General features: G+C 40.9%; 2 protein-coding genes across 2 annotated transcripts in view; one reads left to right on the top strand and one right to left on the bottom strand.

The window, feature by feature from the left end:
* LOC111155470 (protein tyrosine phosphatase, non-receptor type 13) overlaps nucleotides 1-23,804 on the top strand; it is a 212,861-nt gene extending 189,057 nt beyond the window's left edge. Inside the window, exons 40-49 of the mRNA XM_022515639.1 lie at nucleotides 233-370; nucleotides 469-557; nucleotides 5,454-5,509; nucleotides 8,374-8,480; nucleotides 10,382-10,530; nucleotides 11,976-12,066; nucleotides 15,054-15,395; nucleotides 17,179-17,390; nucleotides 20,673-20,735; nucleotides 23,119-23,804. Of these exons, the coding sequence (XP_022371347.1) occupies nucleotides 233-370; nucleotides 469-557; nucleotides 5,454-5,509; nucleotides 8,374-8,480; nucleotides 10,382-10,530; nucleotides 11,976-12,066; nucleotides 15,054-15,395; nucleotides 17,179-17,390; nucleotides 20,673-20,735; nucleotides 23,119-23,208 (1,337 nt within the window). The 3' untranslated portion in view covers nucleotides 23,209-23,804. The remainder of the gene's footprint in view (nucleotides 1-232; nucleotides 371-468; nucleotides 558-5,453; nucleotides 5,510-8,373; nucleotides 8,481-10,381; nucleotides 10,531-11,975; nucleotides 12,067-15,053; nucleotides 15,396-17,178; nucleotides 17,391-20,672; nucleotides 20,736-23,118) is intronic.
* Nucleotides 23,805-30,839: 7,035 nt separating this feature from the next.
* Nucleotides 30,840-59,911, bottom strand: LOC111156330 (solute carrier family 10 member 6). The gene is made up of 6 exons (XM_022517098.1): nucleotides 58,917-59,911; nucleotides 43,371-43,489; nucleotides 41,349-41,437; nucleotides 38,655-38,830; nucleotides 35,615-35,772; nucleotides 30,840-31,250 (listed from the first exon to the last, which is right to left on the bottom strand). The coding sequence occupies exons 1-6, from the start codon at nucleotides 59,291-59,293 to the stop codon at nucleotides 31,036-31,038; spliced, it is 1,134 nt and encodes a 377-aa protein (XP_022372806.1). The 5' UTR covers nucleotides 59,294-59,911; the 3' UTR covers nucleotides 30,840-31,035.
* Between the last annotated feature and the right edge of the window lie 12,178 nt (nucleotides 59,912-72,089).

The following is a 72,089-nucleotide window of genomic DNA, read 5'->3' as shown; positions in this document are numbered from 1 at the left end:
GGTTTATTCTTTTTAAGTTGTATTTGTGTGGTCTTTTGTCATGGCAGCCAGAGTCGTGCTGGGACTAGAAATGACTAGGTTCCACGAGTGTAAACTGCTTTTCCCGTCCTGGCTTCTTTTCAAAGGCGAGGCTTAAAATCCAAAAGACGTACTATCCTTGATTTGACACAGTGTCTCTTTCTCATGTCAGTATTTTTATAGTAAAATCTCATGTGAATTCCTGTTTTCCAAGAATCTAATGTACCAGAAGATGATATCTATGATGATCCTCAAGAAGCTGAAGTCATTCAGTCTCTGCTGGATGTTGTGGATGAGGAAGCCCAGAATCTTTTAAACCAAAATAACGCAGCAGGAGACGCCTGTGTTCCAGGTAGATGAACCAGAGGGAAGAAGTCAGTATACTAAGGAATACAAAAAGGCCTCTGGGGAGCATTTTAATTCTTTTTGGCCCATTTATTTCTCTTCCAGGTTCATTGAAAACCAATGGGAAGTTATCTGAAGAGAAAGCAGAAGACATAGACTGTGACGGTTCACCGTTACCTGAAGATTTTACGGAGGTAAGGATGATACCTAGATAAACACTCTAGGACGCTGTATCTTGTTAGAATTATGTACCTCCCTACTGAAAGCTTGCTTTCTCTGCGGAGGCCTTCCCTCTGCATCCCTTGCCTCCACCGTTTCCGATTTCCCAGCACTGCTCACCCCCTGCCCTGACCTTGGCATTCACAGGTTTATATTTATCTGTCTTGTTCCTGTAGACATTTGAGTTTGCAGCCTGTGGTCATGTGCTTGGACTGCCATCGCAAAATACCACCGACTGGGTGGCTTAAAATACAGAAATTCATTTTCTCACAATTTTGGAGACTGGAAGTCCAAGATCAATGTGCCAGCAGGGCTGGTTTCTGATGAGACCTCTCTCTTTGGCTTGCAGACGGCCAGCTCTTCATTCTGTCCTCACATGGCCTCTGTGTTTGTGCACTCCTGGTAGTTCTTCCTTTTCTTACAAGGGCACCAGTCCTGTTGAATTGGTGCCCCATCCTTATGACCTCATTCAGCCTTAATTACCACCATAAAGACCCTATCTCCAAACATTGTCACATTGGGAGTAGGGCTTCAACCTCTGAATTCTGGGGGAATCACAATTCAGACCATAACAAAGTCTTTGCTTTAACCAGTTATAAAATATGAAATTAAGTAAAATTTCATTCACAATAGTTAAAAACAAAAAAAACTATAAGCATAAATTCAACCCAAAATGTGTAAGACCTATATTACAAAAACTTTAAAGCTCTGCAAACAAGCAAAAGAAATATTAAATATTTCTATTCTTTTTACCTAAAGTTTAAATTCTCCCTAGATTTACCCATAAATTAAATACTGTCCCATAAAAATCTTTCAACTTTTTTTTTAATGAGAAGCAGAGTGTAAAAAAGGAAAAAAAATAAGAAAGTAAAAAAACAAATTCAAGAAAGGAGGAAACAAAGTACTGAGATAAAATGATGTTGAATTTCACTTGGAAGAAATTAGGATGTAATACTATCCAGTACAAATCTAAAAATTAAGGTTAAGGGGCACCCGGGTGGCTCATGCAATTAAAGGTCTGCTCAGGTCATGAATTCAGGGTCCTAAGATTAAGGCCGTGCATTGAGCTCCCTGCCCAGTGAGGAGTCTGCTTCTCCCTTTCCCTTTGTTCCTCCCTACCATGAGAGAACTCACGCTCTCTCTCAAATAAATAAAGCTTTAGTTAATTAATTACTTAATTAACGCTCATATCATATAGATGCTCTACCACCAAAGTACGGTTAGATCCCACAAATTTGCACCTTGACAATTGAAGATGACCAAACATTTTGGGTCAGTCCATCCTTAAAATTAATAAATTGACACTTGAATATATGAAACTTCTGCTTCAGAAGAGATTTTAACTAAGAGTAAGCAAAACAAAGAAAAGTAAAAAAACAAATTCAAGAAAGGAAAAAACAAAGTACTGAGATAAAAACATGAAGTTTCATTTGTACCAAACTCTAAATGTGTTAAAATCACTGTGGAATTTATATTCATAAGCAGACAAATTCAGAAAACACAAATATGACTAACCTCCATAGCTGCAAGGAAGACTAAGCCAATATTCTGGAAGAGTTTTCTGTTTCATCTTATATTTCTAGAATAGTGCCTGTATTGGAGTAATTTTAAGTTTCTTTTCTTTCTTTTTTTTTTTAAGATGTTATTTATTTATTTGACAGAGAGAGAGAGATCACAAGCAGGCAGAGGGGTTGAGGGGAAGCAAGCTCCATGCTGAGCAGAGAGTCTGATGAGGGGCTCAGTCCCAGGACTCTGAGATCATGACCGGAGCCAAAGGCAGAGGCTTTAACCCACTGAGCCACCCAGGTGCCCTAATTTTAAGTTTCTTACAACTTCTGAAAATATTCAGTTTTTCATAAGTGCATCTCTTCGGGATCACTGTAAACAAATTGCAGATTATTTACTGCATCAGTTCTTTTTTTCTTTTTTTTTTTTTTTTTTTAAGATTTATTTATTTATTTATTTGACAGAGAGATCACAAGTAGGCAGAGAGGCAGGCAGAGAGAGAGAGAAGCAGGCTCCCTGCTGAGCAGAGAGCCTGATGGGGGTGCTCGATCCCAAGACCCTGAGGTCATGACCTGAGCGGAAGGCAGAAGCTTTTAACCTACTGAGCCAGCCAGGCGCCCCAACTGCATCAGTTTTTTTTTTTGGTTTTTGTTTTGTTTTGTTTTTTTAGATTTTGTTTATTTATTTGACAGACAGAGATCACAAGTAGGCAGAGAGGCAGGCAGAGAGAGGGAGGAAGCAGGCTCCCTGCTGAGCAGAGAGCCCAATGCAGGGAATGCAGGGCTCGATCCCAGGACTCTAGGATCATGACCTGAGCCAAAGGCAGAAGCTTTAACCCACTGAGCCACCCAGGCGCCCCAACTGCATCAGTTCTTAATAGTGTATTCTACAACACTGGAAGCTTTGTGGGTTGTTTTTTTTTTAGCTTTTATTATTGAAATATAGTTGAAATACAATGTTATATTCATTTTAGTTATACAACATAGTGATTTAACAATTGTATACATTATTTAGTGCTTACCCCATTAAGTATAATTTATCACCTGTAACCATAGAAAGTTATTACAGTATTACTGACTCCATTTCCAGTGCTGTACTTTTCATCTTCATGACTTACTTATTTTATAACTAAAAGTTTGTACCTCTTAATCTCCTTCACCTGTTTTGCCCATACTCCCACCCCTGTCCACCCTGGCAACCACCAGTTTCTTCTCTGTATTTATGAGTCTCTTTCTGTTATTTGTTTGTTCATTTATTTTTTAGATTCCACATCTCAGTGAAATCATATAATATTTGTCTTATTTCACTTAACATGATACCCTGTTGGTCTATCCATGTTGTCACAAATGCCAAGATCTCATCTTTTTTATTCCTCTATTGGTGGATACTTGGGTTGTTTCCATATCTTGGCTATTGTAAATAATGCTGCAGTAGGGGCACTGACTGGCTCAGATGGTAGAGCATGCGACTCTTGATCTCGGGATTGTGAGTTCAAGCCCCATTTTGGGTGTAAAGATTACTAAAAAAAAAAAAAACCCTGCCATAAACATAGGGGTACTTCTTTTCAAATTCATGTTTTCATTTTCTTAAGTAAATACCCAGTAGTGGAATAAATAGATTATATGTACAACCCCGCAAGTTTTAGGGTTTTAACCCTATGGGCCAAAATGTTAAGCTACTAATCATTGTATTATGAAGAGTGTAGTATAATCCACAGTTATTTGTCACTCAGCTGTAATTTGTCACTCTATACTTGACTACTTCTTAATGAAATACTTAAGTCCCATGTCTGAGTCTTATTTATGAATGAAGGAATGAATGCCAGTCATATACATAGTATAAATTATCAAGTAAACTTTCAAAACTCTTCATTTAGCTATTACTGAACTTGTTTGACTCTGATTAAGCTGGGGTAACAGGGTAAGAAGGTATGTCAGGGTTTCTATCCTAAATTTGCTTGTATGGTCTAGTAGTCAACTTGGGAGTTATACACATGTAAATAAATAAGTGTAATTTTTTTTTTAAACTATAATAAAAACATGTCCTGATAAATGTTTATATGGGATTCAGAGTGTTTTATTTATTTCTTTTTAAAGATGTTATTTATTTATTTGACAGAGAGAGAGAGAGAGATCACAAGTAGGCAGAGAGCCGGAAGCAGGCTCCCTGCTGAGCAGAGAGCCCAATGTGGGGCTCGATCCCAGGACCCTGAGATCATGGCTTGAGCTAAAGGCAGAGGCTCTACCCACTGAGCCACCCAGGCGCCCTCACAGGGTGTTTTAAAGAACAAGGGAATAATAGCGACCATACAGGCATTTGTTAAAATAATTGTTAAGGTAATTTGTCCTACTAAAGATTGAAATGGGGGCCCCTGGGTGGCTCAGTTGTTAGGCGTCTGACTTCAGCTCAGGTCCTGATCCCAGAGTCCTGGGATCGAGCCCCACGTCGGGCTCCCTGCTTAGCGGGAAACCTGCTTCTCCCTCTCCCACTCCCCCTGCTTGTTTTCCCTCTCCCACTTTGTCTGTCTCTGTCAAATAAATAAATGGAATCTTTTAAAAAATTTTTAAAAAAAGATTGAAATGTAAGATTTATTAACCATGTAATAATGAAATTTAGCATATTCTTCTAGTTGTAGCAAACTGCTTCTGCAGTATTTGGGTCTCTGAGACATCATACTTCGTTACAATACGAGCTGATTGATCAATGTTCTCCATGGAGAGAATCCTCACTTTAATAATAAAAGGGAAAAATAATTTAATACTTTGAAAATTGCTAAGACATTTCTGAAGAGCCCATTTTCAGATTTTAACACTGAAGTAGTGTAGGGCACCTGGGTGGCTCAGCTGGTTAAGCGTCTGCCTTCAGTCCAGGTCATAATCTCAGGGTCCTGGGATCGAGCCCCGCATCAGGCTCCCTGCTCAGCAGGGAGTCTGAGTCTCTCTGTCTCTTTGTTTTCTCTCTTCCTCTCCCCAATACTCATTCTTTCTCTCTCAAATAAATAAATTCTTTTTTAAAAAAAAAAGAAGTCATGTAAAAGTATATACCGAATATGCATATCTAAGTAATCATACTTTAGCTTTTTCATCTTGCTTTCTCCTTACCTCTATGCTGTTAATACCCTTACATAAGAAATGAAAAGCCAAGATGAGTGTGAAGGTGAACAGGTGGAACCAGCAGAAACTCTTGGGTCACTGAAGATGCCTTAGCCACAGTTTGACTTTAATTGAGTATCATACGTGTCTTTGTTACAGGAGGATGGACATAACAGTAAATATAGGAAATAATTAACAGGAAAAAACTGAACATTGTGAGATTGATTTTTTTTAACAATGGGCTGAAGGGATTTTTATTTCTCTTTATTTTAGTCTGTCAAAATGAACGGCTGTGAAGAATATGGTGAAGAAAAGGTAAAAAGTGAAAGGTAAGAAAATAATCTTTTAAAGTATAACAATTCCATTCCTTTTTAGAAGTGCTATGAAAGGGGCACCTTGGTGGCTCAGTGGGTTAAGCCTCTGCCTTCGGCTTAGGTCATGATCCCAGGGTCCTGGGATCGAGTCCTGCATCGGAGTCTCTGCTTAGCAGGGAGCCTGCTTCCTCCTCTCTCTCTCTGCCTGCCTCTCTGTCTACTTGTGATCTCTGTCTGTCAAAGAAAGAAAGAAAGAAGTGCCATGAAGATTTTCATTTAGATACTGCTTTTGAAATTAATTTATTCTTTTCCAATAAAAGGAGAATATTTGACTAAATTATGGACCTACGCTTGAATATTAAGATTATTCTTAAAATACAACTACAAGGAGGTTCTACTGACATGTGATAGTGTGTTTAGTAAAACATTCCTCCAAAAAATAAGTATATCCTTCACCATGGGAAAACTGAAAGAAAGGTCTAAAAGGGAATTTGCCAGGGCGCCTGGGTGGCTCAGTGGGTTAAAGCCTCTGCCTTCGGCTCAGGTCACAATCCCAGGGTCCTGGGATGGAGCCCCGCATCGGGCTCTCTGCTCAGCAGGGAGCCTGCTTTCCTTCCTCTCTCTCTGCCTGCCTCTGTGCCTACTTGTGATCTCTGTCTGTCAAATAAATTAAAAAAAAAAAATTTTTTTTTAAAGTTATATAAATCGGGCGCCTGGGTGGCTCAGTGGGTTGGGCCGCTGCCTTCGGCTCGGGTCATGATCTCAGGGTCCTGGGATCGAGTCCCGCATCGGGCTCTCTGCTCAGCAGGGATCCTGCTTCCCTCTCTCTCTCTCTGCCTGCCTCTCTGTCTACTTGTGATCTCTCTCTGTCAAATAAATAAATAAAAATCTTTAATAAAAAAAAAATAAAGTTAAACAAATCAGTTGGCCAACAAAGTGAGTGTACATAAATAAGTTTTGCCCCATATAAGATAATAACCTAACAAAGGGAGCTACTTACATTTTCCTAGAAAAGCAAATTGACAGTACTTTATTTTTGACTAAATAAAATTAAACAAAGGGGTACATATTATTAATGTAGAAATGCATACAGTTTAAATTTAAAAGATTAGGGGTTCCTGGATGGCTCAGTGTCTGCCTTCGGCTCAGGTCATGATCTCAGGGTCCTGGGATGGAGCCCTCCATCTGGCTCTCTGCTCAGCAGGAAGCCTGCTTCTTCCTCATATTCCTGCTGCTTGTGTTCCCTCTCTCCCTCTCTCTCTCTCTCTTCTCTCTGTCATATAAATAAATAAAATCACAAATACAGACATACATACATACATACATACATACATACATTTAAAAGATTAACAAATATCTGGGCCAGCAGCCAGTAATGGTAAAGATACAGACAGGCTCTACTCTGTTAGGCAGGGGAAGGGGAGGAAAAAGGAAGTGTAGATAAGTATATGTAATTTATTTGGGTGGCAGTTAGAAACACTATTAACATAAATTTTATCTGCAGGTTACTAATTCTTAGATACTTTTTAATTTTACGATCTCTGAAATCATGTACAATCATCAATATTGTTTCTTAATGTAAACAACAGTGTATCTTGCAGGGATAGATGTCATAGATTGAAAGAACTGTAGTACCTAACCTTCAGTCTAGTAATCTGACTTCTAAGAATTGCTTCTACTACAACATGTGTGCAAAGACATTTCTACAAAAATTTCATTGCAAAATCATTTTTACTTCAAAAAAAAAAAGGTAATATACACAAAATAAATTAAGATATACTCACACAAGCACCCATGAAATACTAAAGCAGCTAATCAAAAGAATGAGAAAGAAGGTAATGGCTGATGGAAGGATCTCCAAACTATATCCTTACAGATAAAATGTACTTACTGGTGACAAAAGCAACCTCATGGATGCAGAGCTTGCAAATTAAATGTTAATTGTAACCCACAATTAGCTGGAGTAGAGGAAAACATCCGCCATCAAAGCAGCATAATTGCAGCCCTGTTATTGACGTCTGGGGAGAATTGTACATGTCTTGTTTTAGTGGTGTGTCCTACTGTCAACAGACAGATGTACTGCCTTGCTCCTCCTGAATATCAGAAAATGGAAAGATGTGTTCAGCCTTTTACATTATCCTTTTTCACCTCGTCACGAAACATTTCATTTGCCTAGATTCTCTTGCCTACCCGTCCACCTTACTGGGGAGATGGCATCTACTGTACCCCTAAATAATGAGAACGTGTACTGTGCTTTATTACATTAAGTGAGTGCCCTGATACAGAAGTGTCCTTCTAGCCCCCAACTGTAGCAAAAAATGGATGTCTATCCATAGGGACCTCTATAAATAAATTAAGATACCGCCATGCAATACAATAGTAGGGTGCTATTAAAAAGACAAGAGAGGGTTGCCTGGGTGGCTCAGTCAGTTAAGTGTCCAACTCTTGATTTCAGCTCAGGTCTTGATCTCAGGGTAGTGAATTCAAACCCCGTGTTGGGGTCCACGCTGGGCATTGACCCTACTTAAAAAGGAAAAAAAAAAAAAAGATGAGCTATTCTCACACAATTGTAATGGGTTATCCACGCTGAAGGGCGGAAACCAACCACTCTCTATCCCAGAGAGGACTCCTTCAATCTAAGGTTCAAGACAGGTTTTGTTTGAGGATTAATTTTAGACTATATTAAACAATTCTATACTTGAGTTTAATTTCCACTGACCAATGAATTTTAGGAATTGTGGACTTGGGTTTTTTTAATCAGATGATTTATTTTTAAATATGAAATTGTAGTGGAAACAAAGGGATCAAGGACATAATATTTAAATTTATTTCAGGGACAAAACTGAATAAAATATTACCACTGTGTTTTGTTGTCATAGCTTGATTGAAAAGTCACAAGAAAGGAAGCCAGATGACGACGACGAGATAACATGGGGAAGTGATGAATTGCCAATAGAAACAACAAACCATGAAGATTCCTATAAAGGCAAGAATTTTCTGAGCAATTTTCTCATCAAAAATAATATACTGGGAGAGGGTGGTGGGTTTATGGACATTGGGGAGGGTATGTGCTATGGCGAGTGCTATGAAGTGTGTAAACTTGGCGATTCACAGACCGGTACCCCTGGGGCTAATAATACATTATATGTTCATAAAAAAATTTTTAAAGAGTTAAAAAAAAATAGATAAAAAATAGCATTCAAAAATTAGTTTTCAGAATATATGGATGTGTTATTTCACTGTATGTGTACATTATTTGGTTCCATACATAAGGTAAAATCACATAGACAAACATCAACATTCAGTTTTATAACTAGATATTTGCACAAGTGTAGGCTAAAACTCTCAGTGGCTTAAAGTAAAACACACAAACATGTAAATAATTAGAAACACAAAGTCACACAATTTTGCCATTCTGGACAATAGTTGAGAAACGCATTTTATTTATAATAAAATAGGTAGAATAGCTCAAAAATAGGAAATTAATACCCTTGCATCTCAACCTCACTTTTTAAAACTAAGAGTCATTTGCTCTGTCCTAGTACTGCCTCTTTTATTTTATAACTGAGGCAGTGGAGAAATGAGGCTCCATCTAGTGTATCATTTCTCTTTTTTTATAAAGGCAATGTTATACTAATGCAATGAAAGACATGGTTTGTAATCTGAAATCTTAGTTGTTAAAGGAAATTAACAGTTGTTAATTAAGTCTTAGTTGTTAAAGGAAATTAAAGTTGAATTAACACTTTTTCAATTTAGGTAAACTGTTGGTATCAGCGTTAGTGCTCTTGTCAAATTCTGTAGCCCATGCTCATCTCCAGCCTTTGGGCTCCTGTTGCCTTTACACTCTGTTCTGTAAAAGTTTAGAGTTATTTTTTGTAAGTGTACTCTGTATTTACAACTAGCCTTCACCCCACCGGAAATTCAGCTTCTTGAAGTATCTTGTACGGCTCTGTGTACCCCCACAGAGCCAGTGTTATTGTCGCCTACCTAGTAGCTGCATCATCACAAAGCTATACTTGTAGCTGCAAGACTATAGCAAGAACTCTCTCCTGCTTTTTTCCAGGATAATAGTTGCCTTCTGGTATAAGCAGTTTCCGTAGAGCAGGTCCTAAATTAGATACATACTTCTCCCAAGACACTGATATCACTCATTTGATAAGCTCCTGGAGACCCCCCAGTTTTAATTTGTATTGAGAAAGCTTTCAAATGCCCAGGATACAGGCACTGAGTACCAAACCAGGGTAGAGAGAGGAGGCATCCGTGTTTCTAGTGCATGTCCCATTATAAGGAATTTGTGAAGCATCTCCCTTCATCTTTTCCCCAATGTGCTTGGAAGTTAATTTAAGTGCAAAGCAATACCAGGACTAGATATATTTTGAAACTCTTCTAGAAACTGTAAGTACATGAGAGCCAAGAGCCTTAAGAATTTCTGAGCAGTCAGTGAGGTGTTTCCTTAAAAGTTGGGTACAAGGGCCTTGCTATATGGCCAAGATTTTATTGTGTTAATTGTAGGTATCTGCCTGCCTGTTCTCCTGCCTTATTAATTCTGAAGACTCTTGCTTTTGTAAAAACAGATGAGGTGAGAATAGGCTCAAATCAGTTCCCTTATTAGCTAAGTCACTTTGAGGGGTTTTTTTTGTTTTGTTTTGTTTTTTTTAAACAACTGCTGTCGGTGCACCTGGGTGACTCTGTCAGTTAAGTGTCTGTCTTCAGTTCGGGTCATGATCTCAGGGTCCTGGGATAAAGCCCCACGTTGGACTCCCTGCTCAGCTGGGAGTCTGCTTCTCCCTCTCCCACTGCCCCAACCCCCCATCCTTGTGCTTTCTCTATATATAAATAAATAAATAAATAAAATCTTTTTTTAAAAAATCAACAATTGTCTCTTAGATCATCCCTTTCTGACAAATGAGGAGCTTGCTGCACTCCCCATCGTCAAAGTGCTCCCCTCTGGTAAATACACTGGTACCAAGTTGAAATCAGTCATTCGAACATTGAGAGGTTTATTAGATCAAGGAATTCCTTCTAAGGAGCTGGAGGTAAGTAGCTTCTGCCAATGTTTCTTTCCCAAACAAAGTTTTATGCAAAATTAGGAGAAATTTTTAAAATGTCCATTACTTTGCAACTTTACTTCCAACTAAGAGCACCATCTTGTTCTATCCAGCAGAAAATTAATTCTCCCAATTAGGATCCTAGTTGTATTGTTTTAAAGAGATCTCCTTAACCGCTTTGGAGCTTGATAAATCTCTCCAAAGATTAACTTTCCTGCCTCAGAGTAGAGATAGACTTTTTTTAAGTCAAGGGTCAATTCCAACCATTTACTAAACTTTATAATTAGGATACTGTTGATTTGGTTTATTAGTAATAGTTTCTAGTTTAATATAGCTCCAGAAATATGCCCCTCTGTTCAGTGCAGTGCTTCAGAGCCCTTGCTCATGTGGTCTTGCTGGCAACGTCCATACTTACCACTAGGCCAAAGAGGAATGTAGCACCACTGTGGTTTTGAGGTTTACCTTGTTCATCTCCCTCAAACCATATGCTTGCTTTGCCCACTTCCTGAGCTTTTCATAACCACTAAAGTGAAAGGAGCTAACTTCTTTTGAGAGCTTCTGGAATGTAATAGATGCTTTGTATTTAATATTCAAAATAATATAAATCGCATTCATATATTTGGAAACAAGCTCACAATACTTCCTCTCCATTTTACAGCAATTTCTTCTTAAAGGCTTAAGTTTAAATGTCACCATTCCAAAGATCTGCCATCACAACACTCTATAAAGTAGATCTTTATTTTTTTCCTAACATACAGCTTGTTAATTTCTTCAAAGCATTTATCACAGCATTTGTTTACTTCTTTACTGATTCTTTCTCCCAGTAGTCTGTAAGCTCAAGGAGAACGAGAATCATGTCTCCTTTCTCACCACTGTATTCCTAGCACTTATTACAGTGTCCTGCATCTAGGAGGCATTTTCAATATATATTTGCGTGGATGGATGGATGAAGAGATAAATGGGTGGATTAATAAGTGAATGAAAAGTGAAAGTTGGCTTTAAAAACCTAGGACTATCTAACCACAACTCTGCCACATGGGATATTCTATGATCCCATAGACAATATTGTCAAGAAATTCTGCTCCAGCTCATTACTTTAAGCCAAAGTTGCTTTTATATTTTTTTTCCTAAAATATAATTATAGATCTCTTTAAACTGAAATTTAAAATTAAGGTACAAATTCCAGCCTCACAAATTTAGTTAACTACGTGTTAAAGATATTTGCAACAATATATTTCAACAACTGGTGTATCAGATTAGTTTCGGGGTTTTAGACTCGCTTATCTTAACAGAACATACCTATTTCTTAACACTCAAAGTCTGCCCTGATCAGTAGCCAGTTTTACACACTGCATATTTAAAGCATTTGCAATTGTTACTGAATTACTGCTTATCTCAGCAAATTTAACTTTATTTCCATTTTTTTCTTGCAGAATCTTCAAGAATTAAAACCTTTGGATCAGTGTCTGATTGGACAAACTAAGGAAAACAGAAGAAAGAATCGATATAAAAATATACTTCCCTGTAAGTTTAATTTGGCTTCAAATCAAATATATGTCTAATATAATTTGAACTGATTTAAAACTTTTGTGCTAGTTTACTCTATCTCTAACACAAGTGTGCACACACACACACAAACACATATTCAGATATTTATATCAGTAACAAATACATTTAGATATACAATGTAAATTCCTTTTTAAACTATATATTCTGAAAAATCAATCAGAAGAATCTAAACTACTTATTCAGACATTCATGGATTTTGCAGCATAGTATTAGAAATTAATCAGTGATGCCAAATCAGTAGTTTTATTATTTTTAAATATTTATTTATTTATTTGAGAGAGAAAGAGAGCATGCACATGTGTGAGGAGAGGGAAGGGACCGAAGGAGAGGGAAAGGGAGAGAATCTCAAGCAGACTCCCTCCTAAGTGCAGGGCCTGAGCTCTGCCTCATGACTCTGAGATCATGACCTGAACCAAAATCAAGAATCCAGTTCTTAACTGACTAAGCCACCCAGGCACCCCCAAATCAGTAATTTTAAGATCTTCTTAAAACTATGAATTGAGGGGCATCTGAGTGGCTCAGTGGGTTAAGCCTCTGCTTTCAGCTCAGGCTCAGGTCGTGATCTCAGGAAGCAAGGAGCCTGTTTCCCCCTCTTTCTCTGCCTGCCTCTCTGCCTACTTATGATCTCTCTCTCTCTCTCTCTCTCTCTGTCAAATAAATAAATAATTTTTTTTTTTTAAATATATGAATTGGGGCACCTGGGTGGCTCAGTCAGTTAGGCATCTGCTTTCCGCTCAGGTCATGATCCTGGGGTCCTGGGATCGAGTTTCACATCGGGCTCCTGGCTCAGTGGGGAGTCTGCTTCTCCCTCTGCCTGCTGCTCCCCCATCTTGTGCTCTCTCGCTGTCTCTCTGACAAATAAATAAACAAAATCTTTTAAAAAAAAATATGAATCAGCTTCTACAGGAAGGAGTGCCTAGTTGGCTTGGTTGCTAGACTGTATGACTATTGATCTCAGGGTCATGAGTTCAAGCCCTACATTGGGTGTGGAGCCTTCTTTAAAAAAAATAAATTTAAAATTTTTTTTAAAAATTGTCATTCATGAATTCACTTCAACGTGAGCAGTTTCTTAGTTCATGTGTCACACCAACATCTATTTATTCCACTCATTCTAACTTCAGAGAAATTTCTATGATACATTATACACACATGTGGCTGCAATGGTATCAACAGTGGTACTACCAAGTTGCATTAGAGATTGAATTGTTCAGATATTAGGAGGAAAAAAGGGAATTTTTTTTACCGTATTTTACTAATTTCACCAATCAACATGTGATTTTTTTAATATATAGGGATATAGCCAAAATATTAATGTCTAGCAACCTTTTTTTTAAAGCAACTTCTTACAGTAGTCATCAGCCATATTTATATATATCAGCACACTGGGTTCCACCGTGTATGATACAACAATCCTATCTTTACCAGGAAGTCATAAATTCAAAAATAAATAGAATAGTGGCAAATCATGTAATAAATAACAATACAACTGAATTTTTTCAATCAAGTTGTAAGACAAAAAATTTATTTTGGAAAACTTCCTGTGAAAACTGAATCTTAGCATTTTAAGATTTTATTTATTTATTTGTTAGAGAGAGAGAGAGCATGAGCACAGGCAGACAGAGTGGTAGGCAGAGGCAGAGGGAGAAGCAGGCTCCCCGCTGATCAAGGAGCCTGATGTGGGACTCGATCCCAGGACGCTGGGATCATGACCTGAGCCGAAGGCAGCCGCTTAACCAACTGAGCCACCCAGGTGTCCCTGAATCTTAGCATTTTAAAATGAAATCAATAATGGTTCAGCATAAAGTAGGTAGGAATTATTTCAGCACCACCACCCCCCCAAAATGGCCAAACTAGCCTTTCAAAGTCAGATGAGATAAGCCATAAATCTAAAACTACTGAGTGGATTTTTTTCCATGGACTCAGAGGTAGAAGTCAAGTAATTGAAGGGCAATTGATGGAGGATTTTGAAACACTACTGAAGTCGTAATTTGATAATCATAGAAATTACCAGTTAAATTTATAAATGTTTTAAATAGAAATGACTTTTGATGTACATACAGTACATACTGATTAATTCTCTTGGACAAGTTGGCTTACATATAGTTTTCACTGGTTTGAAAATTTATATTTTGACTATGAAATTACAACCAGACAAAGACGGGGGCCTGTATGCCTGGAGAATAAAGTGAGTTACCTTTTTACTTACTGGGTTAATATTTTGGCTGCTGATTTAAAAGTATATAATTTAATTAGATGAACAAGAGGTAATTATGCCAATTATATTTGTAAGAAGTACTTTGATCATTTGATTATAATACTAATTTTTATTTTATGAAATAATATTCTGGCATTGTCATTCATTAAATTCATCATTATCGTCATTAAAAATAAGGATGGATAAGGGGTGCCTGGGTGGCTCAGTGGGTTAAGCCTCTGTCTTTGGCTCAAGTCATGATCTCAGGGTCCTGGGATCGAGCCCCACATCAGGCTCTCTGCTCAGCGGGGAGCCTGCTTCCCCCTCTCTCTCTGCCTGCCTCTCTGTCTACTTGTGATTTCTCTCTGTCAAATAAATAAATAAAATCTTTAAAAAAAAATAAGGATGGATAAGAAGTAGCAAAGTTATGTTTGTTTCTCTAGGAACTTATTAAGAAGTTCTAAATGTATTAATTGATTTATTAATTTTAATTAACCAAATCTGTGTAAATAATATCAAATTGTCAGAAACTCACTGAGTTGACATCTTAGATATACTTGTAACAAGAGCAAAATGAGTAAATATAAAATGATTTGACTGTAATTTGAAAATATGCCTTCATTAAAAAGTATGATTTCATTTATGGTTCTGAGAAATTTCTCGTAATTTTTGACTCATGCTGTTTATGAGGCTCTTGTTTAAAAATGCATGATATAGATGGCTCTGTTTTGTGGTGGGAAATTCACAGATGATGCCACAAGAGTTCCTCTTGGAGATGAAGGCGGCTATATCAACGCCAGCTTCATTAAGATACCCGTGGGAAAAGAAGAGTTTGTTTACATTGCCTGCCAAGGACCTCTCCCTACAACTGTTGGAGATTTCTGGCAGATGATTTGGGAACAAAAATCCACAGTGATAGCCATGATGACCCAAGAAGTAGAAGGGGAAAAAATAAAATGCCAGCGCTACTGGCCTAACATTCTAGGCCAAACAACAATGGTCAGTGACAGGCTTCGGCTGGCTCTCGTGAGAATGCAGCAGCTGAAGGGCTTTGTAGTACGAGCAATGGCCCTAGAAGAGATTCAGGTAAGTGAGTTAAATCTTCCCGTCTCCTAAGGCTTATCTCCTAGTTGGAATGCAGGCCTGGACACTTTCCACATCAGTATATTTCTAAATGAAAGCCAGAAACTTGGGGCTTCTCATTTCAGTGGAACTAATGTCACCCATTATTTTTTATCTAACAGACACTTAAATGTGACCTTCTTACTGCCAGTTTCCTCCAATGCATACTGTGTTAGGATGAAATGAGAATACACGCCTTTAAGGTGACCATCCATCATCCTTTGCTTAGTGATAGAACAGAATGGCTCAGAAGCTATGTGCTAGAAATGTGTTTTTGTTTTGTTTTGTTTTGTTTTTTAAGGTGAAACCTCTAAGAAGAATGAATAAAACAATCAATTAAAAATCTCTGAGTAGCAAATATTCCCCCATAAGCACAACATATTTGGTAATGCATGGACAATTGTAGCATAAATGTTTGTCATTTGGGTAATTCCTTCTATGGCCACCTCACCATTGAATCAATTTAGCTTGAATGAGATGAATGGATATACCTTAAGTAAAGCTGCTACTTTTCCTCACCTCCGCACTCCCTCAATTTCACCCTCCTCCCAGTAATACTAGCTTAAGTATAAGTACGGTTGACCCTTGAACGAAACGGGAGTTAGGGGTACTGACTCCCATGCAGTCCAAAATCCACATATAACTTTGGACTCTCCATAAACTTAACTACTAACAGTCTACTATTGACCTAAAGTCTTACTGGTAATATGAATAGTCCTTTAACACATATTTTAGATATTATATGTATTATAGACTGATTCTTACAACAAACTAAGCTAGAGGGAAAAAAATGTCAAGGAAATCATAAAGAAGAGAAAATATTTACAGTACTGTACTATAAAAAAAAACCCGCGTATAAATGGACCTGTACAATTCAAACCCATGTTGTTTGATGCTCAACCCTAGTGGGTTTCCTTTTGGACTTGGACTTGATTCTGTTGGTCACGTAACATAGCCTAATGATTTCCTTCATGGTTTTTGATGTGATTTTATAAATAATTAAAGATTATACCTTTTTATTCATTCACACCAGCCTACCCATTACTTATGCTAATGCAGTCATTCAGTATTCCTTAAATGATTTGTTTAATTAATAGAAGGTTTGTACAGCCTGGGCCCTGTTATGGAATCTAGGGATTCAGCAGTTAGGCATACAGACAAAAAGAAATCCCTGACCTCATGGAGTTCACTTTTTAATGAGGAAACACTAGTGTTGATGATGCTGTGGGAAAAACTCTAAAGGAGTTGATTGAGCCAAGGGATGAGGGGGCAGGGAGGGATTTCAGTCAGAAACAGCAAGTGCAAAGGCAAGTGCAAAGACTTGAACTGTACCTCGTGTTTTCAAAGAACCACAGAGAGGTCCCTGTGGTGGAGCAAAGCGACTACCAGGAACAGGTCAGGTCTGAGAAGGAGCTGGGTCAAGGGCTTGTAAGCCGTTGCACTGATGGTGGCTTTTATCTAGAGTACCTTTGAGGTGGAGTCATTTAGAAAGGTTGTTACTCATATCAATGTAATCTGCTTTTAGGGTTTCAAAAGAAGTTGTTACCAGTGTTTAAAATGTGGATTTAGCAATCTCCTTGATAAAGACCCTCTCTGTGTCGTGGGACCGAGTCTTGTCTCCTGCATCTGTCCTTTGATTTGATCCAATGGGCAAGTCAAAGTTTGAAAGGACCGTATATTATGAAGAACTAAAACATATGTGCGAACGATACAGTATTTATCTATTTCTTGTATTGTACAATTTCAGACAGGAGAGATACGACATATTTCTCATCTGAATTTCACTGCCTGGCCAGACCACGATACACCTTCTCAGCCAGACGACTTACTCACTTTTATCTCGTACATGCGACACATTCATAGATCCGGACCAATCATCACACACTGCAGCGCTGGCATCGGACGTTCAGGGACCCTGATATGCATAGATGTGGTCTTAGGATTAATCAGTCAAGATCTGGAAGTGAGTACAACATACAGGCTGAACTAGAAGTCAACCAGAATTAACAGTGGAATCTAATTTTTTTTTTTAATTTTTTTTTTTTTTTTTTTAAGATTTTATTTATTTGTCAGAGAGAGAGGGAGAGAGAGCGAGCACAGGCAGACAGAATGGCAGGCAGAGGCAGAGGGAGAAGCAGGCTCCCCGCCAAGCAAGGAGCCCGATGTGGGACTCGATCCCAGGATGCTGGGATCATGACCTGAGCCGAAGGCAGCTGCTTAACCAACTGAGCCACCCAGGCGTCCCTGGAATCTAATTTTTAATACTGTGTTATGATCTTGGAATTTTTTTTTTAGCAGGGGTTTTGGGGGGTTACTTAAGTAAAATCTTAAGATTTTTTGTAAGTAATCTCTATACCTGATGTGGGGCTCAATCCCACAACCCCAAGATCAAGAGTCACATGTTCCAACTGAGGCAGCCAGACACCCCTATTTAGTAGCTTTTATGAATGCCTTAATTTTCTTACTATATCAAATTGTATTTTAAGGATGCCTGGATGGCTCATTTGGTTCAGTGTCTGCCTTTGCCTCAGGTCATGATCTTGGGGTCCTGGGATCAAGCCCTACATAGGGCTCCCAGCTCAGCGAGGAGTCTGCTTCTCCCTCTCCCTCTGCCCCTTCCCCCAACTCATGCACATGATCTCTCTCTCTCTCTCAAATAAATACATTATATCTTTTTTTAAAGGACTATCTACTCTTTTTTTTTTTTTTAAGATTTTATTTATCTGACAGAAAGAAAAAGAGCACAAGCAAGGGGAGCAGCAGGCATAGGGAGAAGGAGAAGCAGACTCCCCACTGAGCAGGGAGCCCAACTAGGGACTCAATCCCAGGACCCTGGGATCACGACCTGAGTCAAAAAGACACTCAACCATCTGAGCCACCCAGGCACCCCAAATTAAATCTTTTAAATTTTTTTTTTATTTTAGTTAATGTTCAAAACTACTCAGACCATAATCAAGAAGATGTAATATTTCAATTTTATATTTGTTCTACTGGTTTTAACCATGTGCTTAACATTTCTTATGCAATATTAGATTTACTCTTTATAGTCTGTAGGCTTCTACACGGTAAAGTCAGTTGCACTGTCATACTTAGGGATAGAAATATTGAAGCACTGGGGTGCCTGGATAGTTCAGTCGGTAGAACATGCAGCTCTTGACCTTGGGGTTCAGAGTGCAAGCCTCACATTGGGTGCAGAGCTTACTTTAAAAATGTGTGTGTGTGTGTGTGTGTGTGTGTGTGTGTGTGTGCGCGCGCGCGCGCCTCTGGGTGGTTCAGTCAGTTAAGTGTCTGTGGCTCAGGTCATGATCTCATGGTCCTAGTATCTGGCCCTGAGGTGTGCTCCTTGCTCAGCAGGGAGCCTGCTTGTCCCTCTGCCCTTCCCCTCACTTGTGTGCTCTCGCGCTCAGTCTCTCTCAAGTGAATAAATAAAAATCTTTAGAAACAGATGTAGAGAGAGAAGCATAAAAGAAAGTGTATTTATGAAATAAAAAGACATTTTTGTTATTGTTTACCTATGAGTGGGAAATGTATACTTTGTTCTACAAATTGATGCTAGTCTCTAAACTATTCCCACTTCAAAAAATATTACTAAGCAAACAAAATTAATAAGTATAATCTTATTTAAAATCTAAATTAGTGGGTGCCTGGGTGGCTCAGTAGGTTAAAGCCTCTGCCTTCGGCTCAGGTCATGATTCCAGGTCCTGGGATCGAGTCCTGCGTCGGGCTCTCTGCTCAGCAGGGAGCCTGCTCCCTCCTCTCTCTCTCTCTCTCTCTCTCTCTCTCTCTCTGCCTGCCTCTCTGCCTACTTGTGATCTCTGTCAAATAAATAAATAAAATCTTTTAAAAAAAATCTAAATTAGTATAAACCTTACTTAAAATGTTAGAATATCTAACTGTAAAATCATGGTCTCTTAAAGAATTTTCACTAAAAGCATTTGTCTTGCTCTATACACACTATTGTGTCTACCAATAATTTAAGTAGAATGAAACAAAGTTTATTTCTCCCTTGTTTCAAAGTGGCAATATCAGCGAAAATAAAAAGATCAGGAATTTTTTTTTTTTTAAAGATTTTATTTATTTGACAGAGAGAAATCACAAGTAGGCAGAGAGGCAGGCAGAGAGAGGAGGAAGCAGGCTTCCTGCTGAGCAGAGAGCCCGATGCGGGGCTCGATCCCAGGACCCTGAGATCATGACCCGAGCTGAAGGCAGAGGCTTTAACCCACTGAGCCACCCAGGCGCCCCAAGATCAGGAATTTTAATCTGAAAAGCAAACTGTAAGAAAAATGGTTTACCTTTTTTTTTTTTTTTTAATGTTGATATTAGAAAATAGTCAAATCCCTGGGATGCCTGGGTGGCTCAGTCAGGTTAACCTCAGGTTAAGTATCTGCCTTTGACTCAGGTCATGATGCCAGGGGCCTGGGATCGAGTCCCACATCAGGCTCCTTGCTCAGTGGGGAGCCTACCTCTCCCTCTGCCTGCTGCTCCCCCTGCCTGTGTGGTCTCTGTCTCTCTCTCTCTGACAAATAAATAAAATCTTTAAAAATTTTATTTTATTTTTTTTTTAAGATTTTATTTATTTATTTGACAGAGATCACAAGTAGGCAGAGAGGCAGGCAGAGAGAGAGAGAGAAGGGGAAGCAGGCTCCTCGCTGCGCAGAGAGCCCGATGCGGGGCTCGATCCCAGGACCTTGGGATCATGACCTGAGCCAAAGGCAGAGACTTTAACCCACTGAGCCACCCAGGCGCCCCAAAATCTTTAAAAATTTTTAAAAAGAGAGAAAAATTAGTCAAATTCCAGAGGGGAGAGAATTTCTTTTGTGGATGTTTTTTTGTTTTTGTTTTTTTTTAAAGATTTTATTTATTTATTTGACAGAGAGAGATCACAAGTAGACAGGCAGGCAGAGAGAGAGGGAAGCAGGCTCCCTGCTGAGCAGAGAGCCCGATGCAGGACTCGATCCCAGGACCCTGAGATCATGACCTGAGCCGAAGGCAGCGGCTTAACCCACTGAGCCACCCAGGCGCCCTTGTGGATGTTTTTTGTTGGGGATTTTCAAGTAGAATAACCGCCCCTAATTCTTAACAAAGATCATAAATAAAATTATCAAATGTTGGCAGGATCAGTTCACTGACTTTTGTCCAGAACAGTTTCCCAATACTGCTAAGAGGAGGAGGAGGTATGGAATCTTTGGGGTTCAAATTCAGTAACCCTTTTTATCTAACACACAGACCCTGTTTTCTTTGGCAGTTTGACATCTCTGACTTAGTGCGCTGCATGAGGCTGCAAAGACATGGAATGGTTCAGACAGAGGTGAGTCTTGGTTGGTATCTTCTAATGAGGATTTTCATGAAGGTTCTGAAGTTTTCAAAATTCTGGTTCTCTTCTTAAATGGTCCCCATGTTATAACATAAAACCAAAGATTTATGGTAATAAGGGACTTTTTTTTTAAGCATGAAGACTAATTCAGAAAAACATTAAAATACTTCAAAGATACCTCATTAAATTTTGCCTTTAATTTAAATGCAGGAAATGAGAAAATGCAGTATTTGCACTTAACAATATATAGAGAATGGGGCAGCGTGTTGGGGGGGGTAGTTTGGGTTGATATAAAATAGCATATAATTTAGTGGCATTCTTTCCCCATTTCCAACTTTAAAGAAGGTAACATTCTTGCCACAGAAATTCCCTGAGAGGGAATGGTTTCGGCAGCATGGACGAGAAGTCCAGAAGGCAGGATAGAGTTGCCTAGCTTAGAGAAGACACTCGTGGGGCAGAGTGAATGGGTAGGTTTGTGTATCCTGTGTTTTGATAATGTTTTCCATTTCTCTTACCTGAAATCAAACCATGGGTTATATCACAGGCTGACCTACAGACATGTCTTTCACAGGAACTACATTTTGTAGAGTATCTGTCTGCTCTCAGTGGTTTGACTATCCTTACTGTTTGTAGTGTGAGGAGGGATATGGAAGCTATTTTCATATCTCATAAATACACATTTCTCTACCTCTTGAAGAATATAGAAGTTTACCATCTTTAAAATTAAAATTTCCCTCCTTAGCCTTCAGATACCTTTTTAATTCAAGTTAAACCTCCTAAATATTAAGCTGAGTTGCACACTTTTTTAGGTTAAGAAAGCATACTGATCTGTATAAGCAGTTCCTTAGACCCAGGAAACTGACTCATTCAACAAGTACTTACTCACTGAGGGCCTGCAGTGGACCAGGCACTCTTGTAGGAGCTTGGAGCACATTCGTGTTTGGAACAAAGACCAGACCCCCTCATGAGGTGGTGATGAGTAAGGCAGATATTAAACACATTAACTAAGTAAGTTATATAGGATCTTTGAAGGTGGTAAGTGCTTTAGAAGAAAAAAGAAAAATAGAGCGACGCAAAGAGGTTGAGGCATGGCACGCTGGGGGAGGTATTTTAAATAGAGTAGCAGCCCGAGGAAGTAACACTGAAGCAAAGACTTGAAGGAGGTACAGTGGGCACATGAGGCTATCCAAGAGTACGAGTATTTCAGGCAGACAAAGCCATCTGCTCTGAGGCAGGAGCAGGCCTGGTGTGCTTGAGAATGGCCATGGTTGGGGTGGCTGAGGTGAAAAGGGAGGTGACAGGGCCAGGGCCTGGGGTCTCCTCTGAGGGAAATGGAGACAGCACAGCATTATCAGTGTAGACTGACATGACCTGACTTCCATTGTAAAGGTCCTCTCTGGCCACTGTATTAGAATAAGACCGACTTGGGGAGGAGGACGCAGGGTTAGAAGCAGGGAGGTCAGTTTGGCGGCAGGCAGTGGGCCCAGCCTGGAGTGTGTGGATATAGGGAGAAGAGGCCATGGTGTGAAGTAGGTTTGCTAATGGATTGTTGGTGGCCTGAGAGAAAGTCAACGATGATCATGTGCAAATGTAGGAAAAGTTAAAGTACAGAAGAGCACCAAGGAAATAAAAAGGTTACCTATATCCCTATTTCTCAGAACTGCCCATGTTTTAAACAACATTCTTAACATTCTTTAGACCAAGCACATGTGTAACAGGCATGAATGCTCACATACACCCAACCATTTTAAATGAGATTCAACTGTCGTTAGTGTTTTGCTGCTTTCCATTTAGTATATTGTGAATTTTTTCTGTCCACCCTCAGACTCATTAATTCCTTGCAAAGTATATTAAAAAAAGCTCAGATCCCTGCATCATCAACTTAACAGAGAGTAATTTCACCAAAAAAGAGTTAATTTCCCGAAAACTTTGATTTTCATATTCTTTCGTTCCAAATATTTAAAGAGTATTATTTTGTGTAGCTTCTTGGGTATTAATTTTTTGACATTTCAAAACATCAAGATGAGTTCAATAAATCTAGAGGAAATTTTGTAGGAACTTTATTTTTCCATTATAAGAGCAAATTATAAATATTACCAAAGCACAGAAATAAATGTGTCCTACCACAGACAATTTCAGTTAGGGCTCTGGGGTATTTCCACCTGCCTGCTCACTCACCTCCAAGGCTTTGCCCTCCTCATTTTGTCAGTCTGGTTCAGTTGCTTATCATTTCGATGACACTGTACAATTCTATATCCTGCTTCTTCTATTAAACATTATCACAAAATCTTTCCATATTTTCAAAATTACTCATTATATATATATATATATATTTTATATTATACATCTAGAGTCTTCTTTTTTTTTCTTGCCATAGGATCAATATATTTTCTGCTATCAAGTCATCCTTTATGTGCTGACACGTCTTCAAGCTGAAGAAGAGCAAAAAGAACAGCCACAGCTTTGAAATAACATGAAGAGAACAGCCTTCTGGGTGCTTTGTCTCGCTCCCAACCTCCAACAGGCGTTCCTGTTATCTGCTCAAAATAAAGATCACAGGGCAGCAAGTCCATACAGTACCATTATGTTTATTCTCCTCTACCTTAGAGGGGCATTCTTCGCAACAATAAATAATATTGAAATGCTGTATTTTTACAGCTACTTTAGCCTATGATAATTTAAGATTTTTTGACACTAACCGAACAGTGCAGATCTTAGGGGTGATTAAGGCAGCTTTTGATTATAGCTGATGTTGCAAGGACACGCCGATTCTATTTTTAATCCACCAATCTTGTTTATAGCAAAATGCTTTCCCAGTATTTTAATAGAGTTATTTTATAGGGGATACTTGAAACCAGTATTTAAGCTTTAAGTGACAGTAATATTGGCATAGAAAAAAGGTAGCAAATGTTTACTGTATCAGTTTCTAATGTTTACTATATAGAATTTCCTGTAATATATTTATATACTTTTTCATGAAAATGGAGTTATCAGATACATTTGTAACTGCATTATATTTGTTATGCATCATCTCACTTTGTAAATAAAAATACATCTTAAAAATATGAACAAGCCAAAGTGTATGCAAACATTTTCAGCAACGTGTTCTTTCTTTCTTCTTTTTATTGTTTTTAAGTAGGCTCTACTCCCAGTGTGGAGCCCAACTCCAGGTTTGAACTCACAACCCGAGATCAAGACCTGAGCTGAGACTCGAGAGTCAGACACTTAACCAACTGAACCACCCAGATGTTCCTTCAGTGTGTGCGTGTGTGTGTTTTAATTTAAATTCAATTTGGTTAATATATACTGTATTATTAGTTCCAGGGGTAGAACTTAGTGATTCATCAGTTGCATCTAATACCCAGTGCTCATTCCATCAAGTGCCCTCTTTAATGCCCATCACCCAGTTACCCCATCCCTCCACCATCTCCCTTCAGTGTGTTATTTTTTTTTTTAAGATTTTATTTATTTATTTGACAGAGAGAGATCACAAGTAGACAGAGAGGCAGGCAGAGAGAGAGAGAGAGAGAGAGAGAGAGGGAAGCAGGCTCCCTGCTGAGCAGAGAGCCCGATGCGGGACTCGATCCCAGGACCCTGAGATCATGACCTGAGCCGAAGGCAGCGGCTTAACCCACTGAGCCACACAGGCCTCAGGGGAAGCAAGAACTTTTGAACCCCAATTTCCCATCTCCCCACTTGGTCCCAGTCACGGCATCCACAGGGACCAAGAGCGTTGTTGGAAACCCTGGTAAATCTTCAGGGTGTGACGTGTGGGTCCTGTACTGACCAACAGTAGCGAAGACATTCAGTCTCCCTGCCTTCTGCCTCCCTGACTTCCAGCTTACTGTGCCTGATGCATAAATCAGAATACTTTCAAGTTCTAATTGAAGTAAAACTCAGAATATCTAAGCTGACAAGGGGTAATCAAAAGAAAACAATATCACATTTCCTGGGAGATTATACTTGGTTCTGCCTTAAGGGAAAGCGATCTGCCTCAAAGAGCCTGCTTCTGATTCCCAGCGCTGACCGCCTTTCCCTCAGTCCTAATTCTGCCAGCAGTTTTCCACTCAGCCGGGAGTGATGCTTCTGCGAAACCCGGGAGACTGCTTGATTTGTCCTCATGGGACTAACGCATTGGAACTCGTAAACTTGGATTTCTAATCTTACCCAAGTGCAACGATTTGCAGGAATCCAACCCTATCAGAGGCTGTTTGAGGGAGAAGACAGCAGTAAATGCACAGAACCCCCACCACCATACATTTGACTCCCCACCTGGTCTGAAGTAGCTCCAAATCTGGCAAGAGAATCACCACCACCATTCCTACTTCAATCAGAACAGCTTTTATAGATTGCATTGTAGCTGAACATTTCATTTGAAAAAAGGGCTCTGCTGCTTTAAAAGCTATTTGGAAACTAATGTTCTGAGCCCGTTGGAATCCTGAGTCCTTGTTTTCCTGTCATAAGCACAGGAAACCAGGCCAGCAGGGCCCTGGGAGCCAGTGCAGCTGGAGGTGATTAGCTATCATCTGCAGGCAACAACAGAGAGGAGAGAGGGGAAAGCTGAAGAAGGATCTTTTTTCTGGAAAGAATGTAGCTAGGAAATGGAAACTGTGGCAAGAAAATGTGGTTTCAGTTTACGACCCCTGAATGGAAACTTCATTATAGCAAACGTTACTGCCCTCATCTGGGACCTGGCGCCACTACCATGGAAAGGGATGAGACATTGGCTAGGGCCACTCTGGTTAGAAAGTGCATGGCACTTGCGTGGTAAGGCCACTGAGCCAAGTGGCACGCAGGGGCACTTAGGTATCAGATGACTGGATAAATACCATGAGGCTCTTAACACACATTAGATAGCTAAGTACTATAAAATATACACCAGGAGATGTAACAGCTCAAACGGAATAGAAGCTTATTTCTCGTGTGCCCAACGGGTTTGGGCAGGTGAACAGCTCAGCAAGATCGCTCGCTCTCTCTTCCAATTTCCAGCAACCCACGCTGAACGAGGTTCTATAATCAACACACAACTTCCAAAGTCATCCTGGGAATTGTCTCCATTCCCCCAGCCAGAAAGCGGAAAGAGCATAGAGGACCACCCATGGGGGATTTTATGAGCTGGGCAGGTGTAGAAGCAAAGCACATCATTGCCACCCATTCCCTCAGCAAGAACTACCCAAATGGTGCCCCCGAGTGCAAGGAAGCTGGGAAACGAGTTGGCCGAGCTCTTTGCCTGTGACAACTCTGGGCTACAGAATGGGAAGCATAAATTGTGATGGACTCTATTTCTAAAACTGAAATTGTATGTTATAAATGAATGGTATCTTTTATTAAGATTTTATGTTTTTATTTGAGACAGAGAAAGCAGAAGCAGGGAGGAGAGTCAGAGGGAGAGGGAGAAGTAGGTTCCCCATTAAGCAGAGCCCGAGGTGGGACTTGATCCCAAGACCATGATCTGAGCTGAAGGCAGACACCAGCCAACTGAGCCACCCAGGCACCCTAAAAGAACGGTTTCTTAAGTATAGTCCTAAGCATTGCAGGATTAGAAACAGCATTTGTCCCCAAATCAAAACTTCAGTAAGTGCCATTAATAAAAATATTTCTGAATTACCATTGTTAAAGGAGAAAAATGGCTGTTACGCAAAAATCAGGTGTTCCTGTCTGTGGTTCCAGTTAGCCTACTAGATCTCTTGCTTTTAAAATGACTAGTTATCTAAATGCAATCTGATATATCCAAGACATTAAAAGTTATCCTCTGGTGATAGATACCTTGACATTGAGAGAATGTGTTCCCATTTTACATAATTCAGAAATATTCAAGGTACTTTGTTATGGCGGAGATAATTGTTAACAAATTATGCATTAATCTGCATAATATTTTAAAGCCAATGCAAATTGTAATATATTAATTTGGAATTGCATTTGACTGCAAGTTGCCAAAAACTAACCAAACGGGCTTCTACAAATCAGAGATTTCTTTCCCTAAGAAAACAAATTCAAAATCAGACAGTTGCTGGGGTTGGTTCTACAGTTCAAGAATGTCAACAGATACATGATTACCCTGGCCTTGCCTTCACTGCCTGAAAATGGCTGCTTCAGCTCTGGCTATTACATCCACATTCCAGGAAGGAAATAGGATTGACAAGGAGAAAGGACCAATCAGTGCCTGGGGCAAGATAGCAAAATTTTCCGGAAATCACAAGCAGACTTCCCCACTTGTGTCTTAATAACAAGAACTGTGTCACATAACCATCTATAACTTCAAGAAAGCTATTTTTAGCCAGTCGTTGCTGTCCTGAACAAAATCTTGGTTCTGTTAATAAGGGCAAAAGGAACAGTAGATATAGGGTAGCAGCAAGCAGCATGTGCCTTTCCACTTCTGCCGGTTTCCACCACTCCTTAGTAGCTAACACTGTTCAGTTAAGATGCTCCTAACCCCAGAAGTATCTGAATTTATAACTTGAAAATTCACAGACAGGAAGTATTTGAAAGTAGTCTTCAGCTTCACGAAGACTACGTATTTTTATCCATTCACCTCTATATTCTAGAGGTCATGCTAAGCAAACTCTCCGAATACTTACTGAGAAACTATGTTGCCAAGTGTTTGGCTTAGCTCTATCCAGCAGAATGAGTAATTATTCAGGTGGGGCCCCTCCAGGTGGACAAAGTACACACAGAGGTGTGTACTTTGTGGTCAGAAGGTTGCTTAGTAGCTAAAATATGATTCACTGAGGCACCTGGGTGACTCAGTCAAGTGTCTGCCTTTGGTCATGATCATGATCATGCCTCAGGTCATGATCTCGGGGTCCTGGGATTGAACCCCATGTTGGTCTCCCTGCTCAGCGGGGAGCCAACTTCTGCCCCTCTCCACCTTGTGCTTGCACGCACTCTCTCTCCTTCAAATTAATAAAATCTTTTTTTAAAAAATCGATTTATTAAACCGGCTGTGGGGATTAGGCTGAACTCCACTTTGTACTCTAGGATGTATTATAGATGTGGGAGGAAGGGAACTGTTCACACTTAGGGCACACTTCCCACACATCATACCAAGTGTTTTCTACTCTCGGGGTGTTTAGGATCCAATGTTATAACCCTTTTTTTAAGAGAGGAAACTAAAGTTCAGAGGGACAGTCACTTGCCCCATGTTGCCCAAATAACAGAGTTGGAATTCAATTCGAAGTCAGCCTAACTTCAACCCCCAACTCCCAAAGTGTCCTAGCTCTGTAAGTGGAATACAGTGAGTAGCCCTGGCAAAGCCCATGTTCTTCCCTCTGGAGGGAAGTTGAGGCTCTCAACTGTCCAGCAGCTCTTTTTCAGACGTAGAGCTGAATGCATTCCTTTTTTTTTTTTAATTAAAGATTTTATTTATTTATTTGACAGAGATCACAAGTAGGCAGAGAGGCAGGCAGAGAGTGGCAGGGGGCACAGCCCCCCCACGGAGCAGAGAGCCCCATGCAGGCCAATCCCAGGACCCTGGGACCACAACCTGAGCTGAAGGCAGAGGCCCAACCCACCAAGCAACCCAGGGCCCCTGCATTCTTAATATTATTTCTCTGGCCCCACTTCTGAGTTTCATTTAGGTTCTGGCTTTTATGAACCCATGATTATTTTGTTATTGCTTGAAGATTTTTTTTTTTTTTAATTTATTTGAGAGCGAGAGAGAGAGCACAGGGGGGTTGGGGGAGCTGCGGGGCAGAAGGAGAATCAGACTCCCTGCTAAATGGGGAGCCCGACAGGGGGCTTGATCTCAAGACCCCAGGTCATGACCTGAGCTGAAGGTGGATGCTTAACTGACTAAGTCACCCAGGCGCCCCCACGAACCCATGATTATTTAGATCAGTTAAAATACAATTTATTCAGCTAGAGCTTTTTTTATTTTTCCAGCTACATTCTCCATAAGAAAGATAATGTGTAGCCTCCAGGACAACTTGACTGTGTCCAGTTCTCAGCACCACATTTACAAACCACTTCTGGAAATGACAGTTTTCTGACAGGACGACTTTCAAACTCCTTACCTTGATTTGTGTTGTGACTATCTTAAAGTGTGGCTTTTGGTGGTCTTGTTCCCAGACTGTGGTAAATAATGACCATGTACTTAATATCTTCAGAATGGAGCATTGGATTTCACCACTTTGTGTTAGGTGCCTGTTAAAAGAAACAATCTAGAAATCCATTTTTTGTGGATTCTTTAAAGTTCATGTTAATGCTCATTTTAGAACTGGGGGTTTGTGTTAGCGCCCAGCTCCACCGACTCCTTATTGCAGGGATCTAGTATATGTGCTGCCAAAGCGAGCACTTATTGCAGGGATCTATTCCCACTGACTATGACCCTGCCAGCAGGAACCTTCCTGCGTGTTATGGCTGCATGTCTGATGGGCCTGGACACAGCACGGACTAGTTTCTTGACACATAAACATTCATCAGGTAGATAAATGGAATCCTCAAGTAAGAAAGCAGCAGTTGAGAACCAACAAACATGTCACAGTCTACATAGTTCTTTTCCATAGAAATATACTTGTGATCTAATGGGGCTCTTTCTGTACTACCACAATGGCATTCTTAATTGTTGTGAATATGCCACAGTAATCATTACCATCATATTAACCCACAGGTTCTTGGGAATACTTACAAATTAAAATTATAAAGCACTAAATCTCAGACAATATACTTTCTTACACATTTCAAAACTTACAAATAAAAATAGAGAAAAATGGAACTAAGTAGAGTCCACATTATATAGGAAGTTGTATGAGAAAGGCAGCACTTCAAATCAGGAAAGATGAATGATTCAATATATGATGTTGGATCAATTAATTAACCATAAAAAAATTAGATTCTTAACACACCACACAAAAATGTAGATGCAAAATGGAATAACCATTTACATATTTAGTTCATAAAAGTCATAGGAAAATATATGGGAAATATTTCTAATAATGTAAGAAGGGAGGGGGATGGGTTTTGCCTATGACAGACAGTACACACAGCAGAGGGTAAATTTGTTGTGCAAACCCCCAAACAGAACTTCCTGCAAATACATTCTCAAAAAGAAATACTTTCACAATTCATAACCCACACAAAAACATAAAACATTCTAACATTTGACAGACACCAAGGTCAAAAAGCATTTTTAAAAAGACTAATAAAGCTGAATATGTAAAAAATACAAAGCTTCTATATGACAAAAGACATAGGAAAACAAAAAAGATTGAAAGTAGGTAAAATGTTGACAAAACAGGACAAAGGGTCATTATTTGTCATGTGTTACAATGTATCAATCGAAAAGGAAAGCAAATGGAAAGGCAAGCAAAGGACATGAATAGGCAAGTGATCATGAAAAATACTCTACTTCAGTCATAATTTTTAAAATGCAATCTTAAATGAGATATTTTCACAAATTAGAATTGATCATTCTTCAGACTGGTGCAGCTGTGGGAAGCCAGCCCCATTCGGTCTCTGCTGTACATCATTGGACAGCGGCCTGCCCAACATTTTAATGTGAGGTTGGCCTGACATTTCAAGTTGTAGGAAGTGATCCTCTAAAAATACTTGCACAACAATTCAGGTATTTGCAGCAGCATTATAATACCAATAAGTTCAAAGATATTTAAATGTCCACAAATAAGGAATGGTTTAATAAATTACAGTCCTTCTATGCAATGGAATACTTCTGTGAAGCCACTGTTCTAAAGAATGAGGTAGATCAACAAAAACTGACATGACAAGATTCTCCATACTATGTCATTAAATGACTTATGAAACAGTATATATAGAATGATCTCAATGTTTCTTAAAATGATATAACAAACAAAAATTAGAAGGCTATACATGTGCTTATCATTAGAGAGTGAAAATATGGGGCATTCACATTTTAACCTCAAGTGGTCTACACCATATTATATCTATAATCCCAAAAGATTTCCAAGCCCTTAAAAAATAACAACCATTTCAGACATGACCACATTTTTTTATGAGAGCTGTATGCAGTGGGAGGTGACATCTAATCCAGAATGATTTTGCATAACAACAGGAGTTAATCTTCACTGCACGGGAAGACAAGAACACACACAGCAGCCAGTAAACATATTGAGCAACGCCCCCCCCCCCCCCAAAAAAACTCCCTGAAGTAAGTGAAATACATTTTCAAAAATGGATCCAATGACAATTCACAAACCACATGAAAATATAAATATTCAAATATTCCCACAGGCCCTGCCAATGAGATCCACGCATCAGCTCTGCACTGTCTTTACTGGCCGCTGAGGAAGACGGAGACCGGGCAGGCCAGCAACCCTTACTAGGTACAAGAGGTGATGGGGCCGGATGGCTCAAGAGCTGTGTGGAGATCCATCGGCACTGAAGGTCCAGGAGTGAAGGCAACTTCTTCATTCACCTCCAAGAAAGCACTGCTCTCTTTGAGAGAAGCAGATTTCTTTTTATGGCAGCCTTCTGCACAACCTGTGTCCTTTTTTCTGTGTTCCTTCTTCAGTCTCCTCTTGTACATCTTGTATGCTGGGTGTTAAAACATGCAAGTGTTGAAAAATCACTTCAGCAAAGACTAATATAGTGATACCATGTATTTTGGGGCCATGTTTGCTTTGGGTCACATAGGTGTAAACACACAGAAATGAAGGGGGAAAAGAGATGGAAAATGGGGTTCTAGTTCCAAAAGGCAACATAAGCAGGACGCCTGAGTGGCTCAGTTGGTTAAACATGTGTCTTTGGCTCAGGTCATGATCCCTGGCACCTAGGATTGAGTCCCGAATCAGGGTCTCCGCTCAGAGGAGAGGCTGCTTTTCCCTCTGCTTCTGCCTCTCTCCCCTGCTCATGCTTGCACGCTCTCTCTGTCTCTCTCTCCAATAAATAAAATCTTTAAAAAAAAAAAAAGAAGAAGAAGAAGAAGACAACATAGGCAGATCCTAAACTCATCTCCTCCCATAGACACACTGTTTCTCTGGGGGAAAAAACCCTAAAAACAGTCAGAACAACCCCATAACATCAGACAGAAGGGAGGGAAACCACATGAAAGTGGGTAGGAAAGACTGAGATGAAATCTCACCATAAGCCTCACCCAGACAGGGCCACCCACAATCAGGAGGGAACTCAAAACATGGACCTTCTCCCTCAGAAGCCAAGGACTCATACCCCAGATTAGGCACTCCAACTTTTAATATAGGTATCTGAGAAACAAGCCCCCAAAACATCTGGCTTTTAAGACCAACGGGTCTGGAGCACATGAGAACCACAGATCTGTGGTGAATGGAGGAACTGCAAACCAACTGTCCTGCCCCAGGGCCCAGCACAGGAGCAGCCCCTTGAAAAATGCCCAGAACTTTATGTAGAAGAGACTCATTTCTTCATTTTACAACATCAGACTGAGGCACAGAAAAAGAAACCGACATCTAGGTCCAGGAAGAGAGTTCCATAATAAGACAAACTCAAAGAGAGCCATACCAAGACACATTATAATTAAAATGTTAGAAGTTAAAGACAAGAGAGAATCATAAAAGCAGCAAGAGAAAAACAACTTGTTGCATACAGGGGGAACCCCATAAGGCTATCCACAGATTTTTCAGCAGAAACTTCGCAGGCTAGAAGGAATGTCATGATACATTCAAAGTGCTGAAAGGAAAAAACTTCCAACGAGGAACACTCTACCCAGCAGAATTATCATTCAGAAGCGGAGGTGAAATAAAGAGTTTTCCAGACAAGCAAAATCTAAAGGGGTTCATCAACACTTACAAGAAATATTAAAGGGATGTCCTTAAGCTGAAAAGAAAGGGTATTAAGTAGTAACAAGAAAACATATGAAAGTATAAATCTCACTGGTAAAGATAAACATACAGAAAAGTAGTGAATTAATCACTTATAGAGCTAGTATGAAGGTTAAAAGACAAAAGTTGTAAAACTAATCAAAGTAATTAGTTAAGAAATACACAAAATAAAAAGATGTAAAATATGACCTCAAAAAAAAACCAAAAAAAACAAAACATGGAGGGGGAATAAAAATGTAGGGCTTTAGAATGTGTTCAAACTTAGGTTGTTACCAACTTAAAATAGACTGTTATAAATACAAGTTGTTACATATAAGCCTCATGGGTAACCACCAAGCAGAAATCTACAGTAGATACACAAAAAAGGAGAAAGGGGTCTAAACAGACCGCTAAAGAAAGTCATCAAACCACAGAGGAGAAGAAAGGAACAGAAGAAGAAAGGACCTAGAAAGAGCCAGAAAACAATGTCAATGTCAGTAACTCCATGCCCAGTTACTTTAAATGTAAATGGACTAAAGTCTCCGAACAAAAGATTAAAGAGTGGTTGAATAGATTAAAAAACAAGACCCATTTCTATGCTGCCCACAGGAGACTCACTTAAGATTTAAGGACACTGAAAAAGTGAAGCGATGGAGAAAGATGTTTCATGCAAGTAGAAACCAAAAGAAAGCTGGGGTAGCTATACTCACATCGAACAAAATACACTTTAAAACAAAACCTGTAGGGGTGTCTGGGTGGCTCAGTGGGTTAAACCTCTGCTTTTGCTCAGGTCATGATCTCAGGGTCCTGGGATAGAGCCCCACGTGGGGCTCTCTGCTCGGCAGGGAGCCTGCTTCCCTTCCTCTCTCTCTCTGCCTGCCTCTCTGCCTACTTGTGATCTCTCTCTGTCAAATAAATCAATAAAATCTTAAAAAAAAAAAAAAAAACCTGGAAAGAGAGACAAGGGCATTCCCTAATGGCAAAGGGGTCAATCCAACAAGAGGGTATAACATTTATATATATGCACACAACATAGGAACACCTAAATATATAAAGCAAATATTACAGACCTAAAGGGAGAAATTAGCAGCAACACAATAATAATATGGGTCTTTGATACCCCACTTACATCAATGAATAGAATATCCAGACAGAAAATCAATAAAGAAACATTGGCCTTGAATGACACATTAGACCGCATGGGCTTAACAGATATATAAAGAACATTCCATCCAAAAACAACAGAATATATATTCTTCTCAAGAGCTCATGGAACAGTCTCCAGGGTAGAGCATATGTTAGGCCACAAAACAAGCTTAACAAGTTTGAAAAGATTAAAATCATAGCTAGCATCTTTTCTGACCACAATGGTACGAAACTAGAAATCAACTGCAAGAAGAAAACTGAAAATTCGCAAATATGTGGAGACTAAACAACATGCTATTGAAAAACCAATGGGTCAACAAAGAAATGAGAAGTGAAATAAAACACCTGAGACAAAGAAAAATGGAAATACAACATACCAAAACCAAGCTCATAGAGATAGAGAATAAATAGGTGGTTGCCCAGGGCTGGGGGGTGGGGGGTATCAGTGAAGGGAGTCAAAAGGTACAAACTTCCAGTTATCAAATATGTGAGTCATGGGGATGCAATGTACAGCATGGTGTCTGTAGTTGATAATACTGTATTATACAGTTGAAAGTTGCCAAGAGAGTAAGTTTTTAAAAGTTCTCATCACAATGAAAAAAAACCTCTACACATGGGGCAGAAGTTAACTGGACTTACTGAGGTGATCGTAATATTCACAAATATGAATCATTTGTTATATACCTGAAACTAATACAATGTATGTCAAGTATACCTCAATAAAAAAAGGAGGGGGGTACTATGGAGCAAAAGAACTCAGTGTATCAAAATGGCTATCTCTATCTGGAACGGACCATTTGTGAATGAGGTCACTGACAGCTCACGCATACATTCTTTCAGGCCACTGGTGGCTCATCTATTCATCTATTCATTCGTTCAGTCAGTCAGTCAGTCAACCAGCAACACCTGTGGAGTGCTTGCTTGCTATGAGTCAGGTGCTCCCCTGAGTGCTGGGAGATAGCTGGGAACAAGCCTGACATGTTCCTTCCTTCACAATCGCACTAAAGAGAAGAAATTAAAACTTAGATCTAAGACCAGTGAGTTTTACTCTGTGAAGATTTCTCTTTTATTTTGTGGCAAATTTAAACCCCAAGTATTCCTTATGTTGACTGTTACATCAGCAATCAGTGTATAACCAGTCATATCAGTATCAATGAGTATAACTCAGACCCTGTCTCCTGATAACAGTGAAAATTACAATGGTCCAAGAGGAAAATATATGTGTGTATACGTACTGACGTCTTTTTTTAAAAAGACTTATTTATTTACTTGGGAGGGCGTATGAGCAGAGGGAATCTTCACGCAGACTCCCTGCTGAGAGCAGTGCCTGACATGGGACTCAATCTCCCAACCCTGAGACCATGACCTGAGCCGAAACCAAGAGTCAAGATGCTTAACCGACTGAGCCACCCAGGTACCCTCATTGATATCTTTTAAAATTTACTTTCTGTGAACCCACCTAAGGACTGACTCTAAAATGACGTATATTTGGCTTTATGGATTTTTATATATCCCATATATGGGATACCTGTGTATACAAGTGTGGTAATTCAATATCTGTGTATGTTTCATATTTCATTGTTGAAAAATATTTCAGAACCATCCAGCACAATTCTTAGTCACAGAAGCATTGTGAAATAATTGGCATTTGGAAGACTTCATGGCTCTTGATGAAACATAACAAATGTCATTTTGAAGATAAATTATTGCTCCTGGAAACTTATCAAGTCCTAGAATCCAAGTTCTAATAGTACACTGTTTTTTGTGAAGCATGTTTGTTTGTAAGTTTACTTTCACATATTTTAATATTTTTGCTACGAAAGCAAAGGAATGTGTGTGTGCACTTTGTTTTCCCAAAAAAATGGCAGGCTAACAACGTACCACAAGAGTAGCACATGCATGTTCAGACTGAAAAAGAAGTTAGTAAACGGGACTGATGATTTTCAACCAAATCTACCTAATGGGGGCTCTCCTCACCTGCAACAATGAGAAATCCATCCAACAGCTGGAAAAGTCCATAGGCCAACGGGAAACTAAGCATCTGGACCAACTGCTTGGTGGTGAAAGACAGCTGGAGCATGGTGACGCACATCTGAATATTCTGAGCTCCAGTTTCTAAGGAAATTGTCCTGCACCTACCAAGGAAAGCATTTTTCAAAAGTTACTAGCAATAAGGACTCTTCTTAAATTTTTCTCTTCTATATAGCAATAAATGTAAGCTATGAGGTTAGGCCACTAAAAATGTTTACTCATTTAATAATTATTTGCTGAGTGTGTCTGCTCTGCAGGTGGCCTTCCTGAGAGGCACTTCGGAAAAGGACCCTAGGAACCTGCCTGAGGAATCTGGGTGGAAAGATATGATTGACACACAGGAAAGGTCCAGTAACAACACAAGACAAAATATGATCGTGGGTCAGGGAGATGCTATAAAAATTCAGAAAAGTGGCATAAATGGTTAGAGAAGGCTTTAAAAAGGCAAAGGCAGATGAAACGGTGATGGTGGGAGAGCCATTGAACGTGGGACGGTGGCTACAATTAACATTCTAGGGACAGGTATGAGCTGTGCCTACTAGGAGGCAGTACATGTGCCGTGAGCCAGGCTGTGTGGAGTGAGGATTGGAGAGGAGAATGGAAAGGTGAATTAGAGATATGAAACAGTAGGAACGAAATAAAACTTGAAGGTAAACATTAAAACCCTAAATGAAAGCCAATGTCTAAAACCACCTGTCTAAAATTCTTTGGTGAAAGAGTTTAGGAACACAATTTTCCTTCTTTCTACTTTTCTGTAGTTTTCTCATTGCAAAAAGAGAGAGAGAGAAAGAGAGAGAGAGAGAGAGAGATAAGCCTCACTTGAAAAAGAAAAATCAGGGGCGCCTGGGTGGCTCAGTGGGTTAAGCCACTGCCTTCGGCTCAGGTCATGATCCCAGGTCCTGGGTTCAAGCCCCACATCGGGCTTTCTGCTCAGCAGGGAGCCTGCTTCCTCCTCTCTCTCTGCCTGCCTCTCTGCCTACTTGTGATTTCTCTCTGTCAAATAAATAAATAAAATCTTTAAAAAAAAAAAAAAAGAAAAATCAGGAGGGAGTAAAAGGAAGACATTAGCAGGACATCATGGGTTGGGTTAAGCAGTTTCATCTGTCTTCAGTTTATAAAGGGGGTCTTTGGGTTTCTATAGATGGAAGTGAAGAGAGGAAAGAGGTGTTTCAGAATATAAACCAGCATCTCTCTACAAGCTGGTTTGGAATATGGAGGTAACCAGGGGAGGTATAATGTGGGCATGAAAATACTGGTACAGGGCAAGTTCTGCAGCTCTTTTTTTATTTGTGCTTACTCTCTGGCTTGCTTTGCTTTGCTTTCTTTAGACCACTCTCCTTTCAGACCCTACCAATTACTTGAGATGATTAAGCTTCACAGCTGGACCTCAAACCTGGGCCATTCACAAGGCAAATGCAGTATATCCATCTGATCCTTCTCTAGCCATCAGGTATGAAAAAAAACAAGATTGTTAACTACATTTGGCCATAGGAATACTTCCTCTCCAGATTCAGTTATATTTCAACCACTCAGCAGTCTGTGTTCCTGATTATCGGCTTTGCAAAAAACTCTAGTTCAATTCCTAACTCCGCCACATTCTGGCTCTATGAACTTGGTTACGTTACTTAATGTCTTGAAGGATTCGCTCATCTGTAGAATGAGAGTACTAATAATAACTACTTCTCAGGCTTGTAGTAAAAAGTAAATGAGATACCACAGACAGAGTCTTACCCTGTACCTGGGATAATCCTATATGTTCCCCAAGTAGACTAAAAAGAGATTTCTACTACAAAATAAAAATCAAAATGCATACCACTTTCTGTTCTCTTTTACTTAAATCTATCTTTGAAGCTTTTTCATCTCCCAAACTCCACCTCTGAAGTTCAACCACCTAGTTCACTTTTCTTCAGTATTCTTTTTTGACTTCAGAAGTGGTACATACTTATTGGAAACCTCGGGAAATATACCCCAAAAATTAATAAACTAAAATTACTCTTAATCCTACTACTCAAAATTAAACAGTATTAGCATATGGTGTATTTCTTCCAATATTTTTCCATGCATAAAATTCTTTTGCTTTCTTCCACAAAATGGGAATCAAAATGTATCCCATTTTCTATTCTCTTTTAAATTTATCTTTTAAGTATTTTCCAAAAGCATTAAAATTGATGCGTCATATTCCATCACATAGACACACCATGAATTAAGTATCTCCCTATTGTTAGGTATTTAATTGTTTCTATTTTTAGATTTATAAATAACACTGCAATTAACATCCTTGCACATCAATATTCGCATGCTTATCTGAGAGTCCTAGCTTCAGGACAGATTTCTAGAAGTAAAATCACTGAGTGAACAGCTATAAATATGTATAAGGCTATTGATATAACTAAATTGCCTTCCGGTGAGTTTTTGACAATTTATGTTCCCTCCAACATTGTATGTTAATACTCATCTATAGATATAACAACATGGAGTATTACCATTTTTAATATTTCAAAAATTTATAAATTATATGCCCCAACTTGTAATGATAATATGTCAGATAAATTCCTTTCTTATGTCTCCAGTTTGTCCTTTCTCCCCTTGTCCCTTAGAACTAGCACTTTTATAGAATTTGGCATAAGTGTGGATAAATATTTCATCTCTTGAATTTTGCTTATACTCTAGAATGATCTCTATATTTAATGAGACCATCTCACCCCTATCTAATTACCAGAATAAGAAGAGAAATGTGTCCAGATTCCAACACATGGTGTTAACACCCCAATCCTAATCTCACAGATTACAACTTCCCATCAATCTGGCCTTTACTCTCATTTACGTAAGAACTACCATGATCTTTTCACCCTCTCTGCGTTGAGTTACCCTGTTCCGTCCACCTTGTAAGTCAAGACTCCTGACACAGCCAGGCAGCAAAGCCTGCCAGTGGCTGACTGTTTACTTTATCCTCCTCCAAAAAAGTGTAGGGATCATTGAACTGTACCTCTGCCAAGACTGGTGGGTAAGAAGTGCCAGCAGAAAGCCCGTGACATGGCCAATCAAAGGAAAGATGAAACTGATGGTCAGAAGAGTGATGTCTGAATTCCAAGATCCTTTTGCCAACACCACACCAGCAACTGCGACCACCAAAAGGAGGACCCCACCAACAATGGCCCCAATCTAAAGCAAACCAATAAAATACATGTAAACATTATGGTCTTTTAGTTCTATTTTGAAAAGTCCATCACTGTTCTAAGAAGCCAGGAACCTAGGTGTTTTGGAACAAAGAGGGGACTTACCACCAAATCCAATCTCATTTTAGGGAAAAGAAACTTAAGCTCCAAACTGGTCAACTGACTTGGCTAAGCTGGAAACTGGTGAGGCTTGACACAATCTAAGCCTTATTTTATGTATTGTTTGCCTTGAAGTAGAGGATTTTGCCAGAAGGAACGGGTAGTGAAGATTTTCATGGATAGGACAAATTCATGAGACAAGTGAAATCTGGCAATAAGTCTCCAATACCCCACTAAAGGCACTTCTCAGATCCTTCACTGGTAACCTCTTATCTGAAGTCTGCACTGCCTCGCCATCTGCCACTCTCTTCCTACCACCCCCTCGACTGCCAGTGGCTCCTTACTTGATCCCTGCCCTTCTCTCCTCCAAGTGAAATGCACCCATTCTTTATTAGACAATCTGGGCTGACATTAATGTAACATAAATACTAAGAGATACCTCTTTCCTCTCCCAAATGAATACTGTTCTTCCTTGTATTGTTCAGCAAAAACAAGAAACCAACAAAAAGGAATTTCCAATAGTTTGAGTTTTAGATCAGAGAGAAAGGAAGCCAGACCCAGAATATTTGGAGGAAATTAGGACTTTGACAAGCTCCCATTCATACCATGTAGACAACAAAGTATATAGACAACTTAGTACGGCATCAACTGGGATTTGAAATGTTTTGAGGTATAGAAGAAGGTGGTCACGGGGAGCAGAACAAAGCCAAAACAAACCAATGCACCGTAGACCTGCTCCAAGATTATTTTTACTGCTCAACACAAAGACAGACTGGGCCTCTGCTTAATGAGAAGATGCTAGAACACACTAAGAAGTCCTCTGATTGTCAGAATCCCTCTTTGTCTTTCTATCACAAAAGGATTTTAAAGGTTAAAAATTTACCAAGAGCAATGTGTTCAGAAAATATGTCATATCTAAAATTAACAAAGGACCAAGAGCAGATAATGAAACTTTGATTAACTTATCCTAATTTTCTACTAAGGTGCTCCAGAATATTTATGCATATTATTAAATTTTTTTGCCACGCCTCCTATGAAATAGGCAAAAGAAAGGGGTTTTAAATCTGCTCTTTACATACAATAAATGTCACCTACAGAAAATTTACGTGATTTCTCCATTGACACTAAGGGACTAACAGAGGATCTGGAAACACCAAAATTAACAAAACAGAGTACGTGATAGTACTTTATCAGAAATAGAGTATTTGAAAAGTAAGAGGTTCCTGATCACACTCGGTGCTCTTGTTTTGCAAACAAAATTACAGCATACACAAACGCGCTGGCCATTCTCTCCCACTGAAATAACAGTCTCCCACTCAAATGCAATCCAAATGTGCAACACTGAAGCCTTCCTCCAGCTCTCTGTGTGCTTGTCAACCCCTCTTCCCCACTTCATCTCACTGGAGGAATCGTGGGAGTTGTTTCGTCTTGTGCCAAAAGGAGAAAGCAGCAGCCTCTGGCGTGGGTGCGTGGAGAGGCATGTGGGGCTACACGGCAAGAACAATATCCTAAATCCCGAACTCAAATGAACTTAGATGTATTTGTTGAACCTCCAATTAGCCCCAAATGTCTGTTTCTCTGGAAATGTAACATGTAAGTAGGGCATCGTAAAAATCTTCATAAAGCAGCGCATGACGCAATCTTACATCTTCCAAAATGATTCATACTTGGAAAAATCGAAAACATCCTAGGTTGTTGACACGTTTGTTGAGAACGCCTCAACATTTTGTAAAGCTATTCTTATATTTTTAAAAGTCATTTTTAGGTATTTTTAAAAGTTATTTTGGAGATCTTTTTCACACAAGGACATGTGCCTGTTCCTCCAGCAGACAGAGGACAATGCTGGGAAGTCAAGAAGAGGTAGGAGGTTCTAGCTGCCATCACTCCATGGCCAGACTCCTCAGTGCATTCTGCACAATTTCACTTTGACAGTTGTTCACGTGGTCAGCAGCCCCGGTTTGTGTGCACAAACTACAACCCCGGAAGCTTCTTCGGAAATGCTTCTGAAACCACCCCCCCACTTTTTCATGGGCCTACCTTCACCCTGGGCCTCCAGCCCTGCACACCGGACCAGCATTGACCTCAAGAGCACTTGTGTGGAGCCTGGTAAAGACATGGGCTCTAGGTTCTCCCTGGCCACACACACGCCGTAGCTTTATAGTCACTAAAGCAGGAGTCCCACACTCGCCAGTGTGTCCTAAGCCTCAGTGTGTGGGCCGAAGGGAATGACAGAGCATGGCTGACAAGAGCGGAAGAAATAGGGAGGCTAGATCCAAAAACACGTAAGGAAAATTGCTGGGGGTGGGGCTGTATCCGACTGGCCCGTCTGTTCCAGTCACTGTCTCCATCCGTCTTTCCAGTCTCTGCGTGTAAGGATTCATTTACCACCATCAGGAGCTGCTTACCTTGAGAATGATTTTGGATTGCTTAGGCCACCTGTAATTCACATAGATTCCGAAGGCCACGGGGATGGTCAGGCACACAAGGGTGATTCCTGGGGAGAAGAAAAATCCATCAGACAATATCTCCCTCCCCTGGAGTGCCCAGTCCTCAACCATGTCTATTTCCATTAGATAAAGGCTTTAATTAAGGTGCATTTTATTTCTGGATCCGCCTCCAAATGTAAAGAAAGGAAAAAAACCTCTGGAAGACAATGTTTGAAGGGTATACATTATGACTGAATGCCACTGTTCATGTCCCATCATTTCCCTCTCAAAATCCCTCTGATGATGACGTGGAATTTTAGAGACGACCAGAAATGTAAAAATTAGAAAACAGGAGGAGTCGGCAAACTTCTTTGATTGCTACACAAGGGGTCAACCCTCTGTGACCACAGCTCCTATTTCCCCATTTAAAGCCAACAGGTCAATTGTTTCACAAAGTAAAGAATACCTATTGCAGATATAAAAACAGCATCTGTTCCACATACCAAAACAATTTCTCATATTCCGCAAGTGTAGCCAAGTAACCCAAAGGTGGGTGGGCAAAAAATACCCTCTAATTAGCGCAAGTGAATAAAAGCATTGAAGGCAGGCTCCGCAGAGCAGGGATCCACTTGCTTCCAAATCTGGCCAAATGCCTGCAAAACTGGCTGCAAAGTTACATGAGTTGCTCCTAATATGTTGGGTTTTGTTCACAAGTGCCTTTTAGAGTACATTATCTAAACGGAATATGTAAACAACTTACTAATTAGAAAAAGTTGTGCATAAAATTATGATTTCCAATATTTCACTCAAATTTTACAAATTCAGTGGGCTCCAGTGGTTAGGGGAACATGGCTCTATTTGTGTTTTTGAACTGTGGGCCCTGGGCTGTAAAGCTCTCCAAGTGATTACTTGAGACTCCAGACAAGACAGTTTTAAGAATCACAGTTTCAGCCAATTCTCCAAAGACTCTGAGCAAAGGAGAATAACCAGATCATTTCACCAAGGTTTTCTTCCCAGCCTAGTAAGTCGACTGAGATCTCTAGAAAAAGGGGAGAGTTTGGGGCACCGGGGTGGCTCAGTCTTTAAGCATCTGTTTTTGGCTCAGGTCGTGATCCCAGGGTCCTGAGATCGAGGCCGGTGTCGGGTGTCCCACTCTGCTGGAAGCCTGCTTCTCCCTCTCCCACTCCCCCTGCTTGTGTTCCCTCTCACTCTCTGTCAAATAAATAAATAAAGTCTTTTTTTTTTTGGACAGAGAGAAAGAGAGCTCAAGTAGGCAGAGAGGCAGGCAGAGAGAGAAGGGGGATCAGGCTCCCTGCTGAGCAGAGAGCCCCATGTGGGGCTCGATCCCAGGACCCTGAGATCATGACCTGAGCCGAAGGCAGAGGCTTTAACCCACTGAGCCACCCAGGTGCCCCTAAAATCTTTTTAAAATGGGGGACAGAGTTTAATGAAAAATGACGGTCTTGAAAGGAGCTATGGAAGAAATATGGGTATGGTTGTGGCATGAAGATACGCTCTAATGATAGAAAGGAATCATTCATGTTGGATCATTAAAAATGTCAAGGTTCACAGGCCATGGGAAAAGTGGAGTTTGGGGAAGTAAGGTCTCATTAGACCCACTGTGATCCAGTTAACCTTTGGATCTTAACAAGACCAATGGCTTTGCAGTACACTATATAAGCATGTTTTTAATAAGTAACTTCTCTTTCTTTATTTTCAGATGGGAACTCTTGTAAGGTTAAAAGCTTGGATTTTGTCATCAGATCCCTGAGTCAGCATTCAATTCTTCACTCATCAGCAGCACAAACTTGGTAAAGTAACTTAACAGATTCTATGATCCTAAAAACCTAGGAATTGGAACCAGTCATAGAATCTATATAGAAGTGTTGGAGAACGTGTTCATTTAGAAACCCAGAGAGAGGACACGCATAACAAACGCCAGCTCTTATCATTCCCCTCACCATTACTATTACTATTCCATTCCATCAGCCCCATACAGACCTATGTTCTGATACGGGATGGTAAGATTCTGCTCAAGATTCCAGGACAAGGTGTAGACATACAGGCAGAGCGGCATCATTCCCAGAGCGGCCACTGTGGAACAGGTTGTCATGGTGATGCTGAAAGTGAAATTAAAATGATGCTTAAGAGGAGAAGTTTGAGGGTTGCCTGGCTTGCTCAGTCAGTGGAGCGTGTGACTCTTGATCTCAGGGTCGTGAGTTCAAGCCCCACACTGAGCATGGAGCCTACTTTAAAAAAAAAAAAAAGAGGAAGAGTTTGAAACGATGGATTTAAGTTTTGACCAAAAGCAACACCCAAGGGCCTTTGAGATTACGTGAGGCAAGTTACTTGAAGCTCACTCCTGTCTTGTGATTGAACAAATGACAGCTGTATTTGTGGTCTAGAAAGAGATTTCCAGCAGTATTTGATGCTCCTCCATCAACCCATATTTATTTGAGAACCTACTTGTCCTCAGTGTTCTGGTAGGTGCCATAAGGGGTTTTGTTGGTGGTGGTGGTTTTGCTTTATACAGTTTTTTTTCTATTGAGCTATAATTCATAAAGCATAAAATTCATTATTTTAAGTGTTTTAATATATTCACAAGACTGTGCAACATTCTCTATTTCCATAATTTTTTTACCAACCCAAAGAGAAACCCCACCCCTCAGCTGCTGCTCCTCATGCTCCTTTTCCTAGTCCCCGGCAACCAGTAATCCATTTTCTGTCTTTATCGGATTTCCCATTCTGGACCTTTCATATGAATACTGTCATACAATATGTGGCCTTTTTTGTGTGTCTGGCCTCTTTCACTTAGCATAATGTTTTTGAGCTTCAGCCACATTTTATTTTTTTTTATTTTTTTTTAATTTTATTTATTTGTGAGAGATCACAAGTAGGCAGAGAGGCAGGCAGTAGGCAGCCAGAGGCAGGCAGGCTCCCCGCCGAGCAGAGAGCCCGATGCGGGGCTTGATTCCAGGACCCTGAGATCATGACAGGAGCCAAAGGCAGAGGCTTTAACCCACTGAGCCACCCAGGCGCCCCTCAGCCACATTTTAGCATGTATCAGCATGCCATTCCTTTTCATGATAGAGTAATAGTCTATTGCGTGGGTAGACCACATTATTGCTGCCCTTCCATTAACTGAGAGACATTTGAGGAGTTTCCAATTTTTGGTTATTATGAATAATGCAGCTATGAATATGTGTGCACAATTTTTTGTGCAGACATGAATTCAGTTCTCTCAGGTGGACACCAGGAGTGGAATTGCTGGATCACAGCTGAACTTGCTCAGGAAATGCTATTTCCAAAGCAGCTGCACCATTTTTTACACCTGCCATCCATCCATGGAGGTGCCCTGTTAAAAATGTTTGCCTTAGGAACACCTGGGTGGCTCAGTCGGTTGAGCAACCGATTCTTGGCTTTGGCTCAGGTCACGATCTCATGGGTCCTAGGATCAAGCCCCGTGTAGAGCTCCACATTCAGTAGCCGTCTGCTTGGATATTCTCTCCCTCTCCTGCTTCCCCTGTTCTCTTTCTCCCAAATAAGTCAATCTTTTTAAAAAACGTTTGTATTTTTAGAAGTTTGCATAAATATTCATAAGAAATATTGGTCTGTAGCTTTGTGCTTGCATAATTTCTTTGTCTAATTTTGCTACCACGAAATGGAAATAGGGCAAGTTTGCCACAAGGCTAAGCATTTGCCCAGCGTGAAGTGTTATAAATATCTGTCAGAAGAAGTTACCCAAACACCGCATGCACCAAGATTCCAAGGGACGGAAAAGGGACTCCCCAGCACAGATTCTCAGAACAAGCTGGACAGAGCCAGAGAATTTACAGAACCATAGCAAGAAAGAACTGATGTAGGATGCTAGACTCAATTAGAAGTCTGCTTTGAATTCTAATGTTGTATAATCCCATGATTAGAAACAGGAATTGGAGTGGTGAGTTGCAATCAAAAGTAAGATTTCTGGACTCCAAAATGGTGCTGTAGTTGACAAAAGAACTGGTCACTTTGCATCAACCTGGGGGGGGGGGTTACACATTAAGTTAGGGTTGACATCAGGACATGCATCAGAAATATCCTGGGTGGGCAAAGGAAAACTCAGGACCATAGCTGCTGTCAGCACTAGACTTGGGAATCTGGCCATCTTGGGAAGTGAAATGTAGGTGCAGGAGCTGAATGAACCAAACCCAAACAGCCTGACCACAGCCACGCCACACAGCTTTACCGGGAAAACAAATGACAATAATCAGAACAGAGTTTTGGTCTTTGTTAAAGAAAGCTGGAATGATTTCTTTTTTTTTTTTTTTTAAGATTTTATTTATGTATTTGACAGAGAGAGATACAGTGAGAGAGGGAACACAGGCAGAGGGAGAAGGAGAGGGAGAAGCAGCCTTCCCGCCAAGCTCGGAGCCTGATGTGGAGCTCCATCCCAGGACCCTGGGATCAGGACCTGAGCCAAAGGCAGACGCTTAATGACTGACTGAGCCACCCAGCCGCCCCAAAGCTGGAATAATCTCTGATAGACAATTCATTTCTCTTTGCTGTGATTGAGATTGTCTCCAAGTGAAAAGGATAACAAATTTAGTACTGTGAGTCTTGAGGATTTGCAAGTACATTAATCTATAGGAGTAAAAATCCTTTAGAACCTTTAAAGACCTTCTTTCCTTTTTTCTCTTTTTCTTTTTTAAGAAGACGGGGAGGGGCAGAGTGAGTGGGAGGGAGAGAATAAGCAGGCTCCATGCTCAGTGTTGAGCCCATGTGGGGCTCGATCTCACGACCCTGAGATCATGACCCATAAAAACTCTTGACTACCACAGTTTTATTGCATCGTACGGAATGCTATTGCTTCATAAAGTTATATGTTGTTTCTATTTTTTCCAAATATATAAAGCCTTATTTCTCTAAGTCTTTACATTTCTTAACTGGAGAACAGGAATTAGTCACACAGTAAAATGCACAGCTTCGTGCAAGGAGGAAAGCATACATAATGAGAGACCAGGGGCTCGGGGAGCAGACACCCTACTCTGGACAGGGGCGAGGGAGGGAAGCCACAGTGCATGTAGAGAAAGAGCAGAGGAGTGGACGGAGAGCGAGGAGAACATGCTTTTTTTGAAAGCTGAGAAGAAAGAGCCCTCGAATGAAAGCTAAATGCCAGCAGAAGATCAAAAAGGATGAGAGCCCAAGAAGTAGATTTGGGACCATCCAACCTTCCCCCAGTTTTCTATGCCTCCACCTCAGAACCATCCTTTCCTCCACCTCTGCTCCCAACTCCCAAGCGTGGGCTGTCCTTTGTCCTCCTCTGGGTGATGGAACCAGTGAAAGAGTCCGTAAAATTAGGGGAACTAGGTAAATGGACATCAGATGTCCTTCAGGCCAATACAATATTTTTTAATTGCAGGGCAAAATTATACAACCTGTCTAAGCATGTACAAACTGTCTCTAGACAGTTAATGCTGCTCTATTTGATGAGGTGAGGCAAATAGAGCATCACATAACACAACCCGGGGGTAGAGCTAGATAGAGTCTGTCCACCTCAACTCCGGATCCAGGAGTCTGGAAACCTTTGAAGAGTCATTGTTTGAGTGCTCACCGAAGACTGCCTTGAGCACAGTACACGCCCACTCTGCGTCCCAGGCACAAATGGCCAAGAGACTGAGAGGCACACCACTTCCCAGCCTACCTCGGGAGCGCACCTTTATGGGAAACTGATTAGCACGGCTCCCAATCTGAAGATTCAGGATTTTTTCTATCAGATTCTACATTGAGGGGCTTTGCTGTAAATATAGTATGATGCATACATGGCTTGGGGATATTGAAAGCATTTTCCACCCAAACCTGGCTGGCCATGGGCTTATCCTTTCTCAGTGCTGCGGTGTAGCTCTCTGCACTAAGAATGTTCATCCTGGAGGAACAGCTGGCATTGCCCTCTAGACATTTTTATTGGCCTTACCTCATATACCATATCCTACACCAGTGCTTGTTACCTATCGATGTGTGGCAGGCTGGCTAACTGTGAGTTGCTTGAGGACAAGGACCTTATTGGCTTTGAATCTGGCAGTCTTATGCTATGGCACATTGGAGGAGCTCTTTAAATAATTACTGAATAGGGACGCCTGGGTGGCTCAGTCGGTTAAGCCGCTGCCTTCAGCTCAGGTCATGATCCCAGGATCCTGGGATCGAGTCCCATGTGGGGTTCCTTGCTCAGCAGGGATCCTGCTTCTCTCTCTGCCTCTGCCTGCTTGTGCTCACTCTCTCTCTCTGACAAATAAATAAATACATAAAATCTTAAAAAAAAAATAATTACTGAATAAATGTATGAATCAAAGAATGAACCAATGTGTCAGTACCTTGGTGCTAGGACAATGCTCTCTCTCTGCCTTCCACCTATGTCATGTATCTGAAAGTGAACCTTGAAAATCTTAGTGAAATGATCCCTTCACACTGAATTGCAGTGGCAAACATCTCAGTAGTAACCCAGAAAAAGAGAAATTTTCTACTAAATAACTAAAATCAAGCTTTTTCAATTACAAATGTAAATAACATTTTAAGGAGCAAATATTTAGCTGATGGGTACGCTTTTCAGAATCCAGACTTAGGGGGCACCTGGGTGGCTCAGTCGGTTAAGTGCCTGCCTTCGGCTCAGGTCCTGGGATTGAGCCCCCTCTGGGGCTGCCTACTCAGCAAGGAGACTGCTTCTCCCTCTCCCTCTGCCTCTCACCTCCTGCCCCCCACTCATGCTTTCTATGTCTCTCAAATAAATAAAATCTTTAAAAATTTTTTTAATTTAAAAAAATAGAGAAACCCAGACCTAGGTCATTCACAAGTGATTGTATATTTCCCTTCTCTTATTTCTTTCAATCGGTCCTCCTATTTTCTTTTTTAGTTTCTTGTTTCCTTAAGTTTTTCTTTTACACACTCCTATTTTATAGTTGCTTGTTCAATGAATAGAGGCTTTTTCTTTCTTTCTTTTTAGCTTTGTTTTTTCTTTTTAAAGCAATCACACAGTACACCTTACTCTGCGGCTTGGTTGCTTTTTTCCTCCCCTTAATCATAGATATCCCTTCAGGGCAATACATGTAGCTTAAATTCTTACACTTAAAGAATGCAGAGTACACCGTAATCTAAATATGCCATGTCTTCAATCACTTCATTAGTGATGAATAAATTGCTTTGAGTGCTTTTCCACTATAAACAAAGTTATGATAAACATTCTTATATGAATTTCACTTGAAATAATTCTTTTATTTCTGTAGAATAGATTCCTCAAAACGGAATTGCTATGTCAAAGGTCTGTTTTTTATTTCAACAGATACCACCATATTATTTTCCAAAAAGACTGTTACTTTCACAATCTTGCCCAGTACTGGATACAATCAATCCCTTTTAATTCTCATGAGAACATTGAAAATTACACCTGTTAAGGCGCCTGGGTGGCTCAGTTGGTTAAGTGACTGCCTTTGGCTCAGGTCATGATCCTGGAGTTCCAGGATCTAGTCCTGCATCTGGCTCCCTGCTCAGTGGGGAGTCTGCTTCTCCCTCTGACCCTCCCCCCTCTCATGTGTTCTCTCTCTCATTCTCTCTCTCGAATAAATAAATAAAATCTAAAAACAAAACAAAACAAAAAACAAAACAGAAAAATACACCTGTTATTTTATTATATACCTGACCCTCTATGAGCTTGTGCTTTCTTTCATATTTACTGACCTCTTGGATGTCCTCTGTAAACAGCTTTGTCTGTCTGACTTTTTCTTCTCTACTTGTAGGAGCTCTTTTAAAATTAGAGCGTGTATCATCATGTATAATACAAATAGCGTCTGCAAACTTACTGTATGTTTTTGACTATACTCATGGCAATACAATGAGATACTCGTATCTGTCCATTTTTTTAAAAGATTGTATTTACTTGACAGAGAGCGAAACAGCAAGAGAGGGAACACAAGCAGGGGGAGTGGGAGAGGGAGAAGCAGGCTTCCTGATGCAGGGCTCTATCCCAGGACCCCAGGATCATGACCTGAGCCAAAGGCATACACTTAAAGACTGAGCCACCCAGGCGCCATTTTTTTAATGGCTTCTGAGATTTTCTTGTTAAAGATTTCTTCCTATCCTAAGGGTATTCAAATGTTGTCCCCACTTCTTACTTTTTTATAGGTTGATATTTTATATTTATATTTTTAGCTCATTTAACATATTTTATATGGTGGAAGGTCTGAGGCTAATCTATGTCTTCTATATTGAGGGGCAAGTACATCAATACTATTCTTTTTTTTTTTTTTAAGATTTTTATTTATTTGACAGACAGATCACAAGTAGGCAGAGAGGCAGGCAGACAGAGAGAGGAGGAGAAGGAGGCAGGCTCCCTGCTGAGCAGAGAGTCCGATGTGAGGCTCGATCCCAGGATCCTGAGATCATGACCTGAGCCAAAGGCAAAGGCTTTAACCACTGAGCCACCCAGGCGCCCCAATACTATTCTTTAAATAAGTAATTTTCCAGTAAATTGAAGCGCCAACCTCCTTATATGTTAAATGTCCAAAAGTATTCAATGTATTTTTTTCCTAAGCAAATACCAGACTCCTAATCACATTGTTTTCATAGTGTGTTTTCACATAGAACAAATTAATAGATTTTCACATAGAACAAATTAATAGATTTTCACATAGAACAAACTAGAACAAATACTTCCACTTAAATTTTTTTTTAAGATTTTATTTATTTATTTGACAGACAGAGATCACAAGTAGGCAGAGAGGCAGGCAGAGAGAGAGGAATGGAAGCAGGCTCCCTGCCAAGCAGAGAGCCCGACTCGGGGCTCGATCCCAGGACCCTGAGATCATGACCTGAGCCGAAGGCAAAGGCTTTAATCCACTGAGCCACCCAGGCGCCCCTCCACTTAAATTTTTCTTTTCAAACTTTTCTTAGCAGTTTTTGCATATATTTTTGTTCTATATGAAGTTTAAAATTATTTTATCCTATTAAGAAAGATTACTTGGAGCAGACTCCTTCCTACCTAGAGAACAGAGAAAGGAAGAAAAGCAGTTTGCCACAGCTCTCAAAACTGTATCCACGAAGAGGGTAAAGGGAAGCTCTTCCAAATTCTTAGCCTATGATAATGCCACATTCCTTGGCTCTTGATATTACTAAGTCCTGAAAGAAATTCCACATTACATCGCTTTAATCTTGAACTTCTGGAGAAGTTGCATAGCACTTTCCCACTGAATTGCTTTGGCACAAACAGCAGAGAGGCAAGATTCATAACTGTGGGAAGCAAATGTGAGATTTCTATCAGACTGATTCTTTATCCCTGATTACATAGGTTTCTGCTTCTGTCCTTTACACAAATGTTCAAGCCCATGGTGCTTGATAGACGGTGCTCTGCCAACTGTTAGAAATACCCACAAAGTTTTTTCTCTCTCCCTCAAATGAGTAAATAAAATCTTTTTTAAAAATGGGGCACCTGGATGGCTCAGTCAGTTAAGCGTCCACCTTGGGCTCAGGTCATGATCTCCAGTCCTGGGACTGAGCCACATGTTGGTCTCCCTGCTCAGTGGGGAGTCTGCTTCTGCCTCTCCCTCAGCCCCTTCCCCTGCTTGTGTGCTCTCTGTCTGTCTCTTTGTCTCTCTCTCAAATGAATAAATAAAATCTTAAAAAAAAAATACTCACAAAGCTGTAAAAGCACACAGTGAACGTGTGTGAGTACAGTGGAAGTCACACCTTTCCTTTTACTGCCATGAAATCCCAATATAGTGTAAATGGAGGATGTGGCTAACTGGGTCTCTTGGCTGTTCACATTTAGGAAAACTGTTGGCAAAAGCTGACTTCAGTATAACAAGATTCCACTTGCACTGAGAAGAATGGTATCACCCTCCCCAAATTATTACAGAAAATAATGAGACAGCTTCAGCAAGTCTGGACAAACAGGTAAATCCTGCCCCTCCATTAAAACAAGGAAATGACATATATATGCAGTATATGAAAACACAGTGCCTATAAGTATACCATTTTGCAACTGGATTTAAATTATGTAAAGGTTGTTTTTGTATCAAACTAATAAAATTAGGAATTCTAACATTCAAAACTATGAAAGTACACACTGGCTTCTCCACTGGAAAAAAATTAAGAACCATGTGGCTAGGCAAATGAACATGGAGTACGCCATCAGCTCAGGTCAACCAACTTGGCCTTAGAAAAGAGTTCAAGGCCAGGTTTTCTATCCCCCAATCTAAATGTTACTCCTGTCTGCTGCCTCTCCATAACAATAACTAGCATTTGTTGAGCACCACCTGCTAAGTATTATACCTCATGCTTTTAGGTATATGTTCCCTTTTCATCTATACAGTAACCATAGGATAGGTATTTTTTAAGATTTATTTATTTATCCATAAGTGACTTTTTTTTTTTAAGATTTTATTTATTTATTTGACAGAGAGAGATCACAAGTAGACGGAGAGGCAGGCAGAGAGAGAGAGGGAAGCAGGCTTCTTGCTGAGCAGAGAGCCCGATGTGGGACTCGAGCCCAGGACCCTGAGATCATGACCTGAGCCGAAGGCAGTGGCCCAACCCACTAAGCCACCCAGGTGCCCCCATAAGTGACTCTTAATCTCACAAAACAAACTGAGGGTTGATGGGGGGAGGAGGATTGGGAGAGGGGGGTGGGGTTATGGACATTGGGGAGGGTATGTGCTATGGTGAGTGCTGTGAAGTGTGTAAACCTAGCGATTCACAGACCTGTACCCCTGAGGATAAAAATATATGTTTAAAAAAAATAAAATAAATAAATAAATAAGAGATTTATTTATTTATTTTAGAAGTGCGGAGGGGTAGAGGTAGAGGTGGGGAGAGGGAGAGACAGTCTTAAGCCAACTCTGGGCTGAGCTAGGGGCCCGATGTAGGGCTCAATCTCAGGACCCTGAGATCACGACCTGAGCCAAAACCAAGAGTCAGATGCTAAACTGACCACACCTTCCAGGCACCCCACCATATGTGTAGGCATTATTTCCATTGCATAGGCAAGGAAATGAAGGTACAGAGACTTAGAGAAAGTTTCATGGAGTCACATGGATTCAATCGAAGTTCTTTTTTTTTTTTTTTTTTTTTTAAAAATTTTTTTTTTTTTTTATTTGTCAGAGAGAGAGAGAGAGAGAGCACAGGCAGACAGAGTGGCAGGCAGAGGCAGAGGGAGAAGCAGGCTCCCCACAGAACAAGGAGCCCGATGTGGGACTCGATCCCAGGACGCTGGGATCATGACCTGAGCCGAAGGCAGCTGCTTAACCAACTGAGCCACCCAGGCGTCCCAAAGTTCTTTTTTTTTTTTTAAGATTTTATTTATTTATTTGAGAGGAAAAGAGAGAGAGCACAGCAGGGAGGAGCAGAGGCAGAGGCTGAGGGAGAAGTAGACTCCCTGCTGAGCAGGGAGCCCGATGCAGGGCTCCATCCCAAGACCCTGAGATCATGACCTGAGCCGAAGGCAGATATTTAACCAACTGAGCCGTCTAGGCGCCCCGAAGTTCTGTCTCCTAAGATGATCTTCAGTTCCCTACCAGACCATGTCAGCCTGACCTGAAGAATCCAAAGTTCTATTTTTCAGGTGCCTGCTGAAGGACCAAGAGCTACTTTAAAGGTCAAAGGCCAAAACTGGCCACTGAACCCCTCAGGCTCCAGGACAACTACATCCTTGGGGAAGAATGGACCTCGAATATCAAAAGTTGTCAAACTAAAGACAGTGGGAGTGGTCCTGAGTCACACCAGTAAACAGACTGCATTTCCAGAGGGGTTTCTAAATCACACACAGGCAATCAGAAAGTTCCCTTCAGTTGTTGACTTGGCATTTTGGAGCCCTTCCCACCTCCAGGCTGGCACTGAGCATGCAGAAGTGAGCAAGCCCTCGAGGGGACTGCAGAAGTCATGGGTCAGGCAGATGAGTAGCTCAGGGCATACCACGCCCTCCTACAGATAACAAGCAGTACATATTTGGGGGGGCCTCGGTGGCTCAGTCATTGAGCATCTGGGGTCCTGGGATCAAGCCCCAGGTGGGGCTCCCTGCTCAGCGGGGAGCCTGCTTCTCCCTCTCCCACTCCCCTCTGCTTGTGTTCCCTCTCTTGCTGTCTCTGTCAAATAAATAAATATAATCTTAAAAAAAATAGTAGTAGTACATATTTGGTGCTATGGGGACAGAGAGGGCAGGCATCTCTGTCAAACAGTTTCAGAAAGAACATTGAAAACTGGGGTGGGGGGCGAGGAACACAGACTTTACAAACTGCTTTTCTTTTCCCATTATCCAAAATACTTAAAACTTAAAAAGGCCTCAGATCCACTGCACTTTATACCCAAAAGAATTGAAAGCAGGGATTCCAACGGATATGCACACTCACGTTCACAGCAGCATTATTCACAAAGCCAAAGGAAGGAAACGATGCAGTGTCCGTGGACAGCTGAATGGATCTGGCGATCTGCACATGTGCATGTATACACGGGATGAATACACACAATATACAGCCTTAAAAAGGAAGGATATTCCGACACATGATACAACATGGATGCACACTAGAGACATTATGTTAAGTGAAATAAGTCAGATAGAAAAGGACAGATATTGTACGATTTCACTTAGATGAGACATTTAGTCCAATTCAAAGAGACAGAAGGGAGATCGTGGTTGACAGGGTCTGAAGGGGAAGGGGGTTATCATGTAAGGAGTACGGAGTTTCAGTCTGAGAAGATAAGAACTATGGAGAGACGGCCGCTGCTGACCCACAGCAACGGCAGTGGACTAATAATGCCACTGAACTGTACCCTTGAAAATGATTCAAATGGTCGATTTTATGTTCTATACATTTTAAAAGGACCTTAGAGAGTCTAATGCATTGATTCTACAAAAGAGGAAATTGAGGTCCAGAGAAGCAATTATTCAAAGTCACACAGCTTCTTGAGCAGAGACGAAAACACAGACCCTGACACGGTGCTCTTTTGCCGGCCCCTTAAAAAGATGCGTAGCATTTCATGCCGGCTGAGATTCTACGCAATTCATGTATATTCATTCAACCGTCAGTACAACCCATGAGGCAGGTTATGCTTCCCCCTATTTTAGAAGTGAGGAAACTGAAGCATAAAGAATTTTTTTTTTTTTTAATTTTTGAGAGAGAGAGAGAGCACACAAGTGAGGAGGGGGAGCAGAGGGAGACAGAGAATCTTAAGCAGGCTCCACGCTGGATGCGGAGCCCAAGGCGGGGATAGTTCTTACAACCCTGAGATGATGACCTGAAGTCAAGTCGGACACTTAAACCAACTGAGCCACCCAGGCGCCCCTGAAGCATAAAGAATTTATATAATCTGTGAAGATGACCCAGTTAGTGACAGCTCTGCTTGCTGGCCCCAGGGTGCACTTAAGCATTACAGTATAATGCCAAATCCTAGTTTTCACGTCTTACCCTCAAAGGCAAGAATTCTGTCCATCTTTAGTACAGTAGATTGTAAAAAGGTCCCCAACTGGGGCACCTGGCTGGCTCAGTGGGTTAAAGCCTCTGCCTTCGGCTCGGGTCATGGTCCTGAGGTCCTGGGATCGAGCCCCGCAACAGGATCTCTGCTCAGTGGGGATCCTGCTTCCTCCTCTCTGTCTCTGCCTGCTTCTCTGCCTACTTGTGATCTCTCTCTGTGTCAAGTGAATAAATAAAATCTTAAAAAAAAAAAAAAGGTCCCCAATTCTTCACCCTGTTCTTAGCCACGCCCTCTGCAATTTGACCTTGCAGCTCACCCATCAAGAGGCAGAAACTACTTCTCCATTCCTTGAATCTGGGCTGGTCTTGCAAAAGGCACTGGCCAATGGGATGCGGTAAAAATGATGATGAACTGGTTTCCAGCCCAGATATCAAGAGACTTTGTATGCTTCCTCTTTTTCAGAACCTGCTTCTATCATATGATCAGGTCTAGGCTAGCCTGCTGGAGAAGAGAGACCTTCTGGAAGAGAATCCAGTAGTCCCAGATGAGGCTATCCAAGACCAATCTACATTTATCCAGTCCCCACACATGTAAAAGAACCTAGCCAAGATGAGCTGAGCTCAGTCCAGGAACAGGGTAACTTTTTAGGCTCTTCATATATATACACCAGCCTGTTGCTTTCCAGAACAATTATAATGAAGAACAATATTATGACTAGAAGGGACCAAATAGGCATTCCAGGTGAGGGAATGGAAGTTGGGAAAGTGTGGGATATGTTCAAAGAACAGTGAGTAGTCCATTTTCACTACAGACTAGTTTGTGCTTATTAGGAAATAAACCCGGAGAAGTATGTTAGACCTGGCTTAATGTCTACCCAGGTCTCTAGGTGTTGAGAAGCCTTTATATGCATAACATGTCCATTTCTGTTTACAATACCATAGGAAAGTGTTATGATTTCCAGTTACAGGAAAGAGTTACCAAGTCAGGATTTAAATATAGATAGTCTGACCCCAGAGCTGCCTCATCCACATACTCTAAAACCATGGTGGAGAGACCCAAGATGGCGAGAAGACTGTGAAGATGCTGCAATTGGCCAGGAAAGGAATTATGAGGGCCTGCCCTAAGGAACTGGCAGTGGAGAGGAGGAGGAAGCACTGGCTGTGAGTGACAAACAAGAGGATGGGTCACAGGTCTAGACATCGGATTGAGTGAATTAGCTGAAGAATGAAAGGAGCCACAGGGGAATGCTTAGGTGATGAGCCCAGGTGACTGGGACAGCGAGGGTGTTATTGTCTCACACGCAAAATGCAGAAACTGGTTTATACATGTTGATTCTGAAACGCCCTGCTTGGGGTGAACACCAGGAGAACTACAGGTAGACTGAATGAAGTACAGAATTAAGGCATGAGAAATATGTTTGGGCGATCTGCACAAAGCTAGACCTCAATTTCCTCTTTAGTGAAACAAAGATGTTCTTCTAAAGTCCTAAGGTTTTATCTAGCATGAAAACAGAATTGCTACAAAGGACTATCCGATTTTTTTTTTGTCTTGAAAGTTATTTTTGTTGGTAATCAAGTGGGAAGAAATGTAATGAATTTGGACACTCAATCAAGAACACTGAATTTTCTCCTAGTTGCAATTTTCACTGAGAATTAAGATTTTTGTTACTCGTATCAATAAGCTTTTGAAAATCTAATGTTTAGTCACCGTTTTAAAATTTCGTTTCTTACAGGGTTTGGTTTTGTTTTGTTTTTTTGCTTATTTTTTGTTTGTGAGATTCACAATCAAAATTTCTAAAAAGGGGGAGAAGTAGTTAATATTTATTACGTATCTACCATGTGCCTGGCACCCTGAATGTATATTTCCTCCTTAAAATACAGTCTTGTGGGGAATAGGTAATTGTAACCCATTTTACAAATGAGGAGATGAGGTTTATAGGTTAAATAATTTGACTAACATGAAACTAATTAAGGACAGAGTTGGCAAAAGGAAGTAAAATGAGCTTTATCTTTTATAGACTTCCTATTCACTGGTACTTTTATTACAATGTCGACTAATAAAAGATGAAGTTAATAAATGTTCTCTTTCCCAGAGCAGAAGTGTTTGAGAACACTACTTTAAGATTTTTTTTTTAAAGATTTTATTTATTTGACAGAGAGAGATCACAAGTGGGCAGAGAGGCAGGCAGAGAGAGAGAGAGGAGGAAGCAGGCTCCCCAAAGAGCAGAGAGCCCAACGCGGGACTCAATCCCAGGACCCTGAGATCATGACCTGAGCCGAAGGCAAAGGCTTAACCACTGAGCCACCCCGGTGCCCCACTGCTTTAAGATTTATGCTCCTACTGAGAACAGAAGATCGAGTTGTGTTAATAAATGGCATGGAAGAAAATGCCTAAATTGCAGGGTGATGAGAAACAGATGTAAATTCCCATCTGCCTTATTCCATACTTGGCTGTAGCATTTGGCAAACTCCTTAACCAATCTGAGTCCCCATTTTCTCAGCTGTTAACACTCAGGATAAGAAAGGGTCACTTACAAAGTTATTGAGAACCACGAAAGAAGAGAAAGAGTACAGAAAGCACCTACCTCATGCCTCACAACATACTCACTCAACTTATACAATGTCCTTTTCCTTTCCAAGAATATTTAGGCCCCACAACTTACCACTGATATGTAGACTGCATAAAGAATACTTTTCATCTTCCAATTTTCATGTTAATGATCAACTTTATGTAATCAGCATTAGCAGTGCATATTAATGTATTTTTTTGGATTAGTGATTCTTTTCAAACCCCCAATAAGTGGGTAACTCAAAGCATTGTCATATGAAAATATGAACCCATTAAAAATCACAGGTGAAACAGTTTGTCTGCTAAGCATTCAGCACATGCAGGGAACTGGAAGCCCAGACCTATAGCTGCTCCACTGATGCCAACTCCCAGCACCACCAACTCTCAACTACATGACATACACATCGAGCAAAGATTTACATTCATAACTCATCCTCCCCTTGCATAGGAGGTGAAATGGTTCATAAGTAAACAAAGAATCTAGAAAGACCACTGTTTTTTGCTTTTATTTTCCCAACTGTGCCTTCTCTATTCTTTCTCTAAAAAAAAAAAAAAAAAAGGATCTTATTTGTTTCTTTGTCAGAGAGAGAGAGCGCACAAATGGGTGGAGCAGCAGGCAAAGGGAGAAGTATTCTCTCCACTGAGCAGGGAGCCCAACTCGGGGCTTGATCCCAGGACCTGGGATTATGACCTGAGTTGAAGGCTGCAGATGTTTAACAGACTGAGCCACCCAAACGTTCCCTCTATTCTTTCTTCAAATGCCCTTTTTTCAGTATCAAAAGAGGTACTCCCAAAGATATGTGATTAATTCATCCTCATTAAAGTGTAAATGAATAATAAAGCCTAGTGTCTCCCACAGAGCATTTATTTACACAACTGGGTAAGGTCCCTGGCTTAACCCAAAAGAATGAGACGCTAATGATGAATGTTTAGTCTGCAAACCAACAAGAAAGAACATTTTCAGTCATGAAAGTCTTGATGTTGCTCCCCAGGTCAACTCAACTAACTCCAGCAGCACTTAAAACAGGCTATGTCTGTCACATACCCCAAAAGCCCCTTTACCCAGTGCTTTCAAATACTTGCTTCATAAGATAGATGTCAAGGTAACACCTGCTGACTAGAGCTACAGGGGCGCCATTCCGGTTCTGCCACCACCACTCCCACCACCACCAAAGAGACCCCTGCCGTGAGCTTTCTGGGATCCTCAGCCTATGTCCTGGGAGACTGGGAACCGAGACTGTTAACACTGCCAGTGTGGGCGAGAATGAGTTCATGCCTAGGACGGGCCATCGAGGGAGGAGGAAACCTGCCTCCACTATTACACATGAACCGAGCCCCACTACTCAGAGAAGCAGCTGCCAGTAACACAGCGGATGATCACAGCCCAGCACATTTTAAGCTCAGAAAGGAAAGTCCTTTCTTTTTTTCCAGGACTAGACTCCATAAAACACTACGCACTGGAACCTCTACCTAAAGATCAGCAGAATTTAAACACAAAGGTGTCAGGGCTATCGGGGGAGACTTCCGGGCTTCCCTAGTGTACCTTACCTGAGATCCATATCTCCTTCGACCCAGAAGGTGAAAATGTTGGAGATGGTTCCCCCAGGGCAGCACCCCATGACGAGAACGGCAATAGCTTGGACGGGCTTCAGAGAGAAACTGATGGCCAGGAGATAGGCTGTGAGAGGCATGAGGCCAAACTGGCAGAGGAGTCCCACAGCAATGCCCCAGGGTCTCCTGATGTGTGCCCAGAGCTTCTGGAACTCCACAGAGCATCCCAGGGAGAACATGAGCAGGCCCATCATCACGGCGGACACCACTGTGAAAACGAGTTCGAGGTTCCCATGTGCCTCCGGTCCCACCGGCAGCTCCTCCTCTGAACTGTTAGCAGCACAGGCTGAGCTGCTGGAACAGTTGGCTCTCATCTCTTCATCTCCTTAAGGCAGCATCACAAATGAACGTCTGCTGCGATGGCTGGGCAGGTCTCGGCCACGTTTTGTAATAATGCAACCAAGTCATGCATGGAGAATCATTCCAATGCTTATTGGCCAGCCAGGTGATTCAGCCTAATCTGATCAATGCATTCATGAATGGCATTATAAAAGTAATTATCATGGGCACGAAACATATAATAAACTGCAGTAAGTAAGGCTTTCCACTTCTGTTCTTACTCACCACTGAATATTCAAGTGAAATGAGACAAGCAAATTTATTGTCAAGTGGAGTGACTGGGCTGTGTCGTCAGCATCACATTGTGTTCCAGGAAAATGGGTTGAGTGCCAAGACATAATTTGTCCAAATTCAATGGGGATTTCAAAGAACCAGGATGCAATGCTTTGTGAAGAGGAAGGCTAACTGGAAAAAACAAAGGCGTTAAGCCAAAGCCACTCCCCCTCGCATTAGCAAAACATTTCTGTTGAAAATATTAAAGCAAAAGTTCAGTTAAGAAAATGTCAGGAGGGAGCAAGGATCGATCATTTCAGGAGTGCTTCAGAATTGGTCTCAATTTTTCTTCTTTATTGATTTCTCTCTTTTTTTTTTTTTTTTAAAGTACGCTCCAAACCCAACCTAGGGCTTGAACTCAGGACCCTGAGGTCAGGAGTTGTATGCTCTACTGACTGAGCCAGCCAGGCACCCCTCAGTTTGTCTTCTTTTTCTACTAGAATTTGTATCTGAAGCCAGTAAACACCTGAATAGAAAAATAGAAAAAAGAATAATATGGTATTAAACACCTGAATTGTTTCATCAAACATGTGAAAACTCATTTCTGTACCCAAAATAATACAAGGAAGCTGTCACTTTCTTTTGGAGAACAGAGTCGGCTTTGGGATGCCACACCCCTGGGTCTCGTGATGAGGTCTGGGAATTCTGGAAGAGAATGTAATAAAGAGCTTGTCTTGAAGGCTGGGGATAGTCTGAGGCCAGCCTCTGACCGCAATGGCCCAGGGGCCCTTCTCTTTGTCTTAACCACACAGACACACATCTCATTGGAAAACCAGACAAGAAAAATATGGTTCCATGAAACTAAACCTACAAAAGAGCAGATGCCACACCCTTTCTCAGAGAGCAGAAAGTTTATTTATGGGGTAATGGTTGGTGACAAGGTACACTTTATAAAACACCTCTACCTGTCTTCAGAGGAATATTAGCTATGCATTGTTTATTTTTGGATTAGCAAGTTATTTTCCATGACAAAATGCTCTGAGCATGTTTGCTACATAAAAATACAAATTAAGGAGCACCTGGGTGGCTCAGTTGGTTAAACATCTGCCTTTGGTTCAGGTCATGATCCTGGGGTCCTGGGATCAAGTCCCACATCAGGCTCCCCACTCAGCGGGGAGTCTGCTTCTCTCTCTGCCCCTCCCTCTGCTTGTGCTCTCTGTCTCCCTCTCAAATAAATAAATAAAATCTTGAAAAAATACAAATAAAATACAAATGTGAAACAAAATCTGACAATTTGAGCGACACCTAGGTGGCTCAGTTGGTTGACCTTCCAAACCTTGGTTTTGGCTCAGGTCATGATCTCAGGGTTGTGAGACTGAACCGGGGGCTTCACACTCAGCAGGGAGTCTGCTTGAGTCTCTCCCTCTTCCTCTGCCCCTCCCCCATTAAAATAAAGAAATAAATCTTTAAGAAAAATCTGACTATTTGAAGAAAGTGGAGAGTATAAACTGGCTTAGGCAAAGACACCGTAAAAGCAGCTCTGAACATAGAAACTCGCTGGAAGCCATCAGAGGTCAGCATGAGGACCTACTGCCACCAACTCCTGATTCAAGCCCAAGAATAAGCCAGCGTTTACACCAAGCTTGGTGAGCCTGTCAGAAGACAACCCAGGAGGCCCCAGGTGGTTTAGTAAGCTCAACATCTGCCTTCAGCTCAGGTCATGATCCCAGGATCCTGGGATTGAGTCCCGCAGCAGGCTCCCTGCTTAGTGGGGAGCCTGCTTCTCCCTCTGCCTGCTGCTCCCCCTGCTTGTGTGCTCTTTCTTTCTCTCTCTCTGATAGCAAACAAATGAATAAATAAAATCCTTAACAAAAAAAAAAAAAAAAAGAAGACAACCCAGAACCACCTGTGCTATATATATTAGACAAGTCAATTAACATTAGGATTAAAATCCTAGGCTAATTCTCAGCCTATCCTCATTTTCCTGGAACACATCAATGGGAAGCAATGAAAGCAGTCGATAACAGAATCATTCTGAAAAAACTATCAGTTAAACATAGCTGAGGTATAAAATACCACAATTTGGAATAAACATGGAGAAATAAACCAATTAATCCCTAATTTCTCAATTTATCTCACGTACTCACAAGCTTAAAATGCACCTGAATCTGTGCCACATATATACACCTTAATTTTGAGATACAGCTATACAAATCACAGGAAATATCTCCTGTATTGCTATTCTCTGCAAATAGAATTAAAGGTGAAAGATACTCTTCAAGAAAACCAAAAAGCCAGGCTCTTCTGTCTAGGAATATAAAGGTTGAAGGGAATGTGCCAAAATGAAAGGTAATTCAACATGGTTAAGGAATTGTTCAGCAAACTCTGAAAATTAGTATAAGGGGAAACATCTAGATGCTTGAAGGACATAAAGAATCCTATAGGTTCCAGGGTGCCTGGCTGGCTCAGTTTGTAGAGCATGTAACTCTTGATTGAAAATTCATGTAAACTTTCAGGGAAAAGTCTGGCACTATGTCACAGAGCCTTTGTCACTGTAAGTCTAAAACCCTGTCTTCATAAATAACCTTCAATACTGGCAGAAATTTATTGGGGCAAATGATTCCATTTGGGGCAAATGATTCCATAATAGCATTGTTTGTTGGTTTGTTTTAAGATTGATTGATTGATTGATTTGACAGACAAAGCACAAGCAAGGGGAGCAGGGGAGGGAGAAGCGGACTCCCTGCTGAGCAGGGAGACTGATGTGTGGCTCAATCCCAGGACCCTGGGATCATGACCTGAGTCGAAGGCTGACGCTTAACAGACTGAGCCACCCAGGTGCCCCAGCATTATTATTTATAAATACATTCTTATTTATATTACCATTGCTATTTATAGATCAAGAAAACAGGGTTTTAAATTTCCAAAGTGAGACTAATTTAAGTAAACTATGATACAATGAGATACTGTGGAGCTATTTAAAATGTAAATATTTTGACAATGAGAAATGTTTTTATTAGAAGATAAAGCAAAAAAAAAAAAAAAAGATATAGATAAGTACAGATAGAATGCTTCCAGCCATGTTAAAATAGTAAGCACATAGGGGTACCTGGCTGGCTCAGTCAGAAGAGCGTCGGACTTTTGATCTTGGGGTTGTGAGTTCGAGTCCCACATTGGATGTAGAGAATACTTAATAAACAAAAACAAAATAATAAATAACAATAACATAAAGAGACCAAATTCAACTGCAAAAATTCAGTGATTGCTTCTGTATGTAGGATTATGGATGATTTTTTTTCGTTATACTTTCGGTACTATGTCATATCTTTGAAATGGCCAAAAATTACTGTTTTATAATTAAGGAAAAAGGAAAAGAGACAGACGAAGTTGTGGTTATTTCAAGCAGCTCCTAAAACGTGATAAGAGCCTGATGACTCTGAGGAGCCAGACTGCTGAGATGACTCAATCACTGTCTTTGTTCTTGGGTTTTTATAAGGGAGACTCACAAATACCAAAGCTTCCAGGTAAGAGATACCTGCAGAAAATGGAATGTAAGGGCGTGAGAAGAACTGACAGGCCAAGTCAGGACAAAGAAAAGCGGGCTGACAAAATGTTTACCCTGAAACAGCACCCCTCCACCTTCAGAATAAAATAACCAGAAGGGAAAATGAAGCACCTGGAATCAACTGGAAAGACATGTTTACCTGCACAGGTGGCATGCTAGTTATAATAGTATTTGTGGTCCTTTTCTCAACAACCTTTTCTGGCCTCAGCTCGTCAGATCAGATGTTATTAAGATTATAACCATAAGGGGCGCCTGTGTGGCTCAGTGGGTTAAAAGCCTCTGCCTTCGGCTCCAGTCATGATTCCAGGGTCCTGGGATCGAGCCCCACATCGGGCTCTCTGCTCAGCAGGGAGCCTGCTCTCCACCCCCCTCCCTGCCTGCCTCTCTACCTACTTGTGATCTCTGTCAAATAAATAAATAAAATCTTTTAAAAAAAAGATTATAACCATAAAAAAAAAGAGAGAGAGAGATTATAACCATAAATTTTCATGGACTGTTGGGGCACCTGGGTGGCTCAGTCGGCTAAGCATCCAACTCTTGGTTTCAGCTCAGGTCATGATTTGGGGTCCTGGGATCAAGATCCACCCAAGCTCTGCGCTTAGTGCAGAGTCTGCTTCAGACTCTCTCTCCCTCCACCTCTGCTGCTACCCCGCTTGTGCTCTTGCTCTTGCTCTCTCTCAAATAAATAAAATCTTTAAAAAAAAATTGCACGGGGGAGGTGCCTGGGTGGCTCAGGCATTAAGTGTCTGCCTTTAGCTCAGGTCATGATCCCAGAGACCCAGGATCGAGCGCCCCCATCGGGCTCCCTACTCGGCAGGAAGCCTGCTTCCCCCTCTCCCACTCCCTCTGCTTGTGTTCCCTCTCTCACTATCTCTCTTTCTCTGTCAAAAAAATAAATAAAATCTTTTAAAAAGATAAAATAAAATTTTTTTCAGAGTGTTTGACCCCTAGAACTATAAGAAAATCTTGAATAGATAAGATAAATGGGATTTGTCAGCCATTAGAGAAATAACTGATACTGATTTTCTGTGATGATAACAGTAAAACCAACTAGCATGTATTGAGTCTTTCCTATGTACCAGGTCCTGTGATAGGTCTCTCTATATGTGCAGGGTGGTAGAACACGCCACCCCAAAATATGCCACTTTCGCATAAGGATTATTTTGAGCAGAAGACAACTGAGAAGAAGCAGATACAAGCACAACTCCCTGCCCTCCCTCTATAGGCCTGAAAATAGGACATAAATGTGTAAAGGTGTCTCCCTTTACTTCTCTACCAGGAAGGATAGAAGCTAACCCCAAGAGATCCCTCTAGACTCTACTAGCCTGGAGAAATCTATCCCAGAGGAATCTACAGAAAAAAACCTTGCTAAAACTAGACCTTATCTACAGTTAGTTTGCCCATATATTTGCCTTCCCACAATTTGCCACCCCTACAGGCTCAAACTCCTTTTTCTTTGTCTTGTCACTTCTCTCTCATTCTTTTACGATGCCATATAAGCCCAAATTCTAACACCTCTTTGAGTTACTCTCTGAGTGTGCCCATGTGTATTTGCAATGGACATGTTAATAAACTTCCTTTCCCTCATTAACCTTTTTGTCTAGTTTACAGGGCCCCAGCTGGAGAGTCCAAGTTGGGGAAGGAAAAAAAATATTTCAGTTAATCGCCCCACCAATCTTATCACTCAGGTACCATTATTACCCTCATTTACTCAGGAATGGGGAGAAACTTATAGAAGTTAAACAACCTTCCAGGGACTAAGCTAGGAAATGATAAGGCGAGATCACAGGAGTCAAATCTGGGGTCTATACCATACATGAAAAATAGATGAAATCATGAGAGTTTACAAGTTCCACTCATATAAAATATTATTCCTCCCACTCAAACTATATGTCACATCCTGGTCATTCTTCTTCACCTTCCTAAACCCTTAACTCACGTGCCTTTTCAGATGAGGCAGCAGGTGCACAGAAAAGGTGTTGACTGACATTGTGAAAGAACAACAGCCGAAGAGAGGAACGTCCTAATTCCCACGGCTGAGCAACTCTTATTTTGAAGTAGCTACCTGAGTCAAACACGCAGGATCCTAAATTCAAGGAATACGACCTAGCATTCACTGTAGGTTGTAAGCTATTTCATAGCAGCCTCCCTAAAAGGATATATAAGCAAAATAGATCCTTGACCACATACCCCAACTACCCCCAGGAAGAAGGGTAGGAGCAGAGAAAGCAAGATACTTTTCAGTAATGCTGAAAAGGGTTCTTTATATGCTTTAATATACTTTCTTTTTTTTTTTTTAAGATTTTATTTATTTGACAGACAGAGATCACAAGTAGGCAGAGAGGCAGGCAGAGAGAGGAGGAAGCAGGCTCCCTGCAGAGCAGAGAGTCTGATGCGGGGCTCGATCCCAGGACCCTGAGATCATGACCTGAGCCAAAGGCAGAGGCTTTAACCCACTGAGCCACCCAGGCACCCCCTTTTATATACTTTCAACAGAGGTTAAGCCCTCAAGCCTTGGCTTGAAAAGGATCAGAAGTGTTTTTTTCCACCCTCCATTGCTAAGGCAGAGGCCATGTACCTAGTACTCTAGCCAAAATCAATCAAAATAAAGGCTGCTGCTGAGCTCAAGCATCTGCATTTTACAGGAAAACCAGGCCTCAATGGCAAGCATCTGGTCTGAGCTTCCAGCTTTTGATCTGACATTTTCTAGCTACTGTGCCTGGAACAGTCGAAGTGCTCAATAAATATTAGCTATTGTGTTGGTTATTATTATCAATAGCATCTGTTGCATCTCACCCAGAAAAATAACAATGTCAGTATCAAAAAATAAATAAATACTCCTTTGCTCCTGCTTCCAATTTTCTGATTTGTTTTTCAAAACCTTTTGTTACAGCTTAGAAAATTTCTTTCAAATACTAAGAGAGCCATAAGGGATAAAAAAATATATATATATACTTGTCATGTGATTGTATCATAAAATAAAACCAAAATTAGGAAATACACCTCCTCTCAAATTGAAGGAAATCATGCTAGCTATTTCCACGACTCGTGTGAAGCAATTTCACTGTTGTTAAACTGCCCTGCTATCTTTCTGATGGTCAGCCTCCGGGGAACACCTGAGCTCTGATACGACAGAGCTTCTGGGGAAGGAGGTGGTGCAGGGAAGGCTGCCCAGTATACAGTTGTGTGTTGGGTTCATGTTGTGCTTATCTTACCTGTTCTACATATGTGGAAAGCAGGAGACTAAATGCCAGCACTAAATAGTCCTCTGGTGAGCAATCTCTGAAACCATGAGAGAGGAAGTCTGCTTCTGGAACTGGGAAGGATTTGCTTTGACAGAAAGGTAATTCCACGTAAGAAAAACATGTCACCTGCAACTGCAGCCCAGGGAGGTGACGACAGCCACATTTCAACGCTGTGAAAGTTGCAAGGTGCAGAACAAGTCCGTAGAGTAAAGACAGATAATTCAAGGAGAAGGAAAGGGACTGAAACTGAAAGGAGATATGAATGGAAGGCAGAAGCCTACTAGACAATTCGAAAACAGAGCCTGAGACTCCGGGTACGTTGGCAACATTGCCTTCCCTAGGGACCAATTAAGACTATTATTTGAGGGGCACCTGGGTGGCTCAGTGGGTTAAAGCCTCTGCCTTCGGCTCAGGTCATGATCCCAGGGTCCTGGGATCGAGCCCCACATCGGGCTCTCTGCTTAGCAGGGAGCCTGCTTCCTCCTTTCTCTCTCTCTGCCTGCCTCTCTGCCTACTTGTGATCTCTGTCAAATAAATAAATAAAATCTTTAAAAAAAAAAAAAAGACTATTATTTGATGCCCATAATTCCAAATACAGTAAGCCAAGATTCCTAGGTTCTTCTCATAGGTTATATCAGTTCTGAGGTTCAATGAAAACATCCATAAACTTCCCTATCAATGCCCCTATTGTCTGGTTCCTTCCCCTTTGTCTCCCAAATGAAGCGAAAGAAAACTATAATTGAATTTCACCTTGAGGTCCCTGATGGTGGATTGATGACTCAATGAAGTTGGAATAGTTTCAGCAACCCCTTGGCCATCTGCCCCCAAATACCGAAGAAGGAACACCAGGTCTGTGGCCCATGATCTCCTTGAAGACTAAAGGACCAAACCTTTTCTTTATAAGTATCCATCCTGTCTTCTCTCCATCATGGTGTATCAATTGTGTTAGGGTTAATGGTGTATTATTTAGCCATTGGTTGCAAGATCCAGACTCAAGACCACTGAAATTCTGGACGCAGAGCTGTTGTATAACTTGATACAATTTTGAGAATTTTATAATTTGAGGTTTTATAATATGGAAAGAAGAGTATGATTGAATGTAAGTAGCCAAAAGAGAACTGGAGACATCTAGCTCATGCTAATTGCTGTCCAGCATTCCTCCTCTTCTTGTCATGGGCTGCATTTCTTTTGGGGAAATACCCCCACCTCAGGATTCTCAGCCATGCAGTTTGACCCAAACTTCTGTTTCAGCAATGTGTCATGAGTAGCTTAAACCAATCAGCTAAATCAGGGTCTCGCAGCCGTGACGCCATTGACATTTGGGGCTGGAAATCTCCTTGTTGTCGGGGGATGTCCTGTTGTAGGATAGTTGGTGGCATCCCTGGACTTTACCCATTAGATGCCTTTATGATACCCTATAGTTAAGTTAGCCAAAAATGTTTACAGACATCGCCAAATGTCCTGAGGGGGGAGGAAGGCAAAAATCACCCTTCATGGAAAACCATTGAGCTAAACTCATCCCTCACTCCAAATTTTAGTAAAGGACCTACTTGCCCCATACCAGCCATATTTTCCAATATTCACTTTCTCAACAAGCCATAGACATTGGGCCAAAGATGGACCAAGCATAGTCTTCTTTTTTTTTTTTTAAGATTTTATTCATTTATTTGACAGAGAGAGATATCGAGAGAGGAAACACAAGGAGGAGGAGAGGGAGAGGGAGAAACAGACTCCCTGCTGAGCAGGGAGCCTGATGCAGGGCTCGATCCCAGGACCCTGGGATCATGACGCGAGCCGAAGGCAGACATTTAACAACTCAGCCACCCAGGCACCCCAAGCATAGTCTTCTGAAAAAGGTTACACTTAGAATTCATGTGGATCTAGAATTCCATCTCAATCCCACCTCTTTTAAAGCTGTGTCACCATAGGGAGGTTACAAATCCTTCACCTAACCCCTGATTCCTTCAAAACTAAAAGAGAGATCTGGAAATAGACAAGGTTAAACATGTACCTGGCATACAACCCAGCCATTCCTCTCCTTGAGGTGCTCATTCAAAATAAACGAAAGAACATGCCCATACGACGCTCACAGCAGCTGTATTTATAAGCGTTCAGAACTAGAAACCGATCAATAAGTTTATGGATAAACAAAGGGTAGGATATCCATGCAATGGAAAACCACTCAGCAATGAAAAGGAACACATGTACAACAACATGGATGACTCTCAAATATGCTGAGTAAAAGAAGCCAGACCCCCAAAAAAGTACATATTGTATGAATCCATGTACATAAAATCCTCAAAAACACAAATTACCCTATAGTGCCAGAATGCAGCTAGATCAGTGATTGCTTGGGGGTGAGGGTGGGGGTATGCAGGGTGGGGGCTGAGGAAAGAAGAGCAGTGAAAGGGATGGATTACAAAGGCACAAAAAAACTCGAGGGGATGACTATGTTCATTACCTTGATCGTGATAATGATCTCACAGGTGTCAAAACTCATTACCTTGTAATTCAAATATATACAGTTTATGGTACATCCAATCATACCCAATAAAACTGGAAAAAAAAAAAACGTGCGTCAAAGCATATATAGGAAGGGGCTCCTGGCTGGCTCATTCAGCAGGGCATGAGACTCTTGATCTCTGGGTTGTGAGCTCAAGCCCCACGTTGGGTGTAGAGATTACCTTTTTTTTTTTTTTTTTTAATTTATTTGAGAGAGAGAAAGCGACAACACAAGCAAAGGAGAGGAGCAGAGGGAGAGGGAGAAGTAGACTCTCACTGAGCAGGGAGCACTACATAGGGCTCGATCCCAAGACCCTGGGATCATGAACTGAGCCCAAGGTAGATGTTTAACTGCCTGAGCCACCCAGGTGCTCCTAGAGACTACTTTAAAAAAAAAAAAAAAAGGATATATAGGGAGGAAACAGCAGAAGTCAAATCATCTGATCACTCTCTCCAAAAGTGACACCTTTTCATGCTCACTTCGGCAGCACATATACAAAAGTGACACCTTTTCAACAATTTTTAAGGTAATACACTCATTCATTAAAGAAATATCAATAGAATGGCTACTATGGGTAGATACTATTGTAGACAACAGAGACACCACGGAGAAATAACAAACAAGTAAGCAGGGGCTCCTGGGTGGCTCAGTGGGTTAAGCCTCTGCCTTCGGCTCAGGTCATGATCTCAGGGTCCTGGGATCGAGTCCTGCATCAGGCTCTCTGCTCAGTGGAGAGCCTGCTTCCTCCTCTCTCTCTCTCTCTCTGCCTGCCTCTCTGCCTACTTGTGATCTCTCTGTCAAATAAATAAATAAAATCTTTAAAAAAAAAAAACAAGTAAGCAAATAATTGCAGATAATTCCATCAGTCCTGTAAAGGAATTAAAAGAGGGTGCCATCACAGAAAGTGACTGAGTAAAAGGAAAGTCCAATTTATCAGGGGTGGGGGGTTGTGGGGGGTGGTCATAGTAAGCCTCCCTCCAGAGATGTCATTTGAATGGGCTCTAAATAGTTAGGAAACATCTCTGTGACAGTCTGAGGGAAGACAACCTTGGGGAAAATAAACAGCAAGTACAAATGTTCCAAGGCAGAAACAAGTCTTGATATGTCAGATACAGGATTAGGTTAATGTTTTGCACCCAGTAGGACTGAGAGATGAGTGGGAACAGGTCCAAAAGGAAAGCAAGTATCAAATAACAAACATAGGGGGGGCCTTGTAGGCCTCAGGAAAGGGTATTACTCGGGGGAGAGAAGTGATCTTTTCAGCAATGATATGAATGCTACTTTTTAAAGTTTTGTTTTTTAAGTAATCTCTGCATCCATGGTTGGGCTCAAAAGTCATGATCCTGAGATCAAGAGTCCATGTTCTTCCAACTGAGTCAGCCAGGGGCCTCTGCATGAGTGCCCTTAAAAAATCACTATGGCTGCTAAGGGAAGACTAAAGAAAGCCAAAGACGAATGCAAGGAGATCAGTTATGAGCCTTTTATTGTGTTCCAAACAAGAGATGGTGGAGGGGTGGATAAGTGTGACAGAGGTGGAGAAAGAATGGATACATGTGGGATATTTTCTGAAGACAGACCCAACAAGAGTTGCAGATGGATTGAACGGGGAGGAAAGAGGAAGCAAGGGACACTAGGTTTTTGGCCTACATAATAGAATAGAAACTGCACCATTTACTGGAATGAAAAGAAGATAACCATTCTTAAGACTACAATAAAAAGAGGCTAGAGAAACCAAGTGAAAGCAAGAGCCCAATAATTTATCTGAGATGACACAGCTATTAAGTGGTGGGACTGGTACTTAGTCCTGGGTGGTCCATGCCCTACACCTAAAGCTCTAAATCTGTTCTACACTGGATATAAATATAGCACTTAAAGAAAGTGAACAAAGGGAGAGTTCTTTTTTTCCCCTTTATGCTTGCTGCCCTGTCAGCCATTGGTGAAAGTTCTGCCTCATCAAGATCCTGGCCCAGCCCCATCCACAATCTTTTCCCCTCTGATGTTAGAACTCTGCTCTGCTCTGTGATTGTCCTTTCTTTCTTGAAGGGTCATTGTGAGGACTACAGGATATAAATAGAGCAACTGAAAGAGTTTCTACATCTAAGATTTTATTATATGGGTTTTTTCTTTTCTCCTTTCCTTTCTCTCTCCCCCTCTTCTGACCCCATGTTTTCATTGAGGACAATTTTTATCAACTGAAAAAAATGAAGATTCTTTCCAAAAATTTCAGCTATTTACTGTTAAATTTCTATACTCTAATATTTTTCATTAAAAATAAAATACAGCATGCAATTCACCGAGGGTTTCAGTATCTAAGCCAACCAAAGTTTCAGAACGTTCACTACCACTCCTTGTTCATTCTTCGCACTCCTCCTAATGAGCCCAAAGATACCCATGGTTTCACCTTTCTTCCCTGTACCCACTCCTCCCTATAAAACCCACCACTCATGTCTACCAAGAACTTCCAATACCAACTTACCTAAAATTAATATAGCTCCTACACACCCAAGACAATTCTTCCCTTCCCGAACCCACAGTCTGGAATTCACCGTAAATTCCTCTCCTTCATTCACCCACATCCCCTCACGCAACCACATCCAATCAATGGCACCATCTTGTGGTTTCTACTTCTTCCATGACCCCTGAGTCAGGCCTATATTAGCCAAGCCACATCTATTTCCTTAAGTTATGCATGGTCACACCTGGATTACTGGGAGAGCTCTTCACGTGAAAGACAGAAATAAAAATAAACAGAAAAACAGTGTTGAGGAAACACATACAATTCAGGGAGAAGAATCTATTTTGTGTCCTCAGAGAGCTAAGGGAAGATAGGCAATCATGAATAAAAAAGGTTACTTTTTAAAAAGGAGAGGAGTGGGGCGCCTGGGTGGCTCAGTGGGTTAAAGCCTCTGCCTTCGGCTCAGGTCATGATCCCAGGGTCCTGGGATCGAGCCCCGCATCAGGCTCTCTGCTCAGCGGGGAGTCTGCTTCCCCCCCCACCGCCTGCCTCTCTGTCTGTCAAATAAATAAATAAAATCTTTTAAAAAATAAATAAATAAATAAAAAGGAGAGGAGCAAGCCTTCAGAGGAAAAAATAGGAGACCAGAAATTAAACACTTATAATGGTTAGAGGATAAAACTCAGAGCTTCTTCCAGAAACTGAAGCAAAAGACAAAAGGTTGGAAAACAAGAGAGAAAAGATAAAAAAATTAGAAGGCCAGTACAGAAGATGTAGCATATATTAATGA

This window comes from Enhydra lutris, unplaced genomic scaffold (assembly GCF_002288905.1).
Source record: "Enhydra lutris kenyoni isolate GAN:26980312 unplaced genomic scaffold, ASM228890v2 scaffoldscaffold3, whole genome shotgun sequence".
Taxonomy (NCBI): domain Eukaryota; kingdom Metazoa; phylum Chordata; class Mammalia; order Carnivora; family Mustelidae; genus Enhydra; species Enhydra lutris.
The sequence above is the reverse complement of the archived record's forward strand: the minus strand, read 5'-3'. Positions and strand labels throughout refer to the sequence as shown.

What these genes read in the sequence shown, in the direction of transcription:
- LOC111156330 (XM_022517098.1), bottom strand. Translation starts at nt 59,293, where the DNA reads ATGAGAGCCAACTGTTCCAGCAGCTCAGCCTGTGCTGCTAACAGTTCA. An exon ending in AATCCAAAATCATTCTCAAG is followed by an intron (nt 38,831 to 41,348) that starts GTAAGCAGCTCC and finishes GGTTTGCTTTAG; the next exon opens with ATTGGGGCCATTGTTGGTGG. An exon ending in TGGATTTCTCATTGTTGCAG is followed by an intron (nt 31,251 to 35,614) that starts GTGAGGAGAGCC and finishes TTTAACACCCAG; the next exon opens with CATACAAGATGTACAAGAGG.